Source organism: Saccostrea cucullata, unplaced genomic scaffold (genome assembly GCF_032062105.1).
Source record: "Saccostrea cucullata isolate Sc308-1 unplaced genomic scaffold, CSIRO_AGI_Scuc_v1 ctg88, whole genome shotgun sequence".
Lineage (NCBI taxonomy): Eukaryota > Metazoa > Mollusca > Bivalvia > Ostreida > Ostreidae > Saccostrea > Saccostrea cuccullata.
In genome coordinates this window covers 646,132-712,842 of record NW_026930139.1, presented here as the reverse complement: position 1 = coordinate 712,842, position 66,711 = coordinate 646,132, and the positions used below count along the sequence as shown (strand labels likewise).

The window sequence follows — 66,711 nt, the reverse complement described above, 5'->3', positions numbered from 1 at the left end:
TAAATTGACTGCTAAACATATCTCAGGGGTAGTGGAAGAAAACAAATGATTGAAATTTAAACCAATCTGGCAAATTAAAAATACCCCTTTTGTAATAGATACGGAACCTTGTCCGCGGTCGTTTTTGTCCGAGAGGTAAGATTATGTCCAACCGATCAATGTCCAGTTTGAGTGGTGTGGTGTGTCCTTTTAAACAAAATTAAATTGTAATTTAAGAATTTATTAAAACTAAGATACATATTGAAGTTTGAAACGATATCTTTTATTAACAGATTATCCCCAACATATGCCGTTCGCGGATAATTTACATACTGTTCATGAATACCATTTCTAGTTCCAGTTCTTTAGTGCAGAAAGCTCGGTGTCATGCTGCACTGCTTTTAAATTATTTTTTATCTCCTTTACTCATATTCATTTAACCAATATCACCGAATGCTTAACTTTAAAAGTGAAAAAAGTATCAATTAAAATTAATATTTACCAATCTATCTAAAATTTTATTTACAATGTATTTTATACTTTCGTTTTTTTAAGCGCACCCGGTGTGAATATCGTCATTAATTTCACGCGTTCCTATAAAACATGCAAGATATCCTAACAAGCAATTATAAATGTATTCCATGAGTTTTAGATCAAGTCAGCTGCTTTGTCATCTGGCGATATGAAAGCAGCTTCTATCTGAACTTCGAGTTCGTCATAAAAAAGTGTTAATACATAATTTGCACTTAGTTTTTACAAAGTATAAATATGCGTCGGGATTAGACAATGAGGAACAGTTGGTTTAAAGGCCGGATTTTGAGTCCCTCCACAGACTGGCGAATGACCGACTCACATGTTCCTCATAACCTGCAGTAATTGCATCTTTTCCACATCTTCTCCCCCAATTAATCTCTCTCTGTCGAAGTACACATCGCACTTCAAAGACAAGCGTATGTATACATTTGTAAAGGTGAAATTCCCAGTTTTCAAAACATTTCCAGACGAATTGCACCATCGTAATACAATGTGCTTGATGAATTCTCGTTTGCGCGAGACTTCTGAGGAGATTGCGATTCCATCTTTCAAACGAAACGATTACAAGCTCATTGGAGTTGGTAATGGCTTATGCAGATATGATTAAGCTTCAATATAGCCTTAGGACTTTACTGTAGAGAAAAATGTTTTAAAGGACATTTCGGGCAATGACACTGGTCATTTGCTCCCTAGTTTAGTACCCCACCTTACCGCACTGTGGAGATGACAAAACTGCTCCATTTTACATGACTGTACTTTTACACTGCCCTAGCCCTACCGCACTTTGGAAGTGACAACAACCTCCCAATGTATCAAATGAATAAAATCAGAATACCGAAGATATACTGATTTTTGTACATTTATTTGCATTGCATAAATAGAGACCGAAACATTTTAATTCTTCGGAAAACCATAAAACTTTTACTGTTCCTAACTATTACATGAAAGGAATTCTAATCATAAATCCCAAACGTATTTACTTACAAGTTTTTTTTTAATAATAAGCAAACTACAAATAAAACCATAACGCTAGCTAAACCAAGTCATTCTTAACCAAAGACTGACAATTCACGTTGCTTTATAATTATGAAGAATAAATTCGAAATTGATAATTCAAATATTTTTCCCAGCAAACGTTTCATAAAATTAATATGCCACTTTAATTGCTTTCTGAAGAATCGGTATTATTCGATGTTCATTTATTTTTTAATTTTCAATAGATGCTATCGTAGTCATTGCATGTTAAAAAGTTTCAGATTTTTTCCCCAACAATTTTAAAAACAATTTTGACGAGAATATACTTGTGAGAATTCCATTAGTCTGGAATAGTGTTCTGACGTCGCCGTTTTCAACAAGAGATCTGTTCCTGCTATTAGTACACAAAGTCAGACCCAACTTCAAAACTTTCTTCTCTCTGACCGTGTAATTAACGACCGCTAAGGACAAGTATTCACTGGTGTACACGGAGTCAACGAAGGGCAAACACTCTGCGATCTCCCCCAAGTCAATGGGTGTGACAGGTCGATCTTCCTGCATTACGAACGATAACTCGTACTGCTTTGAAATGGCACTGTTCAAGTGTGTGTAGAATGCAAGTTGATAAATTAAGTATTCATTCATGGATACATGGATGAAGGCAAGTGTAACTTAAAATTAATTTTTTAATCGGAATTCATTGTCGTTCACACCATCTATAAATTTGATGCAGAATGACCCAGGCACCCATGAGCTGGGTTTCACACTCTGCATATATGCACTGAACAGATGTGGTCGTGAAACACTGATGCTCCTGTTTGGAAGCTTAAGGAGAATGTTAAAATTTCGCAGATGCAAATCAAACTCCAAGGTCAAATTATTAAAAAAAAATTGTCATTGAAAGAAAGGAACATACCTGTGAAGCAGGAATTCAAAAGTACTTACTGGCTAAAAGATACGACTGAGGTTAAAATTTTATAAAAAGGTGATCAAATTCTGAAGCCAAGGTCTAAAGGTCAGATGTGAAATATGAAAGCCATATCTCCATCCAATCAAAAGTTATGGCCAAGCTTATATTTTTGTGAACTAACAGACAGACGGACGGACGAAAACTATACAGGAAAAAAACTAGCTTAGGGGGCATAACAAGATGTACATGGGCCATATCGCTCAACTAAGTAATTTTAGCCAAGCTGCTCTTTACCAGATTTCCCCTTGTAATATCTATTGTGGCCCAACCCTACCCCAAGGCGCATGATTTGGATAATTAAGAATCTACACTATACCAGGATGCTTCTCCACATGTTTCAGCTTTTCTGGCCAAGTGGTTCTTGAGAAGATTTTTAAAAAGATTTCCCATATATTTTTCAATGTAAAACTTGGATTTCCTTTTGTGGCCCGCCTACCCCAATGGCTCATGATATGTACGATTATATTACCAATAAGTTTAAGCTTTTATAGCCCAGTGCATGGTTGTTGAGAAGAAGATTTTTAAACAATTTCCTTTTATATTTCAATGTAAGACTTGGATTTCCTATATTTATCCCTACCTTAAGATGCTTCCATATAAGTTTAAGCTTATCTGGTCCAGTGGTTCTTGAGAAGAAGATTTTTTAATGATCCCACTCTTTTTTTCGTTTATCTCCCCTTGGAAGAGGACTTGGCCCTTCAATTTTAAAATTTACACTCCCTTCATCCAAGGATGTGTTGTACCAAGTTTGGTTAAACTTGGCGAGTGGTTATATAGAAGAACTTGAAAATGTGAAAAGTTAACAAACAGGTGCAGTTATCAAAAGGTGATCAGAAAAGCTCACTTCGTCGCAGGTTCGAATCCCACTATAGAGCATGGAGACCGGTCCTTCGGATATGTACGATTATATTACCAATAAGTTATTTCAATGGTTTTTTATAGCCCAGTGCACACACCGTGGTTGTTGAGAAGAAGATTTTTAAACAATTTCCTTTTATATTTCAATGTAAGACTAATGGATTTGAATGACTATATTTATCCCTACCTTAAGATGCTTCCATATAAGTTTAAGCTTATCTGGTCCAGTGGTTCTTGAGAAGAAGATTTTTTTCAATGATCACCGTGAATATAGCTATTTTTTATTTTCCCCCTTTATCTCCCCTTGGAAGAGGACTTGGCCCTTCAATTTTAAAATTTACACTCCCTTCATCCAAGGATGTGTTGTACCAAGTTTGGTTAAACTTGGCGAGTGGGTCTTGAGAAGAACTTGAAAATGTGAAAAGTTAACAGACAGACGGACGACGGGTGATCAGAAAAGCTCACTTCGTCGCAGGTTCGAATCCCACTATAGAGCATGGAGACCGGTCCTTCGGATGAAACCGTACAAACCGAGGTCCCCTAGCGTAGTAAGTGCTGGCACGAAAAAGATCCCTCGCTGCTCAATGGCCGAGTATAAGACAAAATTTGCAACTCTCCATCGGCAAGTGGTAGCGTCTCAATATTAGTGAAAAATTCTCGAGAGGGACTTTAAACAATATACAATCGATCAATCAATAAATCCGTGGTGGCGATTCTGTACCACAGGTACAAGAACCTGTTCAATCTCGTCACCTTCATCTTCATTTGATAGAGGAATTGAAAGTTCCCATTGCCATGTTATATAACACAAAACAGGTTATCACTGTTATATTTGTTCGAAGTTTTATTCGAAGCTGTTTTCGTAAACACAGAAATCGTCTTTTCATATGCCAAACACGTTTTCAAATTATACATGTGCATTGCATAAAGCAAAATTGAGTCTTCTCTCCTCTGTCTCTCGTTTGGAGTGAGAACTGGAGTTATAAGATAATGCGGCTTGCCGCAGTGGGTATCCATTGTCACCCAGCAAAATTTAATTAATTTCCCTACGTTCAAACTTTGCACAAATGTTAGAATTATCAAAAATTCTACTGTTTTGTGTACTGCTGGGCCAACGTACCACATCAATAGTAAGTTTGAATCCATGATCACTGGTTGCCGGTACGCATTAATTAAGAGAAATACCCTCTTCTATTTCTGAAAAATTCAGCATTATCTCCTGGAGAAATAATGGGGATGTGGGTACAATATATTTATCTTTCAATAGAGGGAATGTTACACCAGAGGGGAATTTTATATGTGCGTTGTACAAAGAAGCTATTGCACATAAAACTTTCTCTGAAGAACCAGTACATTTATGCACTCTGAACAAATCCCCACTTACCGATTACTTATTGCATAATATCTCAGAGATAGATTGATTGTTTGTTGTTAAACGTTCCTCTCGTGAATTTTTCACTCATATGGAAACGCCACCACTTCCCGGTGGATAGCTGCAAATTTTGTCCTATACTCGGCACTTACGGCTATTGGGCAGGAAGGGGTCTTTTTCGTGCCAGCACCTACTTCGACACGGGACCTCGGTGTATACGTCTCATCTGAAAGACCGGTCTCCAAAAATAACGTCCCACAGTGGGATTCGAACGGGTCCTCGACGTAAGTATCAACTCCTTACTTCACGACTATAGAGCAGACTCTCTAACCACTGCATGCGCCATGCGGGCTACCAAAGTTAATAGAAGTTGATTCACTGGAAAGATGAATGAAGTATGCAAAATTCCATGCATCTCCCGAGTCAACTCTAATATTTTCTAGAAAAGACAAAAAAGCCAAACTAAGTAAAAAATCTATCAATAAAATCAGCTTCATTGTAATAAGTGATAGGGTTAAATCTATCTCTAATAATTTGCTCTCTCCTTATCAATCTTTCTACAATCAATCAATCTTTTGAAGCCACGACTTTCATTAGTGTATGTCCAGCGTTGTATATGGGGCAACAAGTTGGAGATGATTGATTGATTGTATGTTGTTTAATGTCGTCACGAGATTTTTGCACTTATAAGGAGACGCCATCTCTTGCCGGTGGAGAGCTGCAAATTTTGTTCTATACTCGGCATTCCGGGGCCATTGAGCAGGGTGGGATCTTTTTCGTGCCAGCACCTACTGCGACAAGGGACCTCGGTTTATACGTTCTCATCTGAAGGACCGGTCTCCACGTCCCTTAGTGGGATTGAGTTGGAGATGAAATTTCAGCTTTACGAGAAATGTCACTAGTACCTACCTACCTTCCTAGTCCTTGTAGCACCGGAGGCACATAGGGCAAGGACTAGAGATTTTCATTCCTCTCTCTTCTTAGCTATCTTCTCCAACTCTCTCTAGATAAGATTTATGTCCTCTAGTTTCTTTACCACAGTTCGCCTCCACGTTGTTTTTGGTCGGCCTTTCCTCCTTTTCCCTTCTGGAGTCCATCTTAGTGCCACTCTTGTGATGTCATTTGTTGGCTTTCTATATGTTGACATTGCTAGTAGGTTTAGGTTATTTGTATGTGACCTGTGGGTTTGTGGATTGTTGACAATTTAGTCCTCTGTCTTGACGCAATTCACACATTTCACGAATGAAATTGACGAAGAATGAAAATTGGGGAAATGGAACAATTTCGTTCCTTATAACCGGCAGCTTGAGTAGTCCACTTGCCTTTTAGAGGTGTTGGTACATGTGTAGCTTGCTAACTATCGGTAGAACTCCGGTGGAAAAGTTGAAGTAGCTCAGAAGAAGGTTATACTGTGGATTTGCCCTAGCAGAATCAGTTTCTGTAAGAATGTCCACGAGATCATATAGTTTCTTTATTAGTGAGGTTTGGAAACAAATGTACTTTCTTCTTTAGTGTAAGTTTCACCTTCTCAGGTCTCCCATGCCTATATATCATGTACAGTGTAGCCTATCCCAAATACGTTTTACTCCTAGACGTGGATCGTAGGTGTTTGCGTAGCGAAGTATACGTGCAAATTTGGATGATTAGGGACCTAGCCTCTTCACTAGTAAAAAAATTCCTTAAATGGTGTAACTCCAAGTTCTGTTATTATGCCGCGTAAGGAAGATGTCCAAGAGTTCAAACTCTCCGGCCGATCATCAAAGTTTGTGAATCTGGTAAGGAGAAAATCCTTCCGTTACAGAAAATTTGAAGTCTGTTCAGGCTGAGGTAATTGACACTTGAGGAACAGGATTTGGAGGGATAAACAGTGGTGGCTAGTATGGATTTGGTGGAATAAACATGTGCAGCACAGAATTTGGAGGAAAATATATCGGTGAAAATATTAGGTACTCAAAGTATTATACACACTGATGAGTAGGTGTTGTACTGTAAACCAATTATTATACGCGTCATTTTTTATTCGCGAATGACCGCTAGAGAACTAATCCGCGACGATTTCTTTCCGCGAACAAGTGGTCATATTCTTTTTTTTATTTCCACAAGTATTTTTTGTATCAAATTAAAATTTTATATCCGCCCATAAACTATAGGTAAAATGCTACCGTGAGTACTGCTTACGCATTATCATTCAAGAAATTCTGTGCACTGCGTCCATTTAAAATCTTATATCCGCACCTAAATTAGGTAAAATGTTACCATGAGTATACTTCTTACGCACTAATCATGAAAATCGGGAAAAAAAATCGAGGAGATTAAAGTTGATTTCAAACTCTCAGGTGTAAAAGTACCTCATGCTAATTGGGTAATTGACTCTTTACAAGATCTACATAGCCAAAGGGCAATTATTAAAAATGGTTGGGGCGGAGCAGGACTGGGCCATAATTAGTCGTAATTAACCAGGCTATCTCTAACTCGTCTGTGACAATAAAGAACAATAATAACACAAGCTGAAATAATTATTGACATTTTAATCATTTTTAGACATATTGTTTTATAGATTTGCCATTCGTTTATATATTTTTTCTGAATGTTTGTAATGAAATTTCAACTGCTTCTAGAACACTGAAGTTCTTCCGTGATTACTTATGGAACCGTCGGGATTGGTATTCAAAAAAGGGCAAATAACTCTAATCATAACATGGGAACATGAATAACTAGTTCGCGACGATAAATATCCGCGAGCAGAGGTTACTCGCGGAACTTGCGGATATTTATCGCACGCGTATAATACTTGGTTTACAGTATTCTGTTTAATGATTAAGTTACGTTCCAAGTTCGGTTGATTTTGTTGGGCGTTGTCAATTCTAGTATTTGAAGAATTATGGTTCATTATGTGGGCACTGGTCAATTAAAATTTTGTAGAAACTGGAAGATCTATTTTTTCTTCCTTTGACAAATCTGCCTGTGCTGCGAGAATTTCTTTCTCCTGTCGAACTACACTTATTTTGGTGTCAATTTCAGTCTTTTGTTTCAGAAGTCCACCTTCCTTTTTATTTGACCTTCTTTAGCTTGTGCTTTAGCTCTATAAAAACTACTTGAACTCGATACATGGTTAATGTTCCAAATAATTCAAACTTTGTTCTTTCCTGTTCATTATTTGTTTTCTTGACTACTAGTATTGATAAACACTTATTCACAAACAAATCGAATTCTTTCCACATCTTGCTAGCCTCTTCTGTGTTTTGAGATTAATCAAGATATTTCTTGTAATCATCCGAGACCATATAAAATCGTCATGATTTTCCGGATAAGAACGACGTGATAAAAGTGCATGGTGAATAAAAATTGAAAAATTGTTCAACAAGTAAAAATTGTTTTGAATATGCTACAGCTGCGAATGAAACAAGGATAATTATTTTTCTACATTTTGCACCGCACCATGCAGCATAGCCTACTCTGTAGAAACCATAGGCATTATTATTTGACAAAGATCCAGGGTTCATCTTCATTTTGATGACAATAATTTCCTATCATTAATCATCAACTTTATAACATCGATGAATTCAATTGATGAGCAAATGCAATAGAATTTTTATTAATTTAAAAAAAAACATTTATTTTACTTTGAAGAGAGCCTGAAATAAGAATGATCAAGTGCTAGTGCTATTTCAGCTTTGAATATCTTGACAAGTGCTTTCCTTGCTTGGATGCTTTTATAAAATTGTGAAAGTACTTTTTGAAATGCTAGATTTTGTTAGCGGCCGATTTGATGCTTTGCATCAATTTTACTTGTTTACTTTGTATTTGGATTTTTTGTATTTCAACCCACACAGTTTCAAAGTTTATATTTAAACATCAATTTTCTTATGTCTTTTCATTGTCAAAAATATTTCCAACTGCGAAATAAATACAGACCTAAATCTATAATCCACCTTGAGAAATTCATTGCATCCCAAAATCAGGGGCATAAACAAACAACAACTTATAAACAATAAGGATACAATTTATGTGAGTTTAAGTTCATTCATTCGAGCCCGTCTCTGTCTAGATCCGACTAGATCTTGTTGATTGTCTACATTCTGATGCATTGGATTTGAGCAACTTTGCTTTTATTGAGTCAAGGAAATGTTTTAAGGAATGTTTTATATAAATTTCCAGAAAGGAAACTCATTTTGCATAATAGAACTAGTGTTGAAAATGAATAAATAATTAAACTTAATATTTTTTTAAACATCTTATTTTTTACGTTAAGACATTCATTTACAGTAACTGAAAACAGAAATTGAAGGATACATTTCAGGTCAGCTGCAGTCCATTCCTCAACATATTCACTGTTTTGGCATTGATAGTTACCGATACATCCCTAGCAATAGCAAGAGAGATTCCTACTTTCCACTTTCAGCGATGTCTGCGTATTTCTTACCTGATGCAGTTCCTAGTTACAATTAGAGTTTCTACCACTGGCACATTACTTATGTCTACTTCATCCTTGTCCACAAATACAAACTAATTGAAACTCTCCTCACCTTCTCAGATATAATCATATTGTGAGCCAATGTGTCGTGGCAATGTTTCAATAGATCACTTGCATTTCCAATCAACTTGCCAGTTAGCATTGCACGATAACATCTATTCTTCACCACTGCCCCAAGTCCATCACAGACATGTTTTCCATGACTGGTCTTGTAATAGTTTCGACTAATATTTCCTTGCCTATAGCTGAGGTAACCAAAAGCAGTCTTACACTTATATTGAGCACCGTATCCATCTGTCCACTGATAAATTCAGTCCAATTTCTGTTGCTCCTCGATGAAGGCTAGGCTTCGGTCTTCTAAGACTTTGACTAAATTTAGTCATGTTTTAAGTCATTAGAGATACAAATTATTGAATGTTGGAAAAGGTGCTCTATGTTTTCTGCTTTCTGCCTATCGTAACACATGATGGGACGAATTGTTACCAGAGCTTGATCAAAGAAAGCACTCTGGACTTCATTCGGGAATTTGCATTTATAAATTTCCATAGCCATCATCAGTTCGTTAGGTTTCAGGTGATCCTTACAGGCACTCTGCTTTGTTTGCTGCCATTCAGCACGAAATTTATGAATAGGGTATTCTTTCAGCGCAACCTCAAGGTCTTCAACAAATATGCTGAACGTGGTTGTTTTAGGCTTACATGTCATAAGTCGTTTCTTTGAATTGCCATTGATATCACACTTATCAACCAGCGTATCCTCCCTTTTATGCCAATCTATTGTGATATTCTCTTTGGAACAAAGGGCTACTACGAGTTTTAAGTACTCTCTTGTATTGTGTGTAGCAAATTTACTGCACAATCTTTTCAGACAATCATTTCTATGATGTTCACCTTCTGAAACCTTGCACACTGTTTCCTCTGTTAATATTGTCTTGTCTGCCTTTATTCCAAAAGCTTAAATATTGTCATGTTTCTTCATAAATTAAATTCGCCTCACATTCTTCGGTTTAAATGTGGAAAACCTTATCTTAATGTCTTTGTTTTGAGACTAAAACCATGTATAATCAACACTTGTTGTCATTTTCATTACATGTTTTTGGAAAAAATCTTTTTTACCACCAACCTTGATGCAGACTACATCTTTTTTGTTAGGTACTTCTCTACTGACTTCTCCAGACAAATAAAAGTCCTGAACTTTTCTACGTGTACATTTATCTACTCGATCCTTCCTTTTTTTTTTTTTTTTTTTTTTTTACTTATGTCTGGTTTCCACCAATGCTGATGCTTATTTTTCAGAGCTCTTCTTCCAGTTTTCTGATCAATATTAAAGGGGGTATACCCTCAAACAGATTTGGTTTTATTCCCATTTTTGCAACGCGCGAAAGCGTATATATTTCAAGAACGATAACACTTCTTATTTAAAAAATAAATATTTTTTTTAAAAATCACAAACATACAAAAATGAATTGTCTACACCTTTGTTTTCAATTAAAAAAAATAATTAAAATGTTATCGCTTTTATTTACCTCATTTCTGAAGCACATAAGTTTGTTTAAAGGACATATTAAATTTTATGACGGAACAAATAATGTTATTCGAAAAATAATAAATAACATGTTAATTACATAAGATTTGTAATACCGGGGAAGGGAATCATATGCAGTTTAACTTTAAACAAATCATTGTTTGTTTATTCTTCCGTTTTATTAAATTATGAGTAAAAAAATCTAGTTGTATCAAGCATGGAGATCAAGGCACAGAATACGCTAACTTTGGGAGAGACAATATATTGTGTGTTTTTAGCAATAAAATATACTTTTTTCGCAATATCTCTTTAAACATCTTTTTCATTTATACAAATTTGAGTACATTTTCAGAGCTTACGAAATAATCCATTACTTTGCACGAGTATATTTTGTTGACCACACGTTTTTCCATGAAAACAGCACTTTTTTTCAATATCTTTTAATGCGCGTACCCCCGTTTTTAGGGTAATTTTTGTGTGACTTCCGTTTACCCCGTATATAGGGTTCGACTAATATTATAGCTCCTCTAACTTCCAGTTTTCTGATCAATATTAAGAGAAATATAGTATCCAAAGCAAACGGGCATTATTTTATATTATCAAATAATGCGAGTTTGCTTTGGATACTATATTTCTTACAAATTGTAGCTGCAGAAGCAACTATATGCAGCAGTTTTGTAAGCTCTGCGAGATGATGGCCATTTTTGGGCTTTACTTGAGTGATATTTCTTGAAAAATGTTCAATCAAACTGTCTGCTAAATCTAGTTTCTTTTGGCCTTGGTAGTCATTATTCTTCCTTTTTCTTCTGGTGCCCTGCCAGTAGATGGCGAATTAATCAGTTTCTTTATTATTGCGACTTCTTTATGGGGAGTTGCAGGTAATACCCGCTGAACTTTTTTTTTACACCCATTGAACTTTTTTACACCTCGGTAAATAGTCCACCTACTTGGAGATTTCTGTGAATTGCCACCATCATTGGATTTTCTAGGAGTTGATAATATATTATCCTGCTCTCTGCTTTGCATGGGTGTTGAATTATTATTCTCATCTGATTTTGTACCGTGACATTAAACCTGCAATATCATCTGAATGTTCACCTGGCATCAACTTTTGATCAATGTCACCTGATTTCTCTACTTCCTAATCAGATGATATTGCTTTCTTGCTGCGAGATAACTTCACACGTAGACGCCACCTTTGTATTCGCAAAACTATTTTGTTTTTTGATTCTTGATTTGCATCCTTTTTATTTTTCTTAAGCTTATTCTTTGCTCTATATTTGGCCACACATTTCCTATGTTTTTCTTTCATTTTTTTCCCCAAGGTTTCTGTCTCCATTTATTATTTTATTCCTTTGCTCTTCTTTTTCTTTTCTTTTTTCTTTCTCTGTCTTTCTCTCTCATTTTTTCAAGTCTGTCTGGGTCCTTTCGAACATCATTTCTGTATCTCCGCATTTTAAGTGTTTTCTTTGATGGACCCGGCTCCCCTTCCTTTGTAGCTTCTGCTTTTGTTGCCACTGATCTTGTCCTTGGAGCAGAATTATTTCAGGTCCTTGCTAAAATAGAAGTATCTGGTAAGTTTCCATGAATAGTCCGTACCCCCTTTAGTCAGTAAGAACTGTATGACTGATTATTCTGTTTTGAATGTTCCAATGCTAAGTATGCTAAATGGATGGAAAGTTTACATCAAAATGTAAAAATCTGTATTTTTCACATTTACAAACAATAAGTAATCACAGACACAGCGATGCATGAGAACAAGCCCGTTAGCCTTAACCTTAAAATGTTGAAAATTCAAACATTTTATCTAAATTCAAAGGTATTTGAATTTTAAAACATTGAAGTACTAGTACGTAATTCTAATAAAACATTTAAGTGTATTAAAATCAATTTCTGGATAATATTTCTGACGTATTTGGAAGTTATTATTTAAGGGCTACGGACACCAATCATTCATCTAAAACTTTTTGTGACAGGGAAAAGGCTAATCATTACTGTTGTATCCGTAACTGGTAACTCTGTAAATAAAAAAAACAAAATCATGATAAAATATATTTTGTTTTGTTTAACAAAAACTGAAATGAAATGTGGGGCTACGGACTATACAAAATATTTCACCAATAAGAAAAAAAAAGTTTTCAAAAGTACACATGCTTAACAACATAACCAAATTATTTTTTTTACCAAGAACTGTATTTACTTATGTAAAATAAAGATTTTCACATAAAATGTTGTTTCCGTTTTTGCTAGAAATGCATGATGAAAAAATTCAAGAACTGAAAAATTATAAATTATATAACAAAGGTATAACTACACACATTTATGCATAACTTCAACATTTTTAATCACATTTCTTTCTGTAAAAAGTAAACTGAACCTTAATAAAACATTATTTAGTTTGATATGTATCACTTCAAACAATGTAAGTGAGTTATTATTAAAAGTTTTAAAAAAACAGGTGCAACAGCATAACGCTTCAACAAACATGAATTCTTTACCCTTATGCTGTTGTTTTCGGTAGAACCAGGTACTATATATACTAAATGATATACAAGTGGAAAGATCTCATTCCGATCTCTGCAATGCAATAAAAGACATAAAGATTGTAAGAGACTATATAACATCATACAGTTTGAAATGGGCACCTGATCTCAGCCAAGCCGACAACGACGTTGTTTATTTTATTTTCTTCAAATTTTATCAGTATTCAAACAGGATCATAAGCAATAGCCATTGTTTTTTAAGTTATATTTTTCGGTGGAGGGAGGTGTTCCGGGCGATGATTTAAGTTTATGTGGGTATGCTTAATCTTTATCTCTAAAACAAGATAATAAATATGAAGAGTACAGACTTGTAACGAGATAAAGAGACAAATCTATAAGTCTCCGGGATCAATGTTCAAAGATAGCGTCTTAAAGGGGAACTTCATCAATGTAAACTTTAATCAGTTCCGGTGGTAAACGTAAAATTATTATAGGCTTTATCATATCCGATTGTTTCCGATGAATAACGGGGATTCTATACAGTGCAAAATCGTCTGAATATGTCAAAATGGCCAATAGTGATCGCCATTTTCGCTGCTGCTATTGGTTACCAGATTTACAACTCATTACGTCACCCCATTCCCCTGGATTTGGAGGATAGTGACAAAATATCGGTACTGGACGCCATCGGTCGTACCGGAAACAGTCTGGTTTGTACAATTTAATTTTAAAACACCATAGAAAGGCAAAAAAAAATTGTAAATGAAATTTCAAATACCTACTTTTCTTCTTAATTTTACATACAAAGTCATTCATCTCCCAGGTGTTGACTGCAGCGAAGATTGGAGTGGACCTCGCGGCAATAAAACCAGTAAAATCTCTGGTGGACAGTGTGTACTCTTTTATTCTGAATGGATTCTCTCCAGAAGCAAATAAAGATATTGAGGTAGCTCGATCTCATCTCTTTAACCCCTTTGAATCTTTGACACTGTCACAGTTGATCCTAGCTGAGATATAACCCTTCTAGAGAAGGTTGGCCATATAGACCCTTTCACGATAACTGCGGTACTGCTCTTTTGCAGGGCAAAATGGTATATTTTGGTGAAATATGACGTAAAAGTAATTGTTTAAATAATGTCATTTAATTATTTATCAACAAAAACTCCGCCAAACGTTATTAATTTATCCTGCAGAAGAGCAGTACCGCGTGAAGGGGCTAATTTTAATATATATTCTTTTCCACAGATTCTGGACACAGCGATAGCAGACGTTCCAGTGCGTGTGTTCATTCCAAGGAAACATAAGACTGTCATCTTTCCCGCCATGATATACCTACACGGGGGAGGCTGGTCCTGGCTATCCGTTGGTAAGTATTCGTAATTGTGCGTAACAAGCTAATTATATTCGCAAGGTCTTTTCAAATACTATTTATATTTTGTGTTGAATGTTTTTTCGTAGATGTCTACAGTCGATTTCTCAGCCATCTTTCTAACGCCACGGGATTACTGATCATTGCACCAAGATATCGACAATCTCCTGAACATGTCTTTCCAGCCAATCTGGAAGACTGCCGTAATGTTACTTGGGCAACGTTGGCGGGGAAAAGTGGACTTTCAATCCATACTGGTTATGTCATTATTGCCGGAGATGAGGCTGGTGGCAACATGGCGGCTTCTCTGGCTACAGAATTTCGTTCCAAAATTTTCATGCAGATCCTTATAAATCCTATGTTGCAAATGTTTGATTTCCATACCCCATCCTTCCAAGATCATAAAGAATTGCTAACAGGTGTGACATCACCTGCAAGATCAGCTATTCGGTGGTTAAGATATACTGGTCATTCTGTAAGCTGGTTCCCAGCCTTACTTAAGAATGCTCATCGATTCCCTTCACCAGAAGTCATGAAACACCAATCATATTTAGACTCAAAAACTTACCTACCTTCCTACCTCAAGCTGACAGAGTCGCATACTATTCAATCAAAGGAATACGACAGTGTTATAAGCAATAAATTGAAAAACTTAATAGTTTCGGAATCTCTTTGCCCAGCACTAACCAATAATGTTAGAGGTGTTCCCAATGTTTATATAATAACTTCCCAATTCGATGTGTTTAGGGATGAGGCAGTCATGTACGTCACGAGACTGCATCAAGAAAGTGGTTCCAAGGTGAAATTAAAACACTACAAACAAGCCTTCCATGGCTTCTTTCCGTTTGCTGGAAACAAAGGGTGGTTTCAGTTTAAAGTGAGTGACCAGGCTCTACAAGAATTGGTTGAGTTTATCAGCTACCAGGTGCACAGAGTGATGAAAAACCCAATTTCTTAGCAAAGTCTGATGAACTGAAGTATTCAAAACAAACCTTTGAAAATAAATCTCAGCACATTTGTTATGTCTTTTTTTTCTTACTATACCCAATTCTTTGCGATACCCTCCCTAGTACTATGGAAAATGACTAAATTAGAATCAAAATTACTGTACCAGTGTACCATCAGTATTTACATGTACTTTAAATCGCACCAGCTCTATAAAGTAGCTCTTCAAAAACTTTAGGTCAAATACAACATTACATCATATGCAAGTCTGCTATTCTACATTTCTAAATTTATCATCTGTGCAAGGTTGCTTCAGGTTGGGCTTATCTTTTAAGGAAATACGCCTCTTAAATTAAAAACTGGTATGCCAACGACTGTGAAATATAGCATGTACGTCTTTGTTGTGTAAAGCTAAATACAGCTCAACGAACTTTTAAAGTCACATGGTTTTTCGCACAAAATAAAGTCACATTTTTCTCGCAATAAAGCTTAATATTATCGAGTTTCGGTACGAGATATAACCCATATAGTATTAAATTGTTTCATGTTAAAGGTGCACATTCTCTAAAATCATTATCTTTTGTTTTAAAAGTTAATGGTCTAAAAGCAAATTTGTTTATAAATTGTATGATGTTAAATGTGTATGAGCTTATCATAGGTTTTTACAAATTAATTAATGGAACTTTCTTTGATACTATTTGGTTGAAATGTAAACTGCATGAAGAAATCGTGAAGAAAGCATGTAAAAGGATAGGATGATAAAGTATTGTTTATCTTTCAACAAAGTAAATCGTAAATATCAAAAAGAGAATTCTTTTACATTTATGGTCTGAATCTTTGAAATGTTGCGTTGGAGGGTATCTTTTATGATCTTAGATTTCAAGAAGTTAACCTGAAAAATGCCATCTTTTTAACATGGAAAGCAGTCGAACAGATGAAAAATACTTGTATCATCTTGCGCCTTAGTGTTATATTAATGTTCAGAAAATACAGAAGTTACATGAACTGCACTCTTTCTGTATTAAGGCAAAGCAAAAGTATGCTTTAAAATGAACGGATACCAAGACGGTTGCATTTGACGAGAAACATGGAAAAACCATTTGGAAACTCTCATAAGATATCAACCAAGAGCATATAAAAATTCTACGAATTATTATGTGTGAACTATGTTTAAAGTAATTGGATATGATAAAAATTAAGTTATAAATCATTTTTAAAATATATTTTGTTATCACATTGTACAATTTTTGCCTTATAACAATGTGACCTTAATTTGTGCGAAAAACCACGTGAGTTTAAAAAGTATGTTGAGCTGTATTTCATGTTTTTAAAAGAACTCAATTTCCAAGAATAAAAATATTTATTGTGAAAAAGACAAATATAGTATTCTGACAATAACTCATGAAAAGTAGGTAAAAACAATTAAAAAAAGTTTTTGAATCATTGCTGAATTGGCATTTGGCAAACTGGTAATACTCCTATGGGATTAATTTGATTGGTTGTCACAATATATAAACTATCAGTCATGTGATTAGTGTTTACATTTTGAGAGTTTTTATTGGCTACCATCAACGGGTCCAAGGCTGGTTGAAGAATAATACCAATAGCAGACTGTAGTACTTGGATTGGTGAAACATCAGCTGGTGATGACTATAAATAAAAAAAAAAACATTTAGTCTTGTATTAGGAGAGATCTCTTATCTACTACTACTAGGGACACCCCCCCCACCCCTGTCCTCCAATTTATACATATAAATAGAATTTCAGAAAGAAATGCATATTATCATAACAAATCCTTCCAAAGTTGTGGCACACTTATCCTCCTATCAGAATTTTATACAAAAAATCATTTCTTTGGCTACAGGAAAAGTATAACTGCAAATTTTTTCATTAATTTCAATGTCAACTTGGACTCCCTATGGCAGCCACACCCTAGCACAATTTAAAATCTACACTTCCTCAGGAACTTTCATATAATCTCAGCTTTTTTGACAAAGTGGTTCTCGAGAAGGACATTTTTCAAGATTTTTCTATTATATTTCAATGTAAAATGATTCTCTCTTTTTTCAGATCATTTTACGAGGAAAGCTTCAATTAAAGTTTGCTACACACAAGACGTTTTATGACAATAGTTCTCAATGATGATAATACGAACTTGAAAGGAAACTGTAGACTTCAGTGAAGCATTGTTGTTAAAGTCTATTTTATTGGTGAGAAGTTATCAGTCACCTGATTGGTGCTTATTTCTTGAGATTTCTGATTGGCTATTGGTTCAGGTTTTATTGTTTCTTCTTCTGGTTCTGTTTTGACTGGTTGGAAAGTAACACCAATGGCAGAATGTAGCACCTGGACAGACGAAATATTGTCTTTGGCATCCTAAAAATAAAAACTTATTTCATAGAATCAAAAGAATCTAACTCTCTTACAAGAAAAGCTACTGAGATAGTGGTTTTAGGATTTTTGTGAAAAAATCCATTTATCTGACATAGTGTTGACTTGTAAAATAATATATTTTGTATATTGTTAAGGGTTTTGAAATAAAAAAAAACTGCAGTAGAAAGAGAGACACACACACAAAGATAAAAGTATAAAACACCTCTTCTTAAGAACAAAGTTTTTACTTTTCTATCACTTATTGATGCAAGGTTAATGAGATTAAACATATAAAATCATTGAATCATTATTAAGGTGCCTGATTTTTTTTTTCAAAAAAAGGAGTTTTAGTCACCTGAGGAGTCTTTAAATCTTGATTGTCTACTGGTTTGGAGTCTCTGGTTTCCTCTACCGGTTCTGTTTTGACTGGATGGAGAGGAAATTCAGTGGCAGGACTTAATGACTGATCTGACACCTTCAAAAAAATATTTCCCATGATAGAGGTATGTGTTGTAGACTTGTATACTTGTATCAGCCATTTTACCATTCAATCACTCAGTCATTAGGAAAAACCATTCCTAAGGTAACCACTCTAATAAGAATGCAGTCCCTCCCATTAAATATGGTCCAAGGCACTTTTTCCGACTGAAGTGTTTAAAGTCATATCAAAATCATTTACAAGTTTATTTGGATAAATATTTAAATCTACAAGATATTGAAGTCTTGGTTTCACCTTTTTCAAATGTAAATCTTTACAATTAATTCAAAGCACCTTCCTACTACCCCATCGTACACATCCTTAAAATGTCAGTATTTAACCTTAATTGTAACTAAACATGCTATTAAATGAATGAAATTAACTGTCATTTTATTTTTCACAATATAAGGGGCTAGAAGAATGTGCTTTAATTGGGCCAGTAAATTTTTGCCATTAATTTGTTAGTCTGACTCTGGCTTGTGTTGGAAAAAAAAGTTTTGGCTCACATTTTTTATAATACAGTAAAACTTGTTTAGTGCGAACACGGATATTGCAAATTCACGGATATAGCGAAGTTATCTTGGATCCCCAACTACATTAATTTAACGAATTCCCTATATGAATATAATGAATATAACGAATTATGGATATAGTGATCAGAAGTAATTTTTCAAGTCCTAGTGACTTCACTATAACCGAGTTTTACTGGTGAAAATATTGTCAAGTTTATTGATAATTGGATTGATTTCCTGAAAAATTCTGATAATTGAAAATCATACATTTGATAAATCTTCTCAGTCATGTTAACAAATAGTTTTGGTAGACTAACAAAGTGTGACAGGCCAATTAGGGGCAGAATTTGTCATTCGAAAGGTTATGGATATTAAGTTTTGTAACCTGGGCTCATTCACTTTATCACTAAAAAGATTTAAGAATGACAACAATTATTTTCTTGGGATTATATGACTTAATTATCCCATTGTAGCTCTTTGGCAATAACTGGACTAAATAATCATATTTATTGTCCCCCATTTTCTAAATATCTTTCTAAATACACTATTATTTTTTATCCTGTGACCTTGAAGTTTGACCTACTTTTAAAATTTAAAAAATTTTAACATTACTTTGAATTGGCCATTACTTTTGAATGAGAAGAGATAGGGCTTTCATATTAAACATGTGAATTACCTGTGACAAGAACTTTCTAAAATGCTATGATTTCTTGACTTTATGACCTTGACCTTGAAGTTGACTTACTTTTATATAACTTTAACTTTGGTCATAACTTTTGAATGAGAAGAGATAGGGCTTTAATATTAAAGTGTGTATTGCCTGTGACAAGACCTTTCTAAATACACTATGTTTCTTGATCCTACAATCTTGATGTTTGACGTACTTTTCAAAAATGTTAAATATTTTTTTCACATTATGGGATAATAATACCAACCTTTACCAAGTCCAACGTTTCTTTTGCTGACTGTTTATCATGTTCAGTCATGTGATCAGTACAAGATTCTGTTGTCTTTACTAACCATACAGTTTCCTCTGCTGCTGCTGTATTCTTAGTATTGTCGGGCATGGGGAGAATTCGTCGGTATTTCGTTGTAATGTTAGGTGGTGCTGTGTCAGCCTCCGAACCTGTGTTTTCACTGTCAGCATAGTGTCGTTTGCATGGTTGAGCTACTCTATCTGCAGTCGACTGAAATTTATATCTTAAACATTTCATATAACTATTATTGGCAAGGTTTAATAGTTCAAGAATTATTTTATTCCCCCTTAATTTCAGAACATCTACCTTCGACCAAATTTGCAAATCTAATTATTAAATCCAGAGACCTATATACTAAAATTAGTATATAGGTCCCTGTTAAATCTAACCGGCTAACTATACCATGTATACACTATTCAATTTGCTAGCAACTGAACAAAAAGCGAGCAAGCATATCCCTCTCTTTCTCTGTTCATCATTTGTTGTCTACTTGTACCTGATTTATTTTTTCTCTCCCTTCCTCTATGTCGATGTCTTCCTTCTCTTTGTTTTGAAAGAAAGTTTCGAGTGATCTTTTTCGTCTGAACAAAAGAGGGACATTTGGTTCCTCTGTTTTATTTAAGGGTTGAGGACTTTTTCTGCGGTTTAAAGTCTTGTCAAATGACTCAGCCAGTTCTCGCTTTTTTCTTTTTAAATCACATTCAATTTTAATGATTCTTTCTACTCTACGAAAACATTTTTGACAACATCCAGCTGTATCATTTACTCTAACTTCTCTTTCAATAGCATATTCAATTTTACTCTTCCGTTCGGTATTTAATTTAAGTTTTTTTTCGCATAATTTCTTTATCTCCGAGGTTCCATCACAATAAATGACAGTTAGTTCAAAAGAAAATCCACAAATAATACAAGAATTTCCTACGAAATATGATTGTGTTGTTCCCTCCTCGCGGGTATTAGGCACAGCCATCTCCTCGCTGGAAAGAATTTGACAACAATGATCCAATATCTCAGTCGGATGCAGGAAAAATTCCAATTTAACATTCGATTTAGTTGTTTTTGTTTGTATTTAGTGGTAACTTTAATGGAATTCAGGGACCATTTTTACCAACTTCCGCTACCCCTGGGTCGCATTCAGGACCGTAGCCTTGGTACGAATTAGGATTGTGTTGTTCCCTCCTCGCGGGTATTAGGCACAGCCATCTCCTCGCTGGAAAGAATTTGACAACAACGATCCAATATCTCAGTCGGATGCAGGAAAAATTCCAATTTAACATTCGAATTAGTTGTTTTTGTTTGTATTTAGTGGTAACTTTAATCGATCAGGGACCATTTTTACCAACTTCCGCTACCCCTGGGTCGCGTTCAGGACCGTAGCCTTGGTAGCCACACCGCGTTTACGTCCAGGCGCGGATTCAGGAAATTGTTTTCAGGAAGGGGGGAGGGTTACCACAGAAAAACAAATTACATCCCAGAAGTTTCTTGATAAGAAATAAAAAACGTGTGTAAATTTCATCAAAAAACAGCTAAATATCGATTGCTCTATAGATATTATACAATTATTGCTGGTTTTTGAGGTCAATACAATGATTTAGCCATCTGAGGAGTACAATATTCACCGAGCCCGAAGGGCGAGGTGAATATTGTACTTCGAAGATGGCTAAATCATTGTATTGACCGAAAAAACAGCAATAATTGTTTTATTATATGATTCACTGATAAAATGATAAAGCTCATTACTTGTTTGCATTTTATTAAGTCCTATAGCCAAATACAAGAGAGAAGCAGAATGAAAATGTGAAGAAACCTTACCAGTCGTATCAATTTGAAATGTTTTTTTTTTTATTTTAATTTTAGTTGCCTTGAAAAAAAAATATAACGCCAGTCTTTTTTATGGGATAGATTTTGAAAAGAAGGCGTATTATCAGGGAAAACTGACTGCCAGAAAGTAAAAAAAAATTGTTGTTCAGTAAAAGTTTTGGAGGGGGGTCCCTGCATCCCCTCTTACCACCCTCACCCTAAAATATATATTCCCTTATGTTTTGTTCACATGAAAAAAAATCATAGTCTTTTAAATAGCTTTCCAAAACAATTTGTATCAATTTGGAAATTCCCGATCTATTTTTAGATCAATGTAGAGGAAATAAATCCTTGTATTGACCTGTAAAGTCACGTGCAGGTCAAAACAACGTAGTATTTTTCTAACATAGTTGGATCTCAGCCAATCAGAGAGATGGAAATTATTCAATCATATAATAAAAATATTTATACCCCCCGCTTGAAAAGTGGGAGGGTATATAGTAATCGGGATTTCCGTCCGACCGTCCGTCCGTCCTTCTTTACGTCTAGCTGTCCGTCCGTCTGTTTTATCTCTTATCCGCAACTCCTCTAATACTACTGAGTGAAATTTAATGAAACTTTCACAGAATCTTTATTACATATATTGCCATTGTGCACCTCCTATTTCACTTTTTTATTCACTTTTACTTGGTTTAATAACTCAAAAAAATTCAAGGATACCCCGACCCCCATTTTCTAAATCCGCGCATGTTTGGTAAAGATAAGCTTAAAGATTCTCAATCTCTCACCAGAGGGTGTATTAGGCTTTGCTACAACACGTATGAGTGGATCGATAACTCTGGGTAGAGACCGACAGATTCTTGGTAAAAACGTAAACTTGGCCACTCATCTGGATAATGTTGATCAAATTCGGTATCTGATGCAAGTAATGTGCATCCTTACATGTATCATCCTTGCAAGTTTGGTCAGCTTAAGGTTTATAGTTACTTGGGCATGGGACCTGCTTCAAAAATCATAACCTGCTATAAAACATAAACCTGGCAATTCCTTTTGCTGAACATTGCAGCATCTGAACCTTGACTGGTACAATGAAACAGACTGGAATCATCTTTCATGCATCTTTGATTAATGTTGGGCAAAAATAAAAACTGCGAAGGTGAAGTAATAGTATAAAATGCATTGTGTGGCATGGAAATATTTAAATCAACAGATACTTTTAATGATTTTTATGACACCCCCCCCCCCCCCCCCCCCCCCCCCCCCGTTCGAAGAAGGGAGGGCATATTGCTTTGCTGCTGTTGGTCGGTAGGTCTGTCTGTCGGTCCACCATCAGTTTCTGTTCATTTTTTTCGCAGAGAATTTGCATATACATGTATTGAAATGAAATTTGGAATACAGATTTATCAAATCCTGATAAAGGCCAAGTCCTGTTTTGGGTAAGATCGGACCATTTTGAACAGAGTTATGCCCCTCGGACTTAGATAAATTCCAATTATTTACAGTTTCTGATCATTTTCTTTGCAGATATTGTACATATTGATAGGGAATTTGGTAAACAGATTTATCAGAAAAATGTTTAGGCCAAGTTCTGTTTTGAGTAAAATCAGACCATTTTGAACAGAGTTATGCCCCTTAGACTTAGAAAAATTTCATTTATTTGCAGATTCCATTCATTTTCTTCATTTGCAAAGGTTGTACGTATTGAAATGAAATTTGGTATAGAGATTTATCATATGAATATCTAGGTCAAGTTCTGTTTTGGGTATGGTATGTCCTTTGGACTTAGATTTTTTTTTATCATATGTTAAACTTTGATCTAATATTACTGATCCTACCTCTGGGTCATGATTTGAACATACTTGAATCTACACTACCTGTGGATGCTGGCTTCCATTTCCATATATATAAAAGGATTCTCAAGATTCTCAAGACATTCTGGATATGTCATAAAAATAAAATTACGTCAAGAATATGTATACCATGTATTTTCCTGCTCTTCAGTGATATCAAAGAACCGATAATCAACCCAATAACTTCCATTAAATAGTTATTATTTTACATTTGTCAAGCAATTTCAGAACTTTCAAAATGCATATTGTATATTATTATTAAAGCAAAATTGTTCTGTGTATTGGCCATATAATTTTTGCCCATACCAAGACCAAAAGTGATAGTCATCCCCTTAGCAATGGCAAATTCCTTTTTTGAAGATTGTATGAAAAAATTTTCATTAAATACAGTTGAAAAAGTTTCCATGTAATTTTTAATAATTTTTTAAAATCTGCACAAAAAACACCTGAAGGTACATTTACAATATATGAAATATATTTCATGACTGACAACAGTTAGTTTAACCTGCAATTTGCCATTAATGATAGATTCACAAATGGCACAGCACTGATTTTGCTTTTAAGCACCCTACAACAACACTGACTGAGTTTGCTATGCATTAGTACCGTATCTTATTCTCTCCATACCAGTCCTCTCACATAAAGCACAGTACACACAAAAAACAGAATTCATGATCACAATGTTGTAGATCAATATAGAAAGTTACTGTGATGGAAACTGTAAAAATTCACTTATGTCAGTATCCATGTCATCCTCATCTAACTGTGGTACTGGCATTGCACTATTAGAGTCAATTTGATTGGCTGGTACAATTGAATTATCAGTCACATGATCAGTATTTATGTCTTGTGAGTTTTGGTTGGCCACAGGATGAGGTTGTACAGTTTCTTCCACTGGTTCTGTTTTGACTGGGTTAAGTGTGATTCCCATGGCAGACCTTAATCCTTGGACCGAGGAGATATCAGCTGGGGTCACCTAAAAATAAATCAGGAAAAATTTCACACTTACAAGGGATATAACTAAAATCTGAAAGTGTCGTCTCTTCCTCTTTAGGTAAAGAATACCAAGCAGCCCCAGGTTTCTATCAAATTAGTATTTTCAGCAGTATTCATCTTGTATTGAAAGAAACTGGATATTTCGATAGAATACACTAGTATTAATTACATATTTCCTGAATTTCAATTAATTACTTAACCTCCAAAATAAATTAAGATTATAAAACAGAAACATTTATATTGATCTGTAACTCAAATGTTTATCTTAATTCTCTCCAATATACAATATGTACATATATTAATGCAGTATCAGAACATGCATGTGAAAAAATACTGATCATACTTTTCATGTCTTGAAATGAACATTGACTTGACTACTGTATAAAGCTTTCTGACCTCCTTAGTGAGTTCCTTGAGCTCTTGTGTGACTTTCTGTGCCAGCTGAATCTCTTTTTCTGACGGCCCTGGTACATGGGCCAGATGCGTCGGGAGTCGAGCGCTCAGTCTCTCCTTCTGAGTAGCTGAGAGGTCATTGATTAGGCTTGCTGTCTGGTCCAGACGCTCCTGAACAGGGTCCTTTTGTACTGGCTCTGTCATTTTTTCTGTACCCAAGTAAAAACAAATAAGAAGTACAAAACTCTATTTAAATTAATTTAAGAAATACCAGTAACTTAGTCAACTAAAGTTAAGTGAAGTTGAAGATTGAAGTCCTTCAGTTCTACATACCAAAGTTATCTAGAAAAGAGACATCCACCCCTATGTCGGTGAGACTCTTGAGTGAGTTGATGTCGATGTTGACAGGTTTTGTGTCCGAGTTTGACTGAGTCCCTGAGGTTCCTGCTGCCTCATTGCTTTTTTCTTCAGCTGCATGAATCTAAATCAAAGAGCATCGAGTCAATAAATCTGTATTGACAAAGGAATTCATCTCAGCTTGATGTCATATACCATATAAGCAGAATTTTTAGCGAGGATTTAATTTTGGCATTATTAGCGAGCGTTACAGATCGCTAAAATTTAATATTGATAAAAATTGTGTTGTATTTGTTATGCTTCTCTGGTGTGCTTTTGAATATCGCTAAAATTACTTCTCACTAAAAATAAAATACCTAATTTTAAGGCCAAATCACTAAATTTGCGTCTCGCTAAAATTCCCACTTACACGGTATTCTCACAACAACACAAACCACTCTTTCAATATTATCCCAAAATGTGATTAATATACAAGCAGATTAAGAATTTAAGATCAAATCAGATTTGTTTTGCAAACCTCAGTAGCTACAGGTATATCCAAATACATGTATCAAACTGGCTTGTGAATGACCATGCATGAGATAAAAAGCTTCCAGGAATTTTAGGAAATAAAACCACTTACTTCTTCTAACTGCTTTTTTGCTTTAGAGTGCTCTCCCTTGGTCAGTATGTCTAGAAGATGATCCACCATAGCAATGGCGAATTCTCCAGAATTCTCAACAAATGAGGTCACACTTCAAGTATAAAGAAACCAACAAAACTTGTACTCATATCACTAAAAAATCTTAAGAATTTTTCAATAAGTTGTAGTTCAGATGATAGAATTACCTCTTAGCATATTGCACACCAGTCTCATCAGCATATGTAGAAAGCAGCAGGTCTGATTCCGCTTTTGACATGTTGGCAAAGGTGGAGTCATACTGAGGTCCATAGGAACTAAAGGGGCCGTAATTCAAATACATAACTGAAAACAAAAATGACAATTCTTCCATTAGTTTCATTTTTATGACAAAGAACAACCATCTGTATTGATTCAAATCTTATATAAAATATTTCTCTACATTATCATGCATTTCTTTGTTTCTTCATAGAAATGCACTGAATATTGTAGTCTTTATACTAATTTTAGCAGTATCCAATGGTGCCTAGGGAATAATTTAAAGTCATTAAGTCAAAACTATCACTATCTTTTTCAAAAATACAAGTAAATACATGTAAAATGAGAATGCCTATTTTTAGATGATTATCCTCTTTGCCTCACCTGGTGTAAGACGATTTCTTTTGTCCTCTTTGAACCCAGTTATTGTACCAGAACCTGTTGTCAGTTTGCCAACCAGTGATCCCAAATTAACAACTCGCTCTTTCTCATTCACTGAAAATTGAAGATAATCAGGTTAAACAATATTCCTTGTAGACTTAATTTTCATAAATACAGGTAACTTCATGTCTGAGTAATGAAAAGATCATTTGAAATTGTCAACATATGGGTGGCAAGATGACAGCATTAAGGTGGTCTTTTTTGTCAAACTAATTGTTTACATCATCAAGGTGCATTTTCATAAAGGAATTTGAATATATGAATCCTCTTATAAAAGAGCTTAGTGTGTAAAACCTTACAGATGCCGTCGTTGTCTGGGTTCAATAAGGTCATTGTTGTGCTCCCATCATTCCTCCTCCTCAGAAACCCAAACTAAAAATAGAAGTCAACAAGAGGCCCATGGGCCACATCGCTCACCTGAGCACTACGGGTAGGAAAAAGTAGAAAATGGCTTTTTATTGTAAAGTTTAAATCCAAAAGTAGTCCCATGACCAATCATGGATTTGCTATTTTTTAAAAAATAATTTTCAAAGAATTTTCCTATATATATCTTTAAAAACTTTGGTCGGCCATTTTGGCCCAGCCCTACCCCTGGGGGTCATGATTTGAACAAATTTGAATCTACACTACTTGAGCATGCTTCCATATAAATATGATGAATTATGGCTTTGTCATTCTTGAGAAGAAGATTTTTAAAGAATTTTCCTATATATTTCTATGTAAAACTTTGGTCGGCCATTTTGGCCCCGCCCTACCCCGGGGGGTCATGATTTGAACAAACTTGAAACTCTACTACCTGAGCATGCTTCCATATATATATATGATGAATTATGGCTTTGTCATTCTTGAGAAGAAGATTTTTAAAGAATTTTCCTATATATTTCTATGTAAAACTTTGGTCGGCCATTTTGGCCCCGCCCTACCCCCGGGGGGCCATGATTTGAACAAACTTGAATCTACACTACCTGAGCATGCTTCCATATAAATACCGGTATGATGAATTATGGCTTTGTCATTCTTGAGAAGAAGATTTTTAAAGAATTTTCCTATATATTTCTATGTAAAATTTTGGTCGGCCATTTTGGCCCAGCTCTACCCCCGGGGGTCATGATTTGAACAAACTTGTAACTACACTACCTGAACATGCTTTCATATAAATATGATGAATTATGGCTTTGTCATTCTTGAGAAGAAGATTTTTAAAGAAGTTTCCTATATATTTCTATGTAAAACTTTGGTCGGCCATTTTGGCCCCGCCCTACCCCCGGGGGGTCATGATTTGAACAAACTTGAATCTACACTACCTGAGGATGTTTCCCCATAAGTTTCATCTTTCCTGGCACAGTGGTTCTGGAGAAGAAGATTTTTAAAATATGCCACCAAATTTTCATTAATTCCCAATTATCTCCCCTTGAATGAGGGCGTGGCCCTTCATTTGAAAAACATTGAATCCCCTTCACCCAAGGATACTTTGTGGCAAGTTTGGTTGAAATTGGCCCAGCGGTTCTTGAGAAGAAGTCGAAAATGTGAAAAGTTTACAGACAGACAGACAATCAGGCGGACGCCGGACAAAATGTGATCAGAAAAGCTCACTTGAGCTTTCAGCTCAGGTGAGCTAAAAAATTAAAGCATTCCCATAAAAGGTTTAACTGCACACCACCACAGTATAGAGAAAATACAGATGCAGTTACTTAAGCAAGAGAAGTTAGTAAGTTTACCCTTTTAAGCTAAGTCTGAGTCTACAGTGTGTGTTATATTACTCACTCTGCTCTTTGGTTCCCTCAGAGTTAACATGTCCGCTGCATCTTTGGCTGCCGCCCTGGCCTGGGCAAGAATTTCCTCTGGACTGAGGTTGTCAGGTATTGCCTCAAATCTACCCAGTCTGTAAATGGAGAAATGTAATTATTTACATGTGCGTTGCTACTGGTATCAAAGAATTTCAATTCATAACAGCCAAAATATAAATATGTGCTTTCTGCTTGATTTGATTGCCACAAATATCCCCCATTACTTTTCGTTACTACATGTAGGTACCTTTCACTAAAATCCTAAAATTTTGATTTTCCTCAAACACATTTTATAATGGAACTCTCTGTGAAGTCAGAGATGTGCAATACGAGTTATAATGGCACTCTATGTGAAGCTACAGATATGTGTCAAAAGTTACGAGGACTAGATACTGACTCCTCCCTCTCCTTGGCCCTCTCTTTCTCCTGCCTCTCCTCCTCTACAATGGCTGCCATCAGCGCCGTGGTCTCATCAGGCTCCTCCACTCCCAGCTCAGCATAAGTCATACTGGCCAGGAAGGGTAGGCTTCTCTTCATGTTGATCAGTTTTTCCTAAAGAGCAAGTGATATCATTAATTTTCAGGCATGCTCAGCACATTAACGCATTTTTTTTTTTCCATCAAAACATCAATTCATGACCAAACTTGGAATTTCTTGGCCCTCTGTGTAGTACTCTGGTTTATTTGATTACCTTAGACATGAGTTTCATTCCCACACTGAGTAATTTCTTGGCCTCCCTGTAGTAAATAGTTTCTGGTCGGTTGTATGTCATGGCATTGTTGCACATTAAAACAAAATCTTTCTGCATAAACAATGATAATCAAATTAACTATAGTTTTCATCATGTTCATGGAAAATCCTTCAAACATGTCTTATAATTTCAGCTAATAAAAAGTAGAGAAGTAAAATCAGACAAAGATGGATACTCATTGTTGTATGGCTTTCAGAGAAGGAACTTCAACGTTTTATGAAAGATATGTCGATTAATGTACTGTAGAAGTTTTTTTTTCCACGTGGTATTAATTTACACTATGTACGTGGTTAAAATTTTCCATGTAAATTTGTTCAAGCATACTTAATATAAATGTAAGGCATATAATGACAGTCTAAGAAATCCATGTAATTTTCTACCCATGGATTAAAAAGAAATTGAGATTCTGCAGAATTATGACCCCGTGGAAAAAAGTACGTCTACAGTATATATACATTTTTTAATGTTGGTAAAGACTCGATGCTGGTAAGTGTAACTAGAACTGACTTTGTACTCAAGCACATTTCTATACTGGTGACTCTCTATCTTTGACATCATGGTGCTCAGATCCATAGGATTCAGGATAATGCTGGAGTATCCAGGGGCAATCATGTCGTTCACAGGATAGGCAAAAAATCCATTCACATCCTTCCTGTAATGTTAACGATATTAATATAAACACCAATACAAAAGAAAGATGAATTTGCATTTTTACAACAAGAGGCCCATGGGCCCCACATCGCTCACCTGAGCACTGTGGCTAGGAAAAAGTAGAAATTGGTTTATTATTGAAAAGTTTAAATCCAAAAGCAGTCCTATGACCAATCATGCCTTTGCTATTCTTGAGGAGATGATTTTTAAAATTTTCCTTTATATGTCTACCTAAAACTTTGATCGGCCATCGTGGCTCCACCTTACCCCCGGGGGTCATGATTTGAACAAACTTGAATCTACACTACCTGAGGATGCTTCCATATAAATATGATCAATTATGGCTTTGCTATTCTTGAGAAGAAGATTTTCAAAGAATTTTCCTACATATTTCTATGTAAAACTTTGGTCGGCCATTGTGGCCCCACCCTACCCCCGGGGTCATGATTTGAACAAATCAGAATCTACACTACCTGAGGATGCTTCCATATAAATATGATCAATTATGACTTTGTTATTCTTGAGAAGAAGATTTTTAAAGAATTTTCCTGTATATTTCTATGTAAAACTTTGGTCGGCCATTTTGGCCTCCGCCCTACCCCCGGGGGTCATGATTTGAACAAACTTGAATCTACACTACCTGAGGATATTTCTCCATACGTTTCATCTTTCCTGGCACAGTGGTTCTTGAGAAGAAAATTTTTAAAACATGCCACCAAATTTTCATTAATTCCCAATTATCTCCCCTTGAATGAGGGCGTGGCCCTTCATTTGAAAAAACTTGAATCCCCTTCACCCAGGGATGCTTTGTGGCAAGTTTGGTTGAAATTGGCCCAGCGGTTCTTGAGAAGAAGTCGAAAATGTGAAAAGTTTACAGATAGACGGACAGACGGACGGACGCCGGACAAAATGTGATCAGAAAAGCTCACTTGAGCCTTCGGCTCAGGTGAGCTAAAATCCATTAAATGATATATTCACAGAAGTTTGACAATCCAAATTGAACTTAAAAATCTTGTTTTAGCATTGTTCCTACTTTTGCAGCATCTTGTGTATGTGTTTGAGACAGATGCGCAGTACACCATGCTCCTCCTGTTTCCTGGGCCGGCCCACGGGGCGTGGCTCCTCCCTGACAGGTTCCGCGGTCACCACCTCCAGGGCCTGCTTCTTTGCGGGAGGTTCTACCTCCTCCTCCTCTTGTGAAGCATCCTCCTCTTCTGACTGGGCTCTACTCCTTTTCGGGGTTTCCTGTGTTGTTATTTGAGATAGTTAATATACATTTCCTTAAATATTTTCCAATAAATACCCATACTTTTCAAATAAGTCAACAACATCAGGCAACGAAATTCCAGGGAAATACTCGCTAAATGCGAGTTGAAAATCAAAATCGCGAGTTCAAAATCACCAGTGGTCGCAATTTTTGGCGAGTAAAAAAATCGATCTTTTTCCGGATATTCCAGGTTTATTCGTTGCCTTTTGAAGTTTACTTTTGATCTTATGCTTAGAGACGCTTTATCGAAAGAACATGCATAGCGTGGATCGAAAGGCCAAGGCGTCTTGATGCATGATCAATCATGCAATCGCTAAATAAATATTTTAAACCTAATAAGCGCACTTCCGAATCCCAGTCAGCTGTTTCAGATGTCAACAATAATGACCTCGTCCATGTTAACTCAACACAGGAAGGTGTTAGCGTCACTGCTTCTGTCAAAACCTTAGAAAATGGGAACGCGAGTTTCACATTTCACTAGACTTCATTGCCACGGATCAAATTGTCTCAACTATGTGGTGCAATGTTGCATGATCAACCATTTTCAGAAGACAAATGAAATAATCCTTTGCCTGAGTTTATTTTGCAAGTCAGGTTTTAAAGAAATTACATATTCTGAAATTTGATGCATGTTATATATTCTTACAAAAACATTGAGAATAGTATGAAAATTCAAAATGCAGGCACATACTAAGTGTTCCCTGTCAACACAAAAACAAAAGGAGAGGTATGACTGTATCTTTAATTTTAAAAAAAAGTAAACTTTGAAAATTGCTAGTAAGAATTTAATTTTGCTAGTAGGAAAAAAAGTCACTAGCTAAAATTTGCTAGTGGTTAAAAAAGTTAATTTCGATCCCTGCAACATGAAAAACACCTAACAATTTAAGCCTTCAACATTAATACAGATGATCCATCTTAACGTTGAATACATGATAAGGGGCAAGAATTTCCCCCTGGCCCAGTAAACAAATTATTTTAATTAAAGATGTACAACATTTCTCACTTGTACAGATTCCTCTGCATGTCTTCGCTTCTCTTTTTCAGCCTTCTTCTTCTTTTTCTTCTTCTTGTGTTTATGCTTCTTCTCCCCTGATGTGCTTCCTGTGTCATGAAGTGGACTGTAGACTTCACCACTGACTTTTAACTTTAATCTTAGACCTCCCTGCTGCATCTCTTTCTCGGGAGGTTGTTGTTCTTCTTCTAAGAGGGTTTATTTTTATATTAATACAAATAGCAATGGAAAGATTTAATGATATAATTTACTATTTTAAAGTTCCCTATAACTTGTTACAATAAATAACAAGAGATATATATGCCAAAATGAGCATTAGGAACCTTGACCGTGCTCTTCTTCAGTGGTAAGGTAAGTTACAGAGAGTCGCATGTGTGGAATACCCCAAATCGCTGTATTATGAAAATTATAGCGAGCGCAACGAGCTCAATAGACTAATGTGTAAGAACAGAGGAAATTCGGAATGAAATCTGTACATACGTCAGGTAAATTTTTATGTGAAACATTCCCAAAATTCCTTTACTACCCAATGTCCTTTGCGCGAGTAAATAAATAAATAATAACGTAGAGCATAAAAGGCTTAACGAGGCTGGGGTGTGGCAGCCATTTTTCAGACTATTTTGATCTCCTTTAAAAGGAGAGCTCCATATGAAGATATAGAAAATGATCAAATTTTAAAACTAAAATGTATGAATTTTTTCTTTGTGAAATGATAGTAGACAGCTTAAGTTACCGTATCTAAAAAAAATTAATCACAAATTCACCACCAGATTTAACTTATCTGGTGGTGAATTTGTGATTAATTTGTTGACCCCCCAGCCTCCTTAAGTTTGTAGAAATCTTTCAAAGAAACAAAAAATAACTCTGCAATGTTTTTTCGACCAAAATATTGCACTAGGTCTATAGTTTCAACCAGACGCTCGGCTGTCTCCGTAAGCTTCGACGAGCTCCATGACCTCGTGTGACGTCACAGCTAGTCTAAATGTCTCATGCGGCTTGATGTTTGAAGTGGCTGATCAGTTTTTCAAGTGTTTTTGATGGTACAACTGCGCTCGCCCCAACAGTCACACCGTAAAACATATCAATGCTTGCAAATCAATATGTTCTAGAGGTTTAAAAGATCAAAACTTAAAAGATTTTATTCCTCTGTATTAGCATTCCATATGATCCTCAATTGAAGTCCAATCTTATCCTATTGACCATGCTTGGGACAAACTATGAATATGCACAGAATGTTTTTAAAAACACTGGATAGTGGATTTTGTTATACACATTGACATTCCCACTTTCTGCTTTCCCCCTTTGTTGTTGTGTTCTGTGAAACTTTTAGTTTAAAGGTGATTGAATAAATATGCATTACCATCGTGCGAACGTTTTTCAGATTTGTGCTTCTTGTGCTTTTTCTTAAAGCCCATTATATTTAACAATCTTCCGATTTCTCCTTCAGTCTTTCAGCCTTTGTGCAGCGGCGTTCATCAACGTTCATTGGAAGCTTGTTCTTACAAAGAAAAATAGCTTTCGGATATAAACGGATTTCAATTGCAGAGTATAAATTAATAGGTATGGTTTATTTAAGATAATATAAAAATATTATTAAACAACTAATTTTATTATTTGAAATATTGAATATGTTAATCCATGTAAAATTTGTTCTTTCCTACATTTTTTCGGATTTTTTTGCCTATATATGACGGTGACAAATTAAACGCTACAGAGATTCAGATTTCGAGCGCTTTACATGGAAGTGAAAGCTGCAGACACTTTTAGGTTAGTTTGTTATAGACCACAAAATGATTATTTTAAAGCATCCGATTTATAGATCAGGGATCACTTTGGGCTGCGCCTTTGCGCCATTGGCGCTCAATATTTGTAAATGGCGCACTAAAAAATTAGAAAGGGGTCAGTCTGGCGCATGTCTTACAGATATGGCGCTATAAGATGCAAAATTGTGGGTCGAAACTCTTATATTGGTGCATTTTAGGACCGTTTTCAAGCTGACCGATTGTATTCATGACGTATCTGAGCATACTGTTACTCGTTCAATCAGACTCTTTGTAGCCGCGTATGTTCTTTACACCAGCAGAGCGTCTGATTGATCAAGACTAAAATCGGAATTGTACATGGAATATTTCCTTCGTTTAGATTACGCCACTAGATTTTTTTTACCGAATACTGAGTCAATTATATTTATCAAAATTATATGTAATGATTTAAATAATAAACACTTGAAAGTAATACTCCACTATGTAATATGTTCTAATATTTCTTAAAACTTTGATTATTTATTTCGAAACAAAACAAGTACAAGTTACTCATTGTGTATCCAGACACTTGCCCGAAATGCCTCCAAAGCGACGATTGGTATTGGGCCAACTGACCCAAAACAACGAAAGCTTTCGTTTGTTTTACAAATAAAACGACGGAAACTTTTTCATTCCCAGACTCGGCAGAGGTCTCTGATTAAAAAGAACAGTCCAAGACGTTGACTCCTGGTGTCAACGGCAACGATGTTCGTCATTTCCAGTCCAAGTGGCTAACTTTGCACCCGTGGTTGGAGTTTGATCAGATGGGACTAAAATGTTTTCCAAACAAATAAAAAGTTTCTCATTTAAGTTTTTTGCTCCGAGTTCTTTGCATACAAAACGAGTCCCTACCATTTGAACCAAATTTAATCTGCAACTGCCCCAGGTCTATTCAGTAGAGAAATGTGCATGTAAGTTTGCATCCTTTATAGTTTAGCTCTTCAACAACTTTCGAGAACTAAATCAATAAAATCAAAGGGGCGAGGAATTAACTTAGGTATTCTGTTTATCAATTTTTTAAATACTCTATTGTCTGAACTCAAGTCTAAAACAATTCTCCAATATGACATTTTTCAGTACTGAGATGAAATTTAAAGAAAAAAACTTTCTTTTATATTTATAATATTATTCATTTTATTTTAAAAAACTGAAATTGGTTGTGTCAGAAATGGCATTTAAAAACCCTCAAAGACCCATCAAATTTACTTGAAATTCATCACAAAATAGCATGAAATATCAATTTTTCCCAGGGGGCTTCGCCCCCCTGGACCCCCTACCGGGGCGTTGCCCCTGGACCCCAATGGGGGCCTAACGCGGCCCCCATACCCCCGGCGGATGACCCATGGATTTTAATGTTGATGGGCCATTGGCCCATCAACATTAAAATCCAGAGTGATCCCTGTAGATACATGTACTTATAATGAAATATGAATAGAATGAACATTAATCAAGCTCAAATGTCAATTCATTTTATGCAGTAGGCCACAGGGGCATCTTATCCACTCTGTTCTCTACTTCACATATAAAAATACACAAGGTGTATTTTTATATGTGAAGTAGAGAACAGAGTGGATAAGATGCCCCTGTGAGTAGGCCTACAGTCTTTTGTTAGTTTTTATTTGAAAAACAACAATATGAATATACTGTGTGAATATTATTGTGATGAAATTTTTCCTCTAAGGTGCCGTTGATCTTTTGAGATGTCATTCAGAAAACGCCCCCGGGACTGGGAGAGATGTGCTGAGGGATTTGAAGGACTGGACATGGAAGAGAGACGTGTGAAGCGTGCGAAGGAGAGAAGAGGAAGCCGTAGGTTATATAAGGATGACCTGCAACAAGTGCCAGCTGAGGAGGAAGATCACAGTTAGTGTCAAGCTCTCGTCCCTTTATAATGCTCACTTCTGCACCTTGATATTCTTGCAGTAATGTAAATAAAAAGTATTTCCATAGACTTATAGAATAGAAATTAATCTTAATTATTACATGTGTTATACACATACTGTGTATATTAATTTTTAGTCGAAGATAGCATAACTTGGACTTCCAGTGAGGAAGAGACTGAGAATATACAGATGTCAACAGTTAAAAACAGGCGTAAAAAAGAAAATAAAGCCCACAAAGGTCAGAGGTCATCTACCCAGAAAGCTCAGAGGCAGAAAGGACAGCCTTGTCATTACTCAGAAGACGTCAGTGTCATCAGTGAATCGGATTCTAACTCCAATGTGGAGGATTTCATGAAGAATGTAAGGTTTTTCACCCTTATAGGTTTGGTATGAATAATTTGTTTTGTATTTGACATATATAATAATTACAAAATAGAATTTTGTTTATATGCTTTTAGACATCTGAAGGTATTGAGCTTGACATAGAATCTGAAGATTCAAGGTCATCATTCCCCACCCATGAGAAGTCCCAGAATTTAATTCAGTCAAAAAATGAAAAACAGGTAAAATTGGTATTTGATATAAGTATATTTTCAGTTTTTTGCCCAGGGATGTCTTGAAGCATCAACAATTTAATTGGTTATCATCCCTGTGAATACTGTGCTTGTAGATACCCAATAATCACACAACATATAAAATTAACCTGAAAATATTCTGCTGATGTACTTTATTAAGCACTTCTGGTATTGTCGTCAGTTCAACCATTCGTATCAAAATACAATTTTACTAAAGCCCTGAATGATATATATTTTTTAGATTAATGTTACCATAAAATAAATCATATTCTAGAAAAGCAAGGCATACAAATTTAATAATTTATGTTGGATCATTATAAAAAAAAAAGCTATCCTGTAATTTGTTTTGTCTCACAGGAAAATAGAGGGATCAAGGGTCAAAGTTCCCCTTCCCCTTGATTTTTAGCTCACCTCAACGAAGTTGGGGGAGCTTATGTAATACCCTCAGCGTCGGCGTCGGTGTCGGCGTCAGTGTTGGCGTCCTGGGTTAAGGTTAAGTTTTTTGGAGCAGTTTTCTTTTTAAGAGTCAAAATCAGCAAGCATCGAGCATTGAATGGAAAGTCAAAATTTTATTTTTTCAAAAGCTTTTGGTATATAAAAGATTTTGTCCTACCTAATGCTAAAACACAATTAAAATTTTTTTTGAACGTATGAAGGGACTGGTATCCAAGGAAATTCATTTCCTTAGCAACGGGTTCATAAATCATTATGAAAATCAATGATTTTTAGACATTTTTCTATGAATATATTTTCTGAACGTGATAAGATAAGGTATTTTGGTTACTTTATTTGTTGAAAGATGGAATTACTTTATTCTCCAAAAATAGGAAAAACAAAATTTCTGTAGTGATATTGTTGCCATGACAACGGGAAAAGAACATGGCGTCAATGCTTATTAATTTTGAACAAAATTACGCATGTTTATCTCTATACACACAAAATCTACAACCACTGCTGGAAAAATGAATGGTGTGATCTTGTTAGGGGTTATCTATATGCCATATCTATACAATAAAATCTGCAGGCAACTTTAGTAGAAAAAAGTTACAAATGGTTAAAATGTGTGACAATCTGGCATTTATAAGCTTTTTTGAAGGGGTGAGGGTAATTTGAATACATGTACTGTGTCCATTATATTGGTCACATTGGTTCTGATCAAAGCATACTCATAATTTTACTATTGTTGATAAATAAATGCACATTCAATTTCAAAAGGAATTTTATATTCCTCACAAACGAAACTTGGAAAGGGGGGGGGGGGGGAGGGAGGGGGTAGGAATCACCTTGTTCACCCATCCATATGTATGTAAAATTTTGACTTGTCCATAACATTTCAATGAAGTGCCACTGAAAGTTCATACTTGATATCAAGATTGCTTGTGATCTAGAGATGTGTCAAAAACTTGACCCAAGGTCATTTGAACAAGGTCACTGGTAAAAGAATAGTGCAATCTTCGCACATTCTGTAACATTCTAATGAACAAACTTGAAGTTTCATCTCGGGGATTATTTTTGAGCTGTAGGTTTGTCATGACCTTGACCAAAGTTCATTTGGACATGTTTGACCTTGACTCAAGGACATAGCTTTTTCAAGGTCACTGCAGTAAAAGTGTACTATATGAGTTTGGCAAATTTACATATTTATATATCAGGCATGTAGCATCAGGTTTGGGTTGGGTAGGGGGGGGGGGATGACATCCCCCACCCAACCTTTTTCTCAACATAACCTGATGTTTACCCCCCCCCCCCCCCCCCCCCCCCCCCCCCCTCTCAGTTTGGTGAATTTCCCCCCTTTTTTTCTTGCAGTTTTTTATGCCTACCCTACAACATGCACTTTCAAAAAAGATACCATGTCTGTCAAGAACGAATGACTGCAACCTTTGGTATTGAATCGATGATATATTCTCCTGCTGTCCTAATTAAGAAACAATACTGCAAGACAGCTAAGACCTCAGTAACTACTGGTGCCTAAAATAAAAATCTGGAATGGCTATATATATATATATACATGAATGTCTAAACTTGAACTGACCCTAAAAGATATTCATTAATAACCCTAATGAGCAATCTTTTGAGTGGCATATATCGAAATTTTTGTTGTACTTAAATTTAATAACATTTTGAAATCAATGTAGAAATCAGAATAGAATGACAAATATTAATATTTTATATATATAATACCTAGAGATACAAAACATAAATTTGAGGAACGTGTCGTCTGACTTTAAACTAGTTCACCATCATCATCGTCATTTTTATTTCACTCACACCAACATGACCAACATCAGTGGTACATGAGGTACAATATATAAATTAGCCCTGTTTCTTTTTTCTCACAAAAACATTTTGTCAGTTTTGAAATTAGTTGATTGATCATTTAATATTGACCTTATTTTAATTATGATACTTCAAAATGCAGAATATAAACATATGTTTCAGATTCTTCTCCTATCTAATTATGAATCTGCATGCTAAAAATTGATAGTTATTAGATTTACATCAATAAAAAAATGCTAACAGACAAACAAAGAATGTTACTTTTGGATTGAACATTTTTATTCGATTCACTTTCATGAATACACTGTACAATTTATGGATCTATTTTCTGGATCCCTGAGTCTCCGGTAACACTATCCACTCACTTCCAACATCAATGGTCTGTACTGTAATAATGTATTCTCATAATCTGAAAAAGTGATAAAATTAAAATGTAATAATATTATACAGCTTTGCCTTCATATACTTAGAACCATTTCTAGTTGAGCTTGAGCAAACTTATGATGATGAATGCAAAAATTATTTTTTGCTTGCCTTTTTCTATCATACCCTTTGTTCTGAAAATTTATATATGAGTTTTAACCAAATCTGTTTCTATGCCACTTTCCACATTTTTTAACGAAATGCTCGATGCTTGCTGATTTTGACTCTTAAGTACTTCTGTGTCCTATATTGATTAGACATGCATGGAAGTTGTTTCTAGTGTGTTTCATTGTACCAGTCAAAGTTTCAGATGCTGCAATTTCAGCAAAGGAGTGACCAGGTTAATGTTTTTGGAGCAGGTTAACATGTTTGGTGCAGTTTTTGGTGTAGGTCTCATTTTCGAGTAACTATAAGTCCTATATTGACCAAACTTGCATGGATGGTACATCTTAGGATGCACACTACCAGGCTTGCTTTGGATGCTGAATCTAACCTATATTTTCCGCATGAGTGAACAGGTTAATGTTTTTGGTGCAGGTCTCATTTCCAAGTAACTATGAGCACTATAGTGACCAAACACTTGCATGGATGATACATCTAATGATGCATACTACCAGACTTGCTTCAGATGCTGAATCTGACCTACATTTTCCAGTTGATTGAACAGGTTAAAGTTTTTGGTGCAGGTTTCATTTCCAAGGTACTATGAGCCCTATAATGACTAAACTTGCATGGATGATACATCTTAGGATGCATACTACCAGACTTGCTACAGATGCTGAATCTGACCCACATTTTCCGGTTGATTGAACAGGTTAAAGTTTTTGGTGCAGGTTTCATTTCCAAGGTACTATGAGCCCTATAATGACTAAACTTGCATGGATGATACATCTTAGGATGCATACTACCAGACTTGCTTCAGATGCTGAATCTGACTCACATTTTCTGGACGAGTGAACAGTTTAAAGTTTTTGGTGCAGGATTCATTTCCAAGTAACTTTGAGCCCTATAATGACCAAACTTGCATGGATGGTACATCTAAGGGTGCATTCTACTAGGTTGGCTTCAGATGCTGAATCTGACCTACATTTTCTGGATTAGTGAAAACGTTAGTTTTTTATACAGGTTTCATTTCAAAATAACTTTGAGTTCTGTGTTGAGCAAACTTGCATGGATGATACATCTTAGGATGCACACTAATGGACTTGCTTCAGATGCTGAATTTGACATACATTTTCCAGATAATGGACCTCGTAAAAGTTATAGGTGCAGGTCTATTACCAAGAAACTATAAGGCTTATATAAACCAAACCTGCAAAAATGATGCATCAAGGGGTGAAAACTCTCAAACTTGCTTCAGATGCTGGATTTAATTATGTTTTCATGATGAAGAACTAGTTTGAAGTTTTTATATAGGTCTATTGCAAAGTATCAAATCAAAATTGCATAAATTTTGCATTTTTGGATGTACACTTTTTGTTGGTTAATTGTGTGACTTTGCCTTACTTAAAGACAACATTCGTTGAAATAGCTCTGTAATCTCTGATTACCTATGTTTGAAATCTCTAAATATCCTTCTTATCTGAAATCAATGAAAGTAAACAAGCTAGGTCTTTTAATTCATGTTTTCTCTTTCTTTGTAGGTTAATTGCGACTCTCCCTGTATTAGTGAACAGGCAAGTATTTCTCCATCAACGAGTCAATCACAGAGTCCTGATAAAAGTTCAAAGGTCAAAGCTAGCCAGTGGATCAAGATGCTAGATTTAAAGACACCCACAAAAAACTCCCAAGATGCTCCCTTCACAGAGTTAGAAGACTCTGCAAAGAAGAGGAAAAAATATCAAAAGTATACTTTCTTAAAATCATGCCATGGTGTGAACAAATATTTGAACATACTACTCTGTACAGAGTATTTGGATGACTTTTGTTCCAAAAGAATTGATTTGTCATTTGTAAGAAGAACTTGTGCTTTGATTGCAGAGGAAGTTTTGCTGACCAGTTATTCAGTCTTAAAGGAAGAGAAAGATCAATGATCAGCATGTCAAAACATCAAAAATCCACAACATCACCCAAATTTCAATCAGGTTCTTTAGTAGAAAAAGGTAATAATTGAAATTAAACATGTAAATCTAAATTGTATTGTCAATGTGTTAACAGTTAATTGTAATGCAGATTGTAATTGCATCATTAATACATCGCTTCATTGATATTAAAGCCTATTAAAAACTATTTTATTTTAAAAGTCTCTGAAGTTTTATAAATGGCACATGTAGTGATTATGACTTTGACTTTTAGAGGACGTATCAGTCAAGTCCCTGACCCTGAGGATTACTGGCCTGGAGTCCTTGTTCTCCTTACGACTGGCTCACTGTATCCAGCAGGAGTCGGGAGTAAAGGTCGGCAAGGAACAAACAGCCCTGTTTCTACAAGATCAACCGGTACATGAAGGAAATGTGGTTCAAGTGTTTGCTCCATGGTATGTGTAATTTATGTTCTGTTGTTTTCGGATGATTGGTGATGCATTTTCTTTCTGGGGACTGTTTTCTTCATAACTTTTTGTCTTTCTTACAGGCAACAGATAAGATTAAAACAATCTTCTCAACTTGTCCTTCTGTGCTCTAATTACTGTATCATATCAAATGAGGGGACTGTTGATACAGTAATGTCTGACACAGGTAACAGAACAAGAGACATGAGGTCCAACCCTCACCACGTGGAGGTCCCAGAGGTGTCTGCTGTTTGGAAGTGCCCCTGTGTCCTAGGTACAATTTATTTTCTGGTCTTATCATATTGAAAGTATGTTGTCTACATTACAAATATTTGTAAAAGTTTCTTTAAATATGTAAAAATGTTCTTGATTATTATTGTACCTGCTTATTAAACAATGTAGGTCTTGTGAGAAGTTTACTTGCCTGTCCAGCTCACCTGAGTCCAGGAATTCCAGGCTTATATGTTAACAAGGTAAAAATTTCAAGAAATTTTATACCATCTAAAAATGGAATGATTAATTTTTATGAGCTCACCTGATCTGAAAGCTCAAGTGAGCTTTTCTGATCACCTGTTGTCCATCCTTCTGTCTGTCTCTCCATAAAACTTCGACATTACAAGAAATTCTTTTTGCATACACTGAAAAAATATCACATTGAATTGAAATTTTGCTTTGCTCTTAACATGTAAATATTCTTACAGTTAGACAAGGACTCTGAACTGGAAAATGATGAGGAGTTATCTGCCCTTGACACAATCCAGGCCACACAGGCCTCCCAGAGGGGGCGACTGACCAAGTCCTCCATTCTGGAGTGGGTGGACTGTCATGATACTAGTGCTAGATTCTCAGGAAGAATCCTCAGAGTGTTTTGTTTCAACAAGAGAGCTTCATCCATTGAGGAGAGGTAAGATGACAATGACTGTGTATAGGCTTTTGAGCAACTTATATACGTGTACATCTGCAATCTTCTTTAAAATGATAAAAGTACATGTCCATAACATAGCAGTATTTTGTTGAATCTTGAGATCTTTTTTAAAACAAAAGAAAAAGATGCAATTGTTTCATATTCTACAGCCTACCTTTATGTCACTCTCATAATATGTATGTACTTAACCATATACTGATCAGAGTAATATAATTTTTGTTTATCTTTTAAGATACTCACTATTGATAGAAGATAGTCATGGTACTATGTGTCAAGTATTTTGTCCAGAGAATTTTGAGACAAATTTTCCATCAGTACTGAAAAGTGGAGAAGGACAGCTTCATGTGTTTGGTGGACTCACTGTCCAATACAGGGCCACAAGAGACAGGTATAGTATATATATATACAGAGAGTGGTAGCCTAAACAAGACAGGTTAACTCCTGCTCATATAGGTGGACTTGCAAGCATTGAAGAGCTAAAAGAGAAGATAAACTTGTATATGTTTCATTTCTTTAATGTGTTAATGCAGATTCAGTGTTATTTAAAAGTAAGGCTCAAGAGACAGGTAGACTTAAAAACTTAAAGGGATATATAAAGTTTGCTTAGGTGGTTTTGTGGATTCAATGTCCAGTGTAAGGTCAAATGAAAGTTAAAATTTCTGGGCAGTTTGTGTTATTTTAAAAAGCAGATAAATGTTGGAAGCAAGAACTTTTGTTTTATTCAACAATGCAATTTTGAGTGTATGAAGAAATATTGAGAATCAGAGCTCCAGATAATTTTTTACCCCAAAGTGTATTTACTCCCTAAATTTCAAATCAATGCATATTTTGATTTTCAGTGAAATGGTTTCAGAGTATTTTGTTAATATATAAGTATTTTAGAAGAGGAAAAAACTACAGAGGGCAGTTTCTGCATTTATTTAAATATATTTTGAAAATACAAACAAGACTTTTTGCTAAAACCGAGAAACATTCTTTTTTGACAAGGAAGATCATACAGTACTAGGTAAAGTTATCACAGGTACTTAATCTTTTCCTCCATTAAAATGATATCGTAACAAGAGTAAATGAGAGAAAAAATCTTCATTTATATGGCAAGTTGAGAGAAATCAGAAATTGGCAATGGACCCATAATAAAAAATAAACGTTATGTACAAACCGTATATAAGCGTCTTACTAAACAGAGAACTCTAGAGAATTTAAGAGAACTCTTGATCGGTAAATTAAAAATTATGCAAAATCGCTAAATCTTTGATTCTTTCTACCGAAATGGAAATCGTTATCTCCATTACTAGTATGAATATTCATGGTTGTTAAAACGCTTTTAAATCTGTATTTCGTTTTGAGAAAATATCAAAAAAGAGTTCACCTCAAATCATATCATAGCTAAGTCGTACTTATCTTGTATTATTCAAACAATTGTACGCAGTACTTTCGTGGTGTAATGCTTATTTATGATTACGAATGCGTAATTGTACATGTACGCTCAGCTTTGATTTTTAATGCGTATTTGAAAATTTCAATGCATATTTCTGAAAATACGCACCTTATCTGGAGCTCTGGAGAATACAAGGAATGTTTTTGTATAGGGAGCCTGGGTTGTTTTCTGTGATTGACAATGTATGGTGTGGTGGATTGATGTCTAGAAGAGCAGACACTCAGAACACTGACGAAAGTATTGCTGATTCTGAGGAGGCAAGTTATGTTATACAAGTAATGTTACACTGGGCTGGGATTTAATATGTTGTTTAATGGGTATAACAAACACAAAAGGGAGAAAGAAAACAGCCAACCAAACAAGTGAACAGAACCAAAAAAAAATACATTTTTTTGACCTAATTGTATACAAAATTTATAAACTGAGTGACAATGGTTTAGTGAATTACCAACTAGATACATTGTACAGGTACATGTGTATTATAACTGTAAAGTATATACAATAAAAAATATGTTCAAATCATGTGTATTATTGAAGAGGGTTTTTATGTTGAGATCAGTAATTGATATATATGAAGACAAAAAATCATGTGTATAGAGTTGTTACAGGAATATAATAATGTCTGCTATGTTCATCTTTATTTTACAGCTCTGCAGAACCTCAGCTCCAGGGTTCTGTTATTTTATGAAAGAAGCAGAGAATGGCGAGAGGATATGTGTTGAAACAACTGGAGTTGACAACGTGGTCTCCAAAGAAAAGATAATTAGGCTGGCAAACCTTGATCAAATACATGTACTGAGTTTTCTCCTTAAAATGGATTTTTAGCTCACCTCGACGAAGTCGAGATGAGCTTATGCTATACCCCCGGCGTTGGCGTCGGCGTCGGCGTTAGCGTCGGCGTCCCAGGTTAAAGTTTTAGGAGCAAGTCCATTCCCAAGTAACTATAAGCCCTACCTGAACCAAGCTTGCATGGATGATGCATCTAGGGATGTACACTACCAGACTTGCTTCGGATGCTGGATCTGATCTACATTTTCTAGATGAGTGACCTGGTTAAAGTTTTTGGAGCAGGTTAAAGTTTTTGGAGCAGGTCCATTTCCAAGGAACTATAAGCCCTACCGGGACCAAATTTGCATGGATGATGCATCTAGGGATGTACACTACCAGACTGGCTTCGGATGCTGGATCTGACCTACATTTTCCAGATGAGTGACCAGGTTAAAGTTTTTGGAGCAGGTTAAAGTTTTTGGAGCAGGTCCATTCCCAAGGAATTATAAGCCCTACCCAGTCCAAACTTGCATGGATGATGCATCTAGGGATGTAAACTACCAGACTTGCTTCGGATGCTGGATCTGACCTACATTTTCCAGATGAGTGACCAGGTTAAAGTTTTTGGAGCAGGTCCATTCCCAAGGAACTAAAAGCCCTACCCAGACCAAACTTGCATGGATGATGCATCTAGGGATGTACACTACCAAACTTGCTTCGGATGCTGGATCTGACCTACATTTTCCAGATGAGAGACCAGGTTAAAGTTTTTGGAGCAGGTCCATTCCACAGGAACTATAAGCCCTATTTGGACCAAACTTGCATGGATGATGCATCTAGGGATGTACACTACCAGACTTGCTTGGGATGCTGGATCTGACCTACATTTTCATTCCCAAGTAACTATAAGCCCTATTTGGACCAAACTTGCATGGATGATGCATCTAGGGATGGACATTATCAGACTAGCTTCGGATGCTGGATCTGACCTATATTTTCATTCCCAAGTATCTATAAGCCCTAGCTAAACTAAACTTGCATGGATGATGTATCTAGGGATGGACACTACCAGACTTGCTTCGGATGCTGGATCTGACCTACATTTTCATTCCCAAGTAACTATAAGCCCTAGCTAAACCAAACTTGCATGGATGATGCATCTAAGGATGGACACTAACAGACTTGCTTCGGATGCTGGATCTGACCTATATTTTCCATACAAGAGACTTGGTTAAAGTTTTGGGAACAGATCAATCCGAATGAACTTGAAAACCTTGATATCTGCATTATTAACAGTTATGAATATTTGTTTACACTATACATATACATATTTTTCACGCTACAGGCTTAGAAATGTGTATATGCCATGTAAGGGGTTTAACACAACTTGCAAGAATATTGTTGTTGGGATGAATACTAAATATTAAGAAAATATGATGTGAGATTTGCATTAAACTTTTGCTTAAACTGATAACATTCGTCGAGGTGAGCTTCGTAATCTTTGATTACTTATGTTTTATCAACAGTTTTAACTTTTTTTTTTAAAATCAGAGTAATAAAACTTGAGCCAAAAAACCAGGGCACTCATTAAAGTAACGTAAACAATGGATTTCCTAATTTATGACTTTCTGATTGTTACTTATCTTCATCATTTATGGACAGTGGGATATTAAGGCAAAAGAAATTGGTTGGAAAAAAGTCCTCTTTTACCAGTCTCTAAAACTTCCCTGATTAATACCACGGCTATGTTATGAATTCAACATGCTAAGATTGATGATAGTTAGAAATTTTATTTTTACATTTCTAGGTAGAAGAAATAACAAGATTATCATTTTGCTGTCAAGTACTTTTCCAATTAGAAATGGTGAGATCTCATAATGCAATACATAGAATACAACCTGAACATGTTAGAGTGTAATAAAAGAATAATAAATGTATATTAATGCAATCAGCAATTTATTCTCTATAATTATCTATAAAATACCAAGCTTTGACCATGTTGTACATATATTTGTTTGATATTTTGATAGCTGCAGCTTTGATTCATTAAATAAGGCTTGTGTGATATGCTAAACTAAGTTGTTTATCCCCAAAAGAAACGAGTATGCAATTGTGAAACTGATATGCTCTGTGATGCTGTTTTGTACAGGGAGATGTTAAGGATGGCATACCTTTATCAGACAGTCGTAGATCCCACAAATCTGTCCTCTACATTAGGGATCAGAGTCTGACCAATCCTAGATACATCACCATGACAACCACTGCAGAGTTTCCCTTGCCTTTGTCGACCCAATTAAAAAACAGAACGTGGAAGTTTAGAGACGTTGCCTGTCAGTCAGGTTTGGATTACATTTACTTTTTTGTTATCAGTGATATTCCTTTGGAGGCTTATATGTTAAAAGTATAAATGAAATTTAATCATAATGGGACAAAGATTTCAAATTCAAAATTGAAAAATAATGATCTTAAGAAAATGACATACGTTTGGTAATTATTGATAGATTATTCAGTTTTGTAAGGTAAGTGAAAACCACTTTAATTTTTGAATTTTTTCTCTCTATGTCTAGGTAGGCTGACATGTGACTTGTACAGTCATATCATTAAACAGAACCAAGAGACCTTGAGAAGTTCATATGACCTTAATCTCCAACCCATTCATCCAGGATTAACCACATTTGATCTCTGTATTGTGTCTGGTAAGGTTACCAAATATCAAAGCTTGAGTGCTTTTCTGTCGTTTTTTTTTTTTTTTTTGATCAGAAAAGAGTCCTCTAAAAATTCAAACATGAGAATTTCACATTGCAAAAAGAAAACTGGTTACGATTGGTTGTATTGATATTTTACCATTATCTGGACTCCTGATATTAACTCAATACGAGAGGCCCATTGGCCACATCGCTCACCTGAGCACTGTGGCTAGGAAAAAAGTAGAAATTGGTTTATTATTGAAAAGTTTAAATCCAAAAGTAGTCCCATGACCAATCATGGCTTTACTATTCTTGAGAAGATGATTTTTAAAGAATTTTCCTATATATTTCTATGTAAAACTTTGGTCAGCCATTGTGGCCGCGCCCTACCCCCGGGGGTCATGATTTGAACAAACTTGAATCTACACTATCTGAGGATGCTTTCATTTAACTATGATCAATTATAGCTTTTCTATTCTTGAGAAGAAGATTCTTAAAAAAAAAATGCTTATACATTTCTTTGTAAAACTTTGGTCGGCCATTGTGGCCACGCCCTACCCCCAGGGGTCATGATTTGAACAAATTTGAATCTACACTACGTGAGAATGCTTCTATATAAACATGATCAATTATGGCTTTGCTATTCTTGAGAAGAAGATTTTTAAAGAATTTTCCTATATATTTCTATGTTAAACTTTAGTCAGCAATTGTGGCCCCGCCCTACCCTTGGGGTCCATGATTTCAACAAACTTGAATCTACACTACCTGAGGATGCTTCCATATTAATATGATCAATTATGGCTTTGCTATTCTTGAGAAGAAGATTTTTAAAGAATTTTCCTATATATTTCTATGTTAAACTTTAGTCAGCAATTGTGGCCCCGCCCTACCCTTGGGGTCCATGATTTCAACAAACTTGAATCTACACTACCTGAGGATGCTTCCGTATAAATATGATCAATTATGGCTTTGCAATTCTTGAGAAGAAGATTTAAAAAAAAAAATTCTATATATTTCTGTGTAAAACTTTGGTTGGCCATTGTGGCCCTGTCCTACCCCCGGGGGTCATGATTTGAACAGATATGAATCTACACAACCTAAAAATGCTTCCATATTATATGATCAATTATGGCTTTGTTATTCTTGAGAAGAAAATTTTTAAAGAATTTTCCTTTACATTTCTGTGTAAAACTTTGGTCGGCCATTGTGGCCCCAACTTGAATATACACTACCAGAGGATGTTTCCTTATAAGTTTCATCTTTCCTGGCACAGTGGTTCTTGAGAAGAAGTATTTTAAAACATGCCACCAAATTTTCATTAATTCCCAATTATCTCCCCTTGAAATGAGAGTGTGGCCCTTCATTTAAACAAACTTGAATCCCCTTTACCCATGTATGCTTTGTGGCAAGTTTGGTTGAAATTGGCGCAGCGGTTAAAAGTTTACAGACAGACAGACGGACAGCTAGACAGACGGACGCTGGACAAAATGTGATCAGAAAAGCTCACTTGAGCCTTCAGCTCAGGTGAGCAAAAAACTTAAAAATTGAATGAGTTTGCAGTTTTACTTTACACCCGATATTATGTACGTTATTATGATTGGTCACAGGAACTGTGTGTGATGTGGACGAGAACTCGGCTTTTACCTGGGATGTGTGTGACAAATGTCAACAAGAAAACCTGGCTCAGGATTCCAACAGCAGGTAAAATAGAATTCACACAACACACAGTCTCTAACTTTGGGTAACATTGGGAAAAATGGTGAAATTACAATAGAATTCACACAACACTGTCTCTAACATTAGTTAGAAGTCTGCTGAAATTTCAGTAAAATTCTTGTAATACACAGTAAGAAATTTAATTTGTTTTTACTCAAACTGAACCTGGTGTTTTTTTTAAGTTGACTGTTAAACAGTTGTTGATTAATAATACTGTAAACCAACTTTTATTCGATTTATGTAAGAAATTTTCATGAAGTTCACGAAAGCCTCATCATCACGAAATATTTCTTGCCGGAAACCGGTTCTTAAAGTCTATGTGTCTATTAACAAGAGTACTTAAATAGGCATAATCTAGAAAATTAATCGCCGTGAACTGATTTGCCCCGGTAAATCGTGAAATGAAGTCGCTGCGAATAAAAGTTGGTTTACAGTATGTAATGGACGTGGGGCTATTAGATTCATGCTTGACTTTTTCAGACAACTTGTGTGTCTTACCTGTCAGAGAGCTGTGAAGGAACCATTAACAAGAATGAAACTGAAAGTTTATCTATCTGTGTCACCATCCCACAATAAATTGTCACCAGATCACCCAGAAATGAAGGTGTCTGTGGAGGTATACAAGATAAAAGCTAAATATGACATTATCTTAATACAGCAAAACTCACTTAGTGTGAACACGGATATTGCAAATTTACAGATATAGCGAAATTATCTCGGATCCCCAGCTATATAAATTAAATGAGTTCCTTGAACGGATATAACGAATTATGGATATAGCGAAGTAATTTCATAGGTCCCAGTGACTTCGTTTTTTACCAAGTTTTACTGTAGAGAGAATAAGAGGAAAATGTACGGTAACTGAACATTATAGTGAAAAGTGGTTGTACTTTTGACCTCAGTTATTAACTTTTTATCTGTTAAAGCTTCTCCAGTCCAGTATAGAGAAAATTCTACCTGACTCAGACGAAGCAGAGGAGGTAGGTACATTATAAGACTATCTGTTACCATTTGTCTTGCACTTACTTTGCACTAGAATTTTACATGCTTTTATCAAATGATAGGTTCTACAGCTGTTTCATTTTCAAATGGTAAATCATAATGACAATATGATGGTATAATGATTAACTTTCCAGTTTTTGGTTTTATCATGTGATAATGTCAGCTCTAATGATAATTTGCATAAATGCCAAAAAGCATTTAGAAATAAATGATGAATCAAACTGTTTGAACATCATCCCCCCCCCCCCCCAAATACAGACTGATTCTGTGGAATAATTAACTTTTGTGAGGAAACAATGTTTAAGGGTCACCCTTATCCACAAAGTTTCACCCCCTGTGTAAGCAATTATTTTTCAATAGAATTATTTATTGAATTTTTTTTATAGTTACAAGTTATCAGCAAAATTGCATCCCTAAAACTTTGCTTAACCACGAGCATTGACTCCTACAAATTAAAAAGATTCCAATGTATTCCTTATATTTATAACTGATTCTTGATTCAATTTAAAAAGTGAAACTGTTATTTTTATATAAGAATATTTACTGTAAATTAATTGTGGTAACTGGAAGGTTACATCAACTCAATACCCCCTTCCTTTCCCCATATTATCACATCCTCTGTCAGAGTGTATAATAATAATGAATTACTGTGGTGATTTACTGAAGGGAAAAGAATCAAATTAAAATGTTAAACAGATTTTTTCCCTCATTTGTTTTATCAGGGCTATGATATTTCCTCTGTACTGGGCAGACATGTTGGACCTTTGAATTGTGTGGTGCTAGCATCCAGTCAAGGAAAGGCAACATTTGAAATGACTGTAAAGGAAATAAATTTAGATTTGCAAGATACCTAAGTTATGTAGGTATTATAATCAGAATTGCAGTTAAACGTCATGCAAAAGATAAATGGTCACCTATTGACTGATATGACTGATATATTTAGTGTTGATATGTTTGTTGAAGCTTGTTTCATTTTCTTTGATGTGAAAGCCAACTACATGTACTTGCATGTACAGTTTTGTAATATGAAAAGGAATATTTAATGCACATGTATATCAAACAAATAAAAGAAAGACATTCTATTGAATATATGTACCAGGGTATAATTTAAAGAGGAAAAGGGATGAAAAAGGCATACAAGAAGTCTAGTTACAGACAAGAACAAAAATAACAAAAATATGTACACATCACTGAGGTGAAGGTAAGACTTATTTTGTCCTTTAAGAAAATGTAAATATATTAGAATGTTTTGTAGGTCAGATAAGGCACAAAAGCTTACTCAGGGTCAAAGTAAAATCGAGACTTCCATTATCAGTTGAGGTGTTTTGTCAGACGTATTGTCACACGCAGGTTGTGTTGTCTTGCCTTGTGCATGGCAACATGAATGATTTGATTTTTGGAGGGGGATTGAGGTCAATAACAGTCAATGCCCTAGTCTCTTTGTGAACTCGGTTCTGTTTTTATTCTCCACAAGTGTGCAGAAAACTAACTGGTCACCTCATTTCACCTGTGCTTATCACAGGATCCCTACCATGAATAGAAGTACATATTATGTGTAAGGAAGATTTTTGTGTTTGTTTTTGTTTTAGCTCTACTGGTCTGGTCAGAGACCAGAAGAGCTTAATCTATGGTTAAGTGCCTGTCTTTTTATCTTAAAAAAAAATTGAAAATGCTACACCATGTACACCTCCAATAGTTTTGGTTGATTTCAGTATACCACAAGTAGACTACAAGAAGATACAGAATTCTGAGTACTGTTTTTTTTTTATTTTGATGAACAGTGTTTCACTGGTTACTAAATATAGAATTCTCTGTGGAATACTTTCAAAGCACTCCTCCTCCTACAGTTTTGGTCTGATTTTTAGCTCACCTGAGCCGAAGGCTCAAGTGAGCTTTTCTGATCACATTTTGTCCGTCGTCCATCCGTCTGTCTGTCTGTCTGTCCATCTGTAAACTTTTCACATTTTCGACTTCTTCTCAAGAACCACTGGGCCAATTTTGACCAAACTTGGTACAAAGCATCCTTATATGAAGGGGAATTTAAATTGTTAAAATGAAGGGCCAAGTCCCCTCACAAGGGGAGATAATCAAGATAAGACAAAAATAGGGTGGGGTCATTAAAATATCTTCTTCTCAAGAACCACTGGTCCAGAAAAGCTGAAACTTATGTGGAAGCATCCTGGGGTAGTGTAGATTCTAAATTGTTCAAATCATGACCCCCGGGGGTAGGGCGGGGACACAATGGGGAATCAAAGTTTAACATAGAAATATTTAGGAAAAATCTTTAAAAATCTTCTTCTCAAGAACCACTGGTCCAGAAAAGCTGAAACTTATGTGGAGGCATCCTGGGGTAGTGTAGATTCTAAATTGTTCAAATCATGACCCCCGGGGGTAGGGCCAGGCCACAATGGGGAATCAAAGTTTTACTTAGATATATATATTAGGAAAAATCTTTGAAAATCTTCTTCTCAAGAACCACTGGGCCAAAAAAACTGAAACTTATGTGGAAGCATCCTGGGGTAGTGTAGATTCTTATTTGTTCAAATCATGACCCCCGGGAGTAGGGCGGGGCTACAATGGGGAATCAAAATTTTACATAGAAATATATAGGAAAAATCTTTGAAAATCTTCTTCTCAAGAACCAATATGCCAGAAAAGCTGAAACTTATGTGGAAGGATCCTGGGTAGTTTAGATTCTAAATTTTTCTAATCATGACCCCCAGGGGTAGGGCAGGGCCACAATGGGGAATCAAATTTTTACAATGGGGAATCAAAGCATCCTGGGGTAGTGTAGATTTCAAATTGTCTAAATTATTATCAGTGGGGTAGGGTGGGGTCACAATATGTATTACAAGGGGGAAATCTGGTAAAGAACGGAATGGTCAAAGCTTCTCAGGTGAGCGATGTGGCCCATGGGCCTCTTGTTTATAGACACTTTTGCATCCTAGGATCTAAGTACACTTCTTCTAGATAAGTTATTATTTTTCTCTAAATGATTAGTTTTTCCTTCAATGAAAGGTGTTATAAGGACGACTAAAAATAGAAAATTCTGTGAAGTACCAATGGAGAAATGATGCGTAGGTTTGCTTTGAGCAAAACTTGACAATTAAACCTCCAACTGCATGTATGTTAAACATGTTTCTTTTTCTGTAAAATCATATATTTTCGTGGGGTCAAATTTGAGAGATATGGGGAAAAAGAATTGGTTTGTGGGGATTTGATTTCCTGGTTGGAAAATGTTAAGTACATGTAATACTGCATGTGAAATTTTACATTATATGGTGGTTATAAATTCTGGGTCTCTCCACACCTAGAAAACAACAAAAATGAAATCCCATGAAAATTAGTGATTTCACAGTATATTAACAAACCCTTGCATACTTGGCAAAATTTTAATCAGTTGAAGAGAAAACAAGATAGTGGCTATCAACTCTCAGTTTTATGAATTTTTTTCAAAGATATTCATTTTCTGGATTGACACCCATCAAAAATGACACATATTTTTCTTTTTTCTATCCATATATTACATGTATGAATGTTGCCTCCCCTCTTCTTTTTGTTGTACCCCGCTTTCGCGAAAGTGAGGGGACATTAAATCTCATTGGTCAAACATTTCCTTTTAACATTTAACTTTTGTGAAGTACATTTTTGTCTAGGGTGGGACAATATGAATTTGAAAAAGAAAATGTAGAAAGTGTTTAAAAGTCATTCGAATGTTTGGCAGCATTATCTTCAATTGGTATAGTAACTATCTGCATGTCTTTCAGAAGAGTTTTAATCAGCAAGATATCGAATGTATTTAATTTTCCTTGCAAACAAATGCCAGTTGTGCACTTAAAGAAGCACTTCCAAATAAAAAGAAATTAAAAGCGATTTTCCCCGAAAGCACTGATTTGTGGATTTGGTGGAAAAGTGGGATTTCCTACACAATGCAAACGTGAGTCAAGCCTAAAAAGATCTTTAAACTACATTAAGTTAACAAAATAATTGGAAAAGAAACAATTTTCAGTTTACCTAAGTCAAATTCTCTAGTGCATTGTTTCAAAGTCTGTAGTATTTCATCATATTTATCACAACTACTGGAAGAAGTTTTACCTACTAGAACATTACCATACATACAAACGTTTATATACTTCAATATAAAAGGGGCTAACTTATTTCAAAAACGTCAGTTTATTCCATTCCAAAAGAAAGACAAGACGTAGGACAGAGTTGTTAAAATTCCATCTACGGGACAATATGAATCCCCGAAAACAAACCCTCTTTTAAAAAGCCTTTTAATTAAGTATTGTACATCCTATTTTTAGGTCACCTGGTAAACTCAGGTGACCTATTGCTATCCGTTTTCGTTCTGGAGGTCAACATTACCGCTACATTGCAAAAAATTTCAACTCATTACCGCTACATTTTCTTAAATTTTCGGGCGATCATTACCGCTACATTTTATCAAAAGGAACTATGCCGAAAACAACTCATTACCGCTACAAACCGAATCGGCCAGCAACGACACGAAACATAAGTTATAGTTAATGTAACTCAATCAGCATGAAGCGAAACTACATATTGGATCTGAATTCTAATCAAAATGAGTATAAATTATATTAGTGTGTAGTGGAATGTGTAAAGAATATGTGTTTTTATATCTATGGACCTTGCTTGATTATAAACTCTTTAAAATGTTTTATAAAATAAAGTACACTCTGTATGTACTTTTTAAAAAAAATAAAAATGAATAAAGAAACTCATCCTGCTCTAAGTCCTACTTTCACCTGCCTGTGGTAAATAAGGGAAACATGCATATAATTTTATATGTTGAAATGTGCACGCATAAAACGCTGGCTAACGCAAGAGACAATGTAGCGGTAATGTAACGTTTTTTGTAGCAGTAATGACTATGTAGCGATTATGAAAATTTTGAAAATGTAGCGGTAATGATACTCACCCTTTCGTCCGTCGTGCGTCGTGCGTTAACATTTGAACATTTTCAGCTTCGTCTCTGCAACCACTCAACCAATTTCTACCAAATTTGGCATCTATGGGTGAAGTGGAACAAATATTGTGAATTTCATGGTCCCTGCCCCTCTGGGGCCTGAGGGATGGGGCCAAAACCACTAAAATTAATGCAATCTTTAAAAATCTTCTTCTTTACTCCTGGACATCAAGCAGTCAAACTGTTTGCATAATTGTAATCAGCATTGAGTCCTCTGCCAAAATTGTGAAATTCATGACCCTGGAGTCAGGGTTTCTAGTGCTAGGGCGGGGCTAAATATATTATAAAGTGAAAATGCATTTTTTCTTAGAAAATCTTATTCTCTACTCCTGGGCACTAAATAAACTAAATAAGTATATACACTGAGTTATGTTGAATAAGGCTGCCTCTTCCAAAATTGTGAATTTCATGGCCCCTGGGTTGGGTTCTGGGGTTATGATGGGGCTCTATTGATTATATAGTGAAAGTACATTTAATTATTTAAAAGTCATTTTCTCTCCTCCTGGGTATTAAATAAACTAAACAAGTACATAGTTATGTTGAATAAGAGTGCCTCTTCCAAATTTGTGAATTTGATGGCCCTTGGGTCAGGGTAGCTGTAGATCTGTAGCTCTCCGAAAAAAATATATTGATAGACCGGAGAGCTACAGTGCCACCCATTGAAAAAACTGTATATTTATTGCGCACAAAAAAGTGCGCTCGGTTCTTGATTAATGCTTCCTAATTCTTGCCTCAATTGCAAAAAGGGAAGATTTTAAACATTCCTTTCTCCTCTATCAAGTTCTCTCGTAGTTGACATCTGAACGAAGCATATTGGACCGAATTTACAGATCTGCAGCTAGGGTCAGGGGTTCTGGTGTTACGGCGGGGCTTTATTAAGCATATAGTGAAAATGCATAAATTCTTTGAAAAACTTCTTCTCTCCTCCTGGGTATTAAAAAACTAATCAAGTACATAGTTATGATAAGCAAGAACATGAAGAATGTCTCTTCCAAAATTGTGAATCTCATGGCCCCTGGGTTGGGGGTTCTGGGGTTATGGTGGGGCTCTATTGGTTATATACTAGTAGTGAAGATACATTTAATTCTTTAAAAATCATTTTCTCTCCTCCTGGGTATTAAATAAACTAAACAAGTACATAGTTATGTTGAATAAGAGTGCCTCTTCCAAAATTGTGAATGTCATGGCCCCAGGGTCAGGGGTTCTGGCGTTTGGAAGGGGCTCTATTGATTGTATCGTGAAAATACATTAATTCTTAAAAATCTTCTCCTCTGCTCCTGAGTATTAAACCAGTGAATGTACATAGTTATTTAGCTGCAGATCTGTAGCTCTCCGAAAAAATATATTAATAGACCGGTCTATCAATATATTTTTTCGGAGAGCTACAGATCTGCAGCTAATAGTTATTATGAGGAAGGATGCCTCTTCCATATTTGTGAATTTCAGGGCCCCATGGTCAGGGGTTTTGGTGTTAGGGCAGGGTTGTAATGATTGTATAGTGAAAATGCATGAATTTTTCGAAAACCTTTTCCCGGTTTGATCCCGGGAATTATGCCAATGTTTTAAGTACATATTAATGATGATGAAAGGTGCCTCTTCCAAAATGGTTAATTTCAGGGCCCCTGGGTCGGGGTACTTCTGGTGGGGATGGGGGTTACATAGTCTGAAAATAAATTAATGCTTTGAAATCTGCTTTTTGGTATTAATCAACCATTTATGATGAAATAAAGAAGATGGGCACACTTGGCGAGTGATCTGCAGGAATCATTTGTACGAAACATTTATGGTTTAAATGCCCATGATTTGGTTGGCTGAACATAGCTGGTCAGATTTTACAAACACGTCCATAGGGTTTTTTTTTCATCTAGTTTGAAAGACCTTGTGAAATTGTAACATTTATGCCCGTTTTTTCTAAGGGGTACTATAACACAGTAATGTTTCACAAAAAATAAACACCTAAAATATTTAATGCATAGATGCATGATACGTGTACATGTACATTATAGAATAGAAGATTAGAATTGATTTCACTCGAGAACCAAACTGAACCAGTACAGAAAACGAAACTGACAAAATAAATGGTTGTTTGCTTGAAAAAAAAAAATTAACGCCCGATGCCAGGCTCGAACCAAAAACTTTTCTCTTCGAGTGTACTGAACTGGTAGCCCAACTAACTGAGCTATCACCGCTACACATATGCGGAAGATTTTAAAAGGACGAAGAAGCACCACATTCACGCATTTGGATTTTTTGGGGAAAAGTTCATTTTTCGTGGTCTCTGGGTCTTCTCTCCATTTTTTAAAAAAGTGTATTCGTTTCTTTGAATCAAAATACACACAAATAACGATTCAAAATCATGGAGAGAAGACCCAGAGATAGAAAATTTTTTAGAAAAACGTGTTTAAAAATGTACCATTTTGTACCAAATGCCTGATCTGGCCAATTTTCAAGTTATTTTTTCGCAAATCAAAGCTCAATTTCGGGAAAATATTTTCCTTTCCTGTTGCACAGGAACCCGATAAATAAAAGAAATGTTAAAATTTCTTGTGACATGTCAATAAAATTTTCACTTTTCAATTACGCCCAAATTCCTGCCGAATGCCAATCAAAAGCGCCCTTGTTCTTTATGATAAAATTTCCAGAATTTTGAAATATGTGCCCCAGGATCAGTGGTTCCTGTAGGGTAGGGTGCACAACTGGTTATAAAGTGGAAATGCATTTTCTCTTTGTTACTCTGATCTACCTGTGGGTATTAAGTAACCAAAGTAATCAAGCTATAAGTGTATAGTTATGATAAGCAATAGTGCCTCTTTCAAAGTTTTGAATTTTATGGCTATGAATTAAATCATGAACCAATTCAATCGTTGGAAAGTTGTTACATGATATGTAGGTGACCTATAAGGCCTGTGGGCCTCTTGTTTCTTTTCAAGTAATGGTCCCCTCGTAGGACCGACAAAAGACTGTTCTGGTCTTTCTCCCCAATCTCCTACAGGAATAGGATAGGGATGTGGTTTGGGGGTTAGCTCACCTGAGATAAAATAACATATATAATATGAAAGTCCAATTCCCATCTTTTCTCTTTCAAATTTTATGACCAATTTGAAGTAATTTTAAAATTTTTGAAAAGTAGGTCAAACTTCAAGGTCAAGGTACAAGACAAAAAATTATAGTATATTTGGAAAGCTCTTGTCAGAGGTAATGAACATGTGAAACATCTTTTCATTTGAAAATTATGACTAAAGTTAAAATTTTTGTGTCAGACGGGACGAATGAGATTTTAAATACTCTATCGCTTTTTCGTAAGAGGAGACAATAAAACCGCTGATTTTACCGCACGATCCTCAACATCTGTGCTCATTTCACCTATATGATAAAGCTGCCAGCGCTTTATACCACTGCGGTCATTTTCTTAGAAAGGATCTGTAATGGTGATCCATTAATAACCTTGGTTTCCTTGAGAAGTTAACTTTTAGGACTGTGAAACCATAGGATTTCCACGTGTCCAGATAAAGCTGGGCTGACAGTGCAGCACCGCATGGAACACTTGTATAGAGAGTGCAATGGAACCACTTCTAATACTGGTTCCTTTTTGGGGGGTCACTTTCAATTGTAAATTACTTTTGCAATTATAAAGGTCTCACAAAAACACTTTCGTTGCAAATACGTATAGTTTGTAATATATATGTAATTCTTAATGACGACCTAAATAAGTCACACGATCTGTCTTTTTATACTGATTAAGAAAACAATATATATATATATATATATATATATATATATATATATATATATATATATATATATATATATATATATATATATATATATATATATATATACTGGTAAATCATATTGATTTATTCTTTATTGAGTACTGCGGAAATGCTTGCTAAAAATTAGACTTCAATATTTTTAAAAGTCCATTCTATTATTAAATGTACTTCTTTGGAGGTGAGAGCTTATACAAAAACTGATTAAGATTAATGGCTTGTAAATCATTACATTGAAAGCTAAATGGTGTCTCCTCAAAGAACAAGACGTGTTTGTGAAACACATTTGCCCCCGAGCGGCAGCATAAGGCAAGGATTGCAGTTTCTCAAATGCAAATCATACTCCAAGGCAAAAAATTTTGGTATCTTGTCACAAGGTATACACTTGTGAAAAATGAAAGACCTAAAGTTCGAATGTTAATTATGACAAAGTTTAAAAGGTTTTTTTCCCAAGTTGGTCAAACTCTTAGGTCAAGGACAAAAGGTCAAATATTTTTACCTTTTAATATTAAATACACATGCGAAGCATGAAAGCCCACGCACCAAATTTTTTAACGTTATAGCCAAGGTTAAAATTATTCGAAAATGTTTGCGAAAATTCGGTCACTTTCCAACGTCAAGATTGCGAAGTCATATATGGTGGTACCCGAAGAAAAGTCTTGTCACGAGAAATACACCTGGAAATATGAAAGCCATACATGTAGCCCCGCCCAATCAAAAGTTTAACTAATGTTAAAGTTTTTGTAGACAAACAGGTAGACAAACAGACGGACGGGCAGGGCAAAACCTAAATACACTTGAATCTAATAAAATATACAAGATTTGCATAGAATTTAATTCTTCAAAAAATTTCCAAATGTCTTTTTAAAAAAAGAAATCTTAAAAATATATTAATCAATATTAAAAATAAGTCATCGGATGGTCCAAGACTAGAATTCAAAGACAAAAATAAAAGTGTGAAACGTGTTTGACGGATGAATCCATGATAATTGAATCCTAAATTTATTTTGATCTTTTCATCTTCACAATCAATCATATATTTGATTTATTAATAACTCTGTCCCATAGCATTTCCTTTTGCTACCACAAAATATATGAGAAATAAATTTGTCTTATCTCGACATTTGAAAGATAGACTACCGGTATGTGCGTCTTAATAGATTATTGTAATAACTTTATTCCCAGTTTCTAAATGATTGCAGCGTTTATTGAATTAAAAGAGGATGAAGTTTCCTGTCAAAATAAGGACAGGAATTCTTTATCCCTCAATTTTTGATAATTAAATCTTATGCGTAACTTTAATGAAACATTTAAGATTGATACCTTTCATATGAAATTGAAAGGTTCCTTTTCCTATTTTAATGAACCTTGACGTTTTGATTCAAGAGATGGATTAAATTTCATTTGTTTAATTAATTGTGACTTCATGAATTCTCAAACAATGAATTCATATCTTATTTTTACAATTTTTTTCAATATGCCACATACTTTTGCCACTTAACGATCATTTTTGAAAAAAAACACAATTTTTTAACTTAAATCACATCACACTGGATACATTTTTACTCATCCCATGGTAGTTTATGAGAACGTGAACTTTTTCCTAATTTGCGAAAAATTTGAAAGAAAATATTTGAAAATGTAAATATTTGTCTGCATGTAACATATTCCTTTTGTTATAAAAATGTAAAACAGGTTATTTCTTACGAGGGATTTCCCCCTTTTCCCATTGATTACAATATTGAACAAGCAAATTCAAAGTATTGTGGTCCAACGCTTTTTGTGTGTTAGCAGATGGGAGCTTTCAGCTCAGGTGACACAGGTACTTGTTTCGGAAGTAAATGTTTAACCCATAGTATAATAATTATTAAACTATGGGTTAAAAAATAATTTTTTTTACCGGTACGAAACAAGTGCCTGTGTCACCTGAGCTAAAACGAAACAGAAGTAAGAATATCGAGGAACCACATTCTAGCACTCAAGGAGCTAGAAAATGAAACCATCACATTACAGAGATACAAAAATCCCAGGCAATGTACTGGTTAATCATGTCCATATGCTGGTAAGTAGATGTACGTTCAATACGATTCACTGGTATATTGTACATGTAGCGTTATTCAATACAGTATACAGATTAGAATTTACTTGACTTGTTCAAATCACACATAATTGCTAGTCTTCCTGCATATTCTCTTTCGACAAGTGGACAGGCTTTCGCCTACATTCATGTAGGGGAAAGCCTGTCCACTTCTCCGAAGAGAATAATTTCAGCACTGCTCGTGACTGGTCAGTATAACACAGTAGCTGCTGTCAGTCCTATGGCTGCCTGGTTTCTTCTGCATTAGTCCATATTTTAGTGCAAGTTTTATAGAAAAAAACAATTTAAAGGTAAATTTTTTTTTAAAAAGTTTGATCTTCGCCAATCGTAGAGATAGGAATTACTAGAATAGTAAAAAATATTTATTAGATTTCAGATTGTTCAAAAGAGGGTACAACAGAACATAACAAATCTAAACGCAATGAGCAACAGAATTGACTACATTATTTATCAGTACATCCTAAAACAAACATAATAAGAGCAAGAAAAAACACAACGGCCATCATAATATTTTAGTATAAACGGCAAAGAGCCAGCATATACAACATAGATGTCCCTCCTTCGACAAAGACATTCACGACTGAAATTAATTAAAGAAGTGTTCAAACTTCAGAGTAACCCTACTTTAGAAGACAGCAGCGGAAATAATGTCTTCTGTTCACAATGTGTCTTGGTTTCTTTTAATTTACCGCCTGTGGAGAATTTCCTTGGAGAAGCTGTCTTCTTTGCTCCGTCAACTAATCTTTATCCTTATTAGAATGACCTTCCTCCAAAAGAATTCTCTTGTTTCTTCCGCAAAAATAATATAATAAAATACTAGTAATCATTTAACACAGGTATGGCAATTTCTTTTGAAACTGGCCAGTGAAGTTTGATTTTATCTTATTGATTTAGTATTACGTTAGTATGCCACTGGTCTCCAGGTCCTAGACCACCGACATTTCCATGTCAAATATGTGGCAAAGTGCGTAAATGGTCAAGAGAGGTACATTCTATTCCATGTAATAAATGTGAATTATGGTTCTACAGGAAACCTGTGTTTATGAAGCTTATGGTAAGACCGACGTAAGCTGGTATTGTTATCAGTGTGGGCTTCCAAACTTCAACACTAGCCTCTTTGAGGAGATTGATTTTTCGAACATGGTTATTAGCTGTGGCACGCCGTCACACTCATCACATATTTCCATGGTGTCTGACTTTGACCCGTACACAAAAAACCACCCAAAACACGTCGTCAACATAAGCTTCAAACACAGCCGTCAAACATGTTTGACAAAAGAAAGTTACATGTTATAATCGTCAACTTTCAAGCATCAAAGCCAAAAGAGAGTTGCTATGGAACTTATTGTCAGATATTGATCCTGCCATTATCCTTGCCAAGGAGACCTGGTTACATGATAAAGATACTACCAGGAAATTTACAGCTGCTGCGATCACCTGTAAGCACAGTAAGGATTCACTGATCACTGGTTCACTATACCGGCCATCAAGCAGCAAGGTGGAATACATAGATGAGTTGTGTTCAGCTGTCATGAACCTTTGCCACAAGATATCAAGGTTCAGTCATATGGATTGGAGGCGATATCAATCTGCCCGATATCGACTGGAAGTCGTCCAGCACTTCAAGCCAGTTTAACCCAGCAAGTATCAACATTACTTTTATTAACACCATTTTTGACACCGGAGGCGAGCAGGCGGTAGACTTTCCTACCCGAGGTACCAACACCTTAGATGTTTTCATCACAAAACGCCCCTCCTTACTAAACAGGTACAATCCATGCCCAGGCCTAAGTGACCATGACATCCCATCGTCATGATTGACACATAGTGCCATCCCGACAGAAACTAGTCAAACGCTCTATCCATTTATGGAAGAAAGCCAATATAGCGAATATGACAGAGGATCTCGACCATGACTTGGCAACTCAACACATAACACCCCCATAAATGATCTTTGGACCACTTTCAAGATCATCTGTCTCAACAACATCAGAAAGCATTGTACCAACCAAGTGGGCCTCAAGCAGATTTAATCAACGATGGTGCTACAAATTAATCAAACAGCTTTTCAAAGCGAAGAGCATTCAAAACATTTTTTAAAAATCAGGCAGGGATAAGGACAGATACAGGCGCCTTCAGAAGTCAACCCAGCAGGAATGTAAGAGTGCTTATAACTTTTATTTATCAGACATGGTGCAGGAGGCATCTAACAGCAAGAAAGACTACTCCTACATTAAGAGTAAGAAGTGTGGCAGTACTGGGATTGATCCTCTTCGCTCTGACGGAAATCTCCATGGAGACCCACAAACAAAAGCTTCTCTTCTGAACCACCAATTTTCATTAGTGTTCACCACAGAGGATACATCTGACATCCCGTCCCTAGTACCATCCCACCGACACCTGATATCAGTCATGAACATGAAACTTCTGCAAGGACTCAACCCTAATAAGGCGACTGGTTCCGATGAAATCTCAACTAGATTCCTGAAAGATGGCTTATCCAGTTGCGCAGGCACTCATCAAGATCTTCCAGGCATCCATTGACCAAAGTCAAACACAAGAAGACTGGAAAACAGCGAATGTCTCGCCTATATGCAAGAAGGTTTCAAGAGTATGCCTGCGAATTATCGTCCTGTGTCCCTGACCTCTGTGTGTTGTAAGGTATAAGATCACATAATCTATAGTCACCTGATGAATTTCTTTGAGCATCACAATATCCTAACCGACTGCCAGCATGGGTTCAGGAAGAAGCGATACTATGAGTTCCAACTAATAACAACTATCCAGGACCTTGTTATTATTATTGAAAACAACATCCATGTTGATGAAGTGCTACTGGATTTTTCAAAGCATTTGACAAGGTCCCACATGAGATAAAGAGACTGCTCGCCAAACTAGACCACTAGTATGGCGTACGTGGCAGTCTACTCAATTTCTTGTCTTGTCGAACGCAAAGGGTACAGGTCGAGGGTCATTTTTCACCAACCGCACCTGTGACATCCGGAGTGCCCCAAGGAACGGTCCTCGGCCCACTGCTTAAATTAATTTATTTTAATTTTTAAACAATCGATTTTTTTTTTTTACATTACACGTTTAGCTTATGTAATGAAATTTAAACGCCCATGGCCATCTTTAAAAAAAGAAGTTTGATTGCCCTCTCCCGACCGCTTGGCTATAAAATTAAATTCAGTCACCTAGCCTCGTTTCCCCGTTTCAATTATTGCCTCCATCTCTGTTTTTACCGGGGTGTTTTTTTGTCCTATTCACATGATTTATTATTTAATCTCTTTTCTTTCATCTTATTTATTTTCATGATTCTAGTAGCCTACATGTAACAGGATAAATCAAGCAATGTTTCATGTACAAACTTGCTTACATTAGCAGTGTATTGGAAAATACCATTTGATAGCCAGTCATTCATTGGATTGAGAAGAAGTCTGAACGCAAAGTCGAACAGTCCAAATACCGGTATCATTTGACAAAATTATAAAGAAAACATGTATTTTTTTTACATAAAATTTCACGCATCTGTCTTGAACCCAGTCTTATAATACAATGTACATCTATTGGTACTTACTTTATATAAAAAAAAAAATAGTACATGAGACTTACTTTGAAATAATGTTTGTTTGCCCTTTACCGACCCAGGAAGAATACATTGGGTCTGTATTTAGATAACAATTTTATTTCTTAGAATTTTTTTATTTCAATACTAAATTTTAAAAGAACGCATATAAATAGTTGCTTTCGAAGTTAAAAAAAAATGAGTCGGGCCAAGTTTAGACAATCGTTTGGGAGAGGGCAATCAAACATTTTTTATTTTCTTTACCCAAACTACAAAAAAATGCTTGTTTGCAGAAAATGAATTATTATTAGAAATGAAAAATTAAAACAAGCATTTAGTTTGCAATTTTATATTTCCCTTTCTCTACATTTTCTGGTTGATGGAGATCAAACAATAAAAAAATCTACGTTTGAAAAAATAGAATGCTTTTTTTCTATGAAAATTGCACCGAAAATGGACCAATGCAGAAAAAAAAGCATGGCAGTCATAGGACTAACAAGCAGCTGCTGACCAGTCACGAGAATAGCTGGAATGACTAGCAATTTTCTACATCACTGCATATGTGCTGTTCTCTGATTTGAATAAGTCAAGCAACTGAACTGAATAATGACACAATATACCAGTGAATTGTATTAAAATTGAACGTATCTACTTACCAGCATATGGATATAACTACTTCAGTACATTGACTGGGATTTTTGGTATGTTACCTGAAGTTTATTTGAGGTCAAAGTCCTTTTATACATAAAATCAATGGACTGTAAATCGTAACATTGCAACTGGAGTAAGATGTCGTCTCTTGGGGGACAGTGAACTAATGAAATCACCTAACCTTGGTTCAGCTGCTTGAAAGTTTTAGGACTTTGCTAAAAAAGGAGGGATAGGAACATTAACAATGAGTTCAACTTCACAAATTTGTTCCTTACAAAGATGATAAATGTATTTAATTAAAAACATATGTCAAGGTCAAGTTTATTCACAGAAGTTGATTGAAGCATGTTTGCTCTCTCGAGCGGTAGAATGTGCGCGTTCGATTTTATTATTTGTGTTTCGTTTTTAGCTATCGGCTATCACACAAAAATAGGGGACCGCAATACTTTGACTTTGCTTGTTTAATATAAGCATCAATGGAAAAATGAAATATTGGTAAAGGAAAATTTACAGCGAATCCAATTTCACGACTTTGTTACCTTGCAAATATGGGATGTCATGACATTACTTTATTCATGCCTCAAGGTCAAGTTCCTTCATGAAGGATAAGGAGATAATGAAGAGTATTCAATATCAAAGTCCATAAAACAATACAAAATTGGAGCAGAGCAAACACGGACCTCCAAAACATCAGAGGTGGGATCAGGTGCCATGGAGGAGTGAATCTCCCCTGCCGACCGGTTACACCCGCCATGTGCTCCTTGTCATGATCGGGAAATAACGGGAAAATCCGTCGTCAAATCAGTGTATAAATAATGGACTAACAATTAGTATGAAAAACGTCGGTCAGCAATTGACTCAATGATAATTTGTATTTGCTGACAAGGTCATTGTATCGACCATAGAACTTATGAAATTATGACTTTAAACGAGACTGCTGATATTCTTGTTTCATCAACTTGTTTGTCAATGAACTAACTTCTTTTTAGAAATTGTTCATACTTATAGCATGCTCTTGCGTATCGAATCAACTAAAATATATAAACTTTGTATGCAGGTGAGGAAGGTATATTGCTGCATAAGTATGGGAAGTTGACGATAGAAAAGTCATCACGTTTATCATAGAGCTTGGTTGTTAGATTATTATTAACATCTTTTTCAAGTAAAATATTCAAGTATGAAGTAGAAGTGTCGGACTCTGTGGTATCTTTTATCTCAAACTCACCAGGATATATCGTATCGACATACGAATGGAAATTACCATTTTTAATTGACAACACATCGTCAACATATCGTCAACATAATGAGTTGAAGGCCACAGCAAGTGTTTTCTTCTTTTCCGGCATAAGATTTTGCACAAATTCTGCTTCGTATTTGCTTTATATGAATACAAAAATAGGTCTGCTAATAATGGAGCGCAATTGGTACCCATGGGAATTCCAATAGATTGTTGGAAGACCTGGTCTCCAAAAACCACATAGATATTGCCAATCAGAAACTCAAGCATCTTTTTGATGTCAACTTCAGAGTACTTGTGTGTGCAATCAGAATGTGTTTAAACAAAATAATATTGCAAATGTCCTTTGACCAAGTAAGTAAATTTACGAGTTCCATTTTTATTGAAAAAGCAGCTGCCAATGATATCAAA

At 35.5% G+C, this 66,711-nt stretch overlaps 4 protein-coding genes across 4 annotated transcripts; 2 read left to right on the top strand and 2 right to left on the bottom strand.

The window, feature by feature from the left end:
- The first annotated feature begins 13,602 nt into the window (after positions 1-13,602).
- LOC134283006 (arylacetamide deacetylase-like) lies at positions 13,603-15,534 on the top strand. The gene is made up of 4 exons (XM_062765427.1): positions 13,603-13,879; positions 13,993-14,115; positions 14,415-14,535; positions 14,628-15,534. Exons 1-4 carry the CDS (start codon positions 13,730-13,732, stop codon positions 15,494-15,496), a joined length of 1,263 nt encoding a protein of 420 aa, XP_062621411.1. The 5' UTR covers positions 13,603-13,729; the 3' UTR covers positions 15,497-15,534.
- A 1,321-nt stretch (positions 15,535-16,855) lies between these two features.
- LOC134283005 (uncharacterized) lies at positions 16,856-20,850 on the bottom strand. Its single transcript, XM_062765426.1, has 5 exons — positions 20,320-20,850; positions 19,782-20,033; positions 18,212-18,331; positions 17,713-17,859; positions 16,856-17,133 (listed from the first exon to the last, which is right to left on the bottom strand). The coding sequence occupies exons 1-5, from the start codon at positions 20,791-20,793 to the stop codon at positions 16,924-16,926; spliced, it is 1,203 nt and encodes a 400-aa protein (XP_062621410.1). The 5' UTR covers positions 20,794-20,850; the 3' UTR covers positions 16,856-16,923.
- A 3,013-nt stretch (positions 20,851-23,863) lies between these two features.
- LOC134283047 (bromodomain-containing protein 7-like) lies at positions 23,864-33,511 on the bottom strand. The gene is made up of 14 exons (XM_062765486.1): positions 33,366-33,511; positions 31,997-32,193; positions 30,760-30,971; positions 29,583-29,727; positions 29,016-29,126; positions 28,722-28,876; positions 28,302-28,419; positions 26,837-26,909; positions 26,481-26,591; positions 26,048-26,183; positions 25,842-25,953; positions 25,196-25,343; positions 24,866-25,071; positions 23,864-24,449 (listed from the first exon to the last, which is right to left on the bottom strand). Exons 1-14 carry the CDS (start codon positions 33,418-33,420, stop codon positions 24,177-24,179), a joined length of 2,052 nt encoding a protein of 683 aa, XP_062621470.1. The 5' UTR covers positions 33,421-33,511; the 3' UTR covers positions 23,864-24,176.
- Positions 33,512-33,722: 211 nt separating this feature from the next.
- Positions 33,723-51,055, top strand: LOC134283046 (DNA repair-scaffolding protein-like). The gene is made up of 20 exons (XM_062765485.1): positions 33,723-33,772; positions 35,489-35,670; positions 35,827-36,050; positions 36,149-36,253; positions 40,609-40,811; positions 40,946-41,067; positions 41,261-41,441; positions 41,537-41,727; positions 41,856-41,926; positions 42,155-42,357; positions 42,611-42,766; positions 43,968-44,073; positions 44,465-44,608; positions 46,392-46,448; positions 46,734-46,923; positions 47,152-47,280; positions 48,879-48,972; positions 49,468-49,603; positions 49,914-49,967; positions 50,712-51,055. The coding sequence occupies exons 2-20, from the start codon at positions 35,508-35,510 to the stop codon at positions 50,841-50,843; spliced, it is 2,661 nt and encodes an 886-aa protein (XP_062621469.1). The 5' UTR covers positions 33,723-33,772; positions 35,489-35,507; the 3' UTR covers positions 50,844-51,055.
- The last annotated feature ends 15,656 nt before the right edge of the window (positions 51,056-66,711 follow it).

What these genes read in the sequence shown, in the direction of transcription:
- LOC134283046 (XM_062765485.1), top strand. Translation starts at nt 35,508, where the DNA reads ATGTCATTCAGAAAACGCCCCCGGGACTGGGAGAGATGTGCTGAGGGA. An exon ending in AGGTTCTTTAGTAGAAAAAG is followed by an intron (nt 41,068 to 41,260) that starts GTAATAATTGAA and finishes TTTGACTTTTAG; the next exon opens with AGGACGTATCAGTCAAGTCC. An exon ending in CAAACCTTGATCAAATACAT is followed by an intron (nt 44,609 to 46,391) that starts GTACTGAGTTTT and finishes TTACATTTCTAG; the next exon opens with GTAGAAGAAATAACAAGATT.
- LOC134283047 (XM_062765486.1), bottom strand. Translation starts at nt 33,420, where the DNA reads ATGGGCTTTAAGAAAAAGCACAAGAAGCACAAATCTGAAAAACGTTCG. An exon ending in ATACACAAGATGCTGCAAAA is followed by an intron (nt 29,728 to 30,759) that starts GTAGGAACAATG and finishes TTAACATTACAG; the next exon opens with GAAGGATGTGAATGGATTTT. An exon ending in AAGAAATCGTCTTACACCAG is followed by an intron (nt 26,184 to 26,480) that starts GTGAGGCAAAGA and finishes TTTTGTTTTCAG; the next exon opens with TTATGTATTTGAATTACGGC.
- LOC134283005 (XM_062765426.1), bottom strand. Translation starts at nt 20,793, where the DNA reads ATGGCTGTGCCTAATACCCGCGAGGAGGGAACAACACAATCATATTTC. An exon ending in AAACGTTGGACTTGGTAAAG is followed by an intron (nt 18,332 to 19,781) that starts GTTGGTATTATT and finishes ATTTTTTTGAAG; the next exon opens with GTGTCAGATCAGTCATTAAG. An exon ending in AAGAAATAAGCACCAATCAG is followed by an intron (nt 17,134 to 17,712) that starts GTGACTGATAAC and finishes TTTTATTTATAG; the next exon opens with TCATCACCAGCTGATGTTTC.
- LOC134283006 (XM_062765427.1), top strand. Translation starts at nt 13,730, where the DNA reads ATGTCAAAATGGCCAATAGTGATCGCCATTTTCGCTGCTGCTATTGGT. An exon ending in AAGCAAATAAAGATATTGAG is followed by an intron (nt 14,116 to 14,414) that starts GTAGCTCGATCT and finishes TCTTTTCCACAG; the next exon opens with ATTCTGGACACAGCGATAGC. An exon ending in CTGGTCCTGGCTATCCGTTG is followed by an intron (nt 14,536 to 14,627) that starts GTAAGTATTCGT and finishes GTTTTTTCGTAG; the next exon opens with ATGTCTACAGTCGATTTCTC.